The sequence below is a fragment of the Quercus suber genome, unplaced genomic scaffold, assembly GCF_002906115.3.
Source record: "Quercus suber isolate HL8 unplaced genomic scaffold, Cork oak 2.0 scaffold_349, whole genome shotgun sequence".
Lineage (NCBI taxonomy): Eukaryota > Viridiplantae > Streptophyta > Magnoliopsida > Fagales > Fagaceae > Quercus > Quercus suber.
In genome coordinates this window covers 439891-511565 of record NW_027069801.1, presented here as the reverse complement: position 1 = coordinate 511565, position 71675 = coordinate 439891, and the positions used below count along the sequence as shown (strand labels likewise).

The 71675-nt window shown below is 36.2% G+C and overlaps 5 protein-coding genes and 1 long non-coding RNA gene across 8 annotated transcripts in view; 1 reads left to right on the top strand and 5 right to left on the bottom strand.

The window, feature by feature from the left end:
• The window catches only part of LOC112025370 (pentatricopeptide repeat-containing protein At4g18975, chloroplastic), a 7785-nt gene extending 3716 nt beyond the window's left edge, over positions 1 to 4069 (bottom strand). Inside the window, exons 1-5 of one of the 2 annotated variants that reach the window (XM_065759984.1) lie at positions 3432 to 4069; positions 3191 to 3305; positions 2987 to 3112; positions 2237 to 2356; positions 672 to 815 (exon numbers count right to left, since the gene is read on the bottom strand). In XM_065759984.1, the coding sequence (XP_065616056.1) occupies positions 672 to 815; positions 2237 to 2356; positions 2987 to 3112; positions 3191 to 3220 (420 nt within the window). In that variant the 5' untranslated portion in view covers positions 3221 to 3305; positions 3432 to 4069. Of the gene's footprint in view, positions 1 to 671; positions 816 to 2236; positions 2357 to 2986; positions 3113 to 3190 lie in introns of both variants that reach the window. The other variant, XM_065759985.1, reaches the window with a different exon arrangement.
• Positions 4070 to 17935: 13866 nt separating this feature from the next.
• On the top strand, positions 17936 to 21302 carry LOC112025364 (uncharacterized). Its single transcript, XR_010623607.1, has 2 exons — positions 17936 to 18378; positions 20802 to 21302. It is a non-coding gene; the product is annotated as an uncharacterized LOC112025364 (long non-coding RNA).
• A 13309-nt stretch (positions 21303 to 34611) lies between these two features.
• On the bottom strand, positions 34612 to 40294 carry LOC112025377 (ribonuclease H2 subunit A). The gene is made up of 8 exons (XM_024058045.2): positions 40072 to 40294; positions 39924 to 39995; positions 38436 to 38559; positions 38258 to 38345; positions 37519 to 37656; positions 37350 to 37437; positions 37135 to 37255; positions 34612 to 35006 (listed from the first exon to the last, which is right to left on the bottom strand). Exons 1-8 carry the CDS (start codon positions 40160 to 40162, stop codon positions 34829 to 34831), a joined length of 900 nt encoding a protein of 299 aa, XP_023913813.1. The 5' UTR covers positions 40163 to 40294; the 3' UTR covers positions 34612 to 34828.
• A 2072-nt stretch (positions 40295 to 42366) lies between these two features.
• Positions 42367 to 45599, bottom strand: LOC112025374 (uncharacterized). Its single transcript, XM_024058044.2, has 3 exons — positions 44611 to 45599; positions 43364 to 43518; positions 42367 to 43133 (listed from the first exon to the last, which is right to left on the bottom strand). The coding sequence occupies exons 1-3, from the start codon at positions 45284 to 45286 to the stop codon at positions 42879 to 42881; spliced, it is 1086 nt and encodes a 361-aa protein (XP_023913812.2). The 5' UTR covers positions 45287 to 45599; the 3' UTR covers positions 42367 to 42878.
• Positions 45600 to 54100: 8501 nt separating this feature from the next.
• On the bottom strand, positions 54101 to 63209 carry LOC112025367 (vesicle-associated membrane protein 727). 2 transcript variants are annotated; one of them, XM_024058031.2, is made up of 6 exons: positions 63099 to 63209; positions 62261 to 62521; positions 61976 to 62174; positions 61767 to 61887; positions 54597 to 54659; positions 54101 to 54507 (listed from the first exon to the last, which is right to left on the bottom strand). In XM_024058031.2, the coding sequence occupies exons 2-6, from the start codon at positions 62448 to 62450 to the stop codon at positions 54364 to 54366; spliced, it is 717 nt and encodes a 238-aa protein (XP_023913799.1). In that variant the 5' UTR covers positions 62451 to 62521; positions 63099 to 63209; the 3' UTR covers positions 54101 to 54363. The 2 variants fall into 2 exon arrangements, with proteins under 2 accessions (XP_023913799.1, XP_023913800.1); XM_024058032.2 differs by lacking the exon at positions 63099 to 63209 and adding an exon at positions 63064 to 63082.
• Positions 63210 to 66413: 3204 nt separating this feature from the next.
• The window catches only part of LOC112025384 (uncharacterized protein At2g38710), a 17091-nt gene continuing 11829 nt past the window's right edge, over positions 66414 to 71675 (bottom strand). Inside the window, exons 5-7 of the mRNA XM_065759996.1 lie at positions 69328 to 69442; positions 68653 to 68746; positions 66414 to 66923 (exon numbers count right to left, since the gene is read on the bottom strand). Of these exons, the coding sequence (XP_065616068.1) occupies positions 66718 to 66923; positions 68653 to 68746; positions 69328 to 69442 (415 nt within the window). The 3' untranslated portion in view covers positions 66414 to 66717. The remainder of the gene's footprint in view (positions 66924 to 68652; positions 68747 to 69327; positions 69443 to 71675) is intronic.

Sequence of the window (71675 nt, the reverse complement as noted above, 5' to 3'; positions counted from 1 at the left end):
ACTTGGAATAACTTCAGGATATAATGTTTCAAATCTGTATCAATTACTGCAGAACCAACTAGGAATTTTTTAGAAACTGGAATTCATCCATGCAGGCAGCAGTGTGTGCCTATGTATGTATATCCTTGGACAGCCAAGTGGACAGGTCAGATGAATGTATCACCAACTATGCTCAAAATCCTTGCCCAGGTACTTCAATTTATGCATCTCTTAAATTTAATCCCCCATATCAATTGACCAGTTCAATGTGTTTATCTAGCAAAACCTCTTTAGCTAGAGAAAATGAACATGAAAACTTGCAGTGACCCAGTGATACACATGTTTCTCCATAAAGATTAATTGTATTTCCCATAGAGGTTTTTAAACTGAGATCTATAAACAAAAAAAAAAAATTGCTAATAAGACTAGATTAAGATATAAAAGCAAGAAAAGGGAGCTAGCACTCTTAATTACACAAAGACTTCTTCTTCACCTCAGTCTTGCAGTTGTCTTGAGATTTTTTTTAATACTCCTCTCCTTCACGTTTCTTCATTTTATTCTGGAAGAGATCTTCTTCTCTTCCTCATTTTTTAAGTTAAAAAAAGGCATAATTGCATATGCTTCATTTTCACATGCATGCACATAAATACGGAGAGAGAGAGAGAGAGAGAGAGAGAGAGAATGGCTCATACCTGAATAATTCTATGCCATTGCTGTTCCTTCTCAAGAACAAGCAATGCCCTCTTAAGAGATGCAATAGGAAAGTTTTGTTCCCATGCAACCCAGGCATCTAAAGCGCCATAAACAGCCTCCTTACTATCCTTAATATCAAGAAGCTGCAGAATTGGGGTTATTTTAACAACTTGTCTAGATAGGCCTTGTAAGAGGTAGAAAAAATAAAAGAAAAATAAAACCAAGCTCAATCTTTTGGACAACAAAGAGAAAAATAAAACTAACATACCATTATGACAACAAGAAGAAAATGTTTGGGAAACAGTAAAAAACTCATTGACAAAATCAACTAAACGTCATCTTATGAACAAGCAAGAAAAAACTTATAACAACAACATGAAAATATATTTGAGCAGAACTTAAGTGCAACAATTTGCTAATACATTTCAGCATTTCTCAAGAAAATAAATTGCATGTACATGGAAAAACAAAACATATTTGTAATATTTACTATATATCAAGAACAAATAATAGTAATATAAATATATAGTTGACATATGAAGGCCTCAATCACCAAAACATAAGTTGTCTAATATCTTAGCCAAAATACACTATTGGTCTCTAAATTTTAGCTCAGGAGTGATTTTATCCTTGAAGTTTAAAGTGATTGCTTTGAGTCCCTTAGATGACTTAGCCAAACTTAAATCTAACACATCATCACTTTATAAAGACTATAAGTGATCACTTGAAGTTCGTTAGAGACTAAAATTGACCACTTTAAGTTTTTTAGGTACTAAAATCGACCTCTTTAAGTTTGTTAGGGACTAAATATTATCAATTTGCACTTCATGGACTAAAATTGCTCATGGGCTAAGTTTTAGGGACCAATAGTATATTTAAGCCTACTTTTTTAATTGTCAAATCCATGATTAAGGACTGAAAAGCTACTAACTAAGAGCCTAAGTATAATTTTAGTGACTTATACCACTTCCTAAACAACATAGAAAGTCCAGGTAAACCATCTAAGCGTAAGGATAAAAAAAGTTCTAGATGAAATCGTAGCAAAGCCTTATAATCATCCCTTCTAATGATCATGGTACATAGTGTGAACGGATTGAATTTCGGACATGTTATAGAAAGTGACAGGCTCTGCTGTGATTTACAAGGGTTCCAACAGCTAAAATGCATCATCCTGAATGGAACAATCCAAGAAAATTAAAGTATGACCATACCATGGGATTAATTTGAGGGTTTTATGAAATGATATTATTCCAAAGAAGAAGTAGTCAAAAACAAAAAAGAGAAATAGTGACAAATAATTTACTTTCCATTTGGAATAAGCAGCTAGGTTGTGGTATATACTGATCAAGAAATGGCTGATAACATCATATTCATAGAGCTCATTGCATACAACACATTTGAAAGATGCTTGCTACATTTCAGTTTCAAAGGTCTGAATCAATAATCACCATCACTATCAAATGTTAACATTCACAAAATTTCCATCCTATTAATAAAAGACCATAGACACTTGGCTGTTGAGTTTATTTAAAAAATAAATAAAAATTCATATGGTTATACTTACTGTATTCACAAGAAAATTGATCTTGTCCTTTCTTGAAACGTTCTCCCCAATTTGACGCCCTTGTACACCTCCAGCATTCTGATCTGGAAACTGACTCTTTGCTGGGCTGTCACATTCATCCTAGAACATCACAAGTTATTGAAACAAACCATTAATCAAATCCCTTAGATTCTCATAAAAGCAAAATTACAAATATCCTATCAAATTACTCAAATTTTTTGTGCCAAAGCAAAGCTGTTTTATATTAAATTTATATTTGAATGGATTTGGCCAAAACAATCTTTTTTATTTCCTGAATGAGTAACCTTTTATTTTTTTATTTATAATATCTTTAATTGTATTATGTAGGAAAGTATCATTTGGTATTATGCCTAATAAAATACATTAAAACTGGAAATTAACTCTGTTGATTGGCTGTGTCTGATTTGGACATTTAAAAGTGCTTTTATAGTTTTTATGTGCATGGTGCATGAAAATCAAGAAGCAAAAGAAGAAAAGAGAATGAGAAATGAAGTATTTCATAAAATTCTCATTCTTACTCATTTGTAGAGGCCGCTAGAGAAAACTAATGTTGACAATCTACCGTACAATAGAGATACCAAACATCCAACAAACACTGCAAATGCATTTTTTTCCCTCCAAAACACAACACATTTTTGTACTGATTGCCAAACACTACCTTGATTAAAAAACAAAGATGCAGTAAGTAATTCAGAAAAAAGAGAAACATATATATATATATATATATACCTGGAATGATGCCATAGCTTTTGTAGTGCTTCGGTTAGATATCTGAGATTGATGTAACAACATTGTACTGTAACTGGAGTTTAAAAATTGAGCCCTGACTGCTCCACGCTGAGCTAATCGGTGAAGCTGTATGCAATAGCAAAATAAGCCAAAAAAAAAAAAAAAAGCAGAGAAAGGAAGAGAAGGAGAGATGCAGGAACTCACCAGAGAAGACATAGTAGATGATCTCCACATGGCTGTGAATTCGGGAAAAGCCCAAAACAAAACAATTGTCACTTTTTAAAGAATGCTGGCAAGGAGCATATCAGCAAGAAATAATCTAACATAGAGAGAGAGAGAAGGGTGGGGTTAGAATATTTTGATTCAAGAGAAGACTGTAACCTAGAAGAGTAGGAATGGGATATTAAAACCCATCTTAAACCCAATAAAAAGGATTGAAACTTACGATAAAACTTGAACAAATTTAGCAGTGCCGCCCGGTGGCGAAACTAGAAATAACAAAGAGCCGCACTAAGGTTGTGTTTTGTAACTCTAAGTTGGGAATGTATTCTAAAGCTTGTATTAGGACAAAATGCTTTATTTATGATTTCTCTCCCTAGTAGGAGCCTGTTCTCTCTGGACCGAAAGGTATCCAGGTCTTTCTAGAGATTCCTATCTCTCTCTTTCTCTGGTCAGTGACGTTTCCAGCTCTCTCTCGGCGCACGATCTGTTCTCCGATTGTGTACGCACGAGCTCATCGGTGTGGGTCTTCTCTCTTCACCAAGGGTTTGCTCAGTCTTGCCGCTGGTGGGATCCTCTCCTGCTGCGTTTGCGAGTGCTCTACTCCGTATTGGGTCACGCGTAGGCTGGGTGTTCCTCCCAGTGTGGTTTTTCCCTTTCCTTGGTGGGCTTTCTCTGCTGTGCTGGTGGGTATTTCTTGGCCGGCGTGAGTATCTCTCTACCCTTTAGTGGGTTTAGTAGATGATTTGGAGTGATGGTTTTGTTGTCATCTGCAAAATCTCAGTCTTTGGATGCCTGTTCAGCTGGACGGCCATAGACATTAGAAAGGTATTACTCTGTTTCCTGGCCTTTGGGTTTTCTGCTCTGGGCTTTGTGGGTGTTTGGTTTTCAAATAGATTGGCTGTGCTGTGGATTAATGTCATAGAAGTGTTGGGCTTGGGAACAATGATTGTCTTAGGGTGGAATTGTCGGGGACTGGGTAACCTCCGTTCAGGTCATGTATTGGGCGAGTTAATCCAACGGTGGGACCCTAATGTTGTGTTTTTTTATGGAAACAAAAATAAAGAAGAAGACAATGGAAAAGATGATGGAAAGAATTAAGTTTGTGAATGGGCTCGTTGTGCCTAGTGAAGGTAAGAGTGGAGGTTTAGCAATGCTATGGAAAAGAGAGGTCAAATTGGAAATTATGGCATATTCAAGGAACCATATAGATGCAATTGTTACAGAGCAAGTTTCCGGCAATAGGTGAAGAATCACTGGGTTTTATGGGCACCCAGAAACACATAAAAGGAAGGAATCGTGGGATGAGTTGGCAGCTTTGAACAGAAAATTCAGACTTCCTTGGCTGTGTTTTGGAGATTTTAACGAGATTCTATCGATGAGTGAAAAGCTAGGGGGAGCTATGAGGTCTCAGAAACAAATGGAGGGTTTTAGGGAGGTAGTTAACTATTGTGGCTTTAAGGATTTGGGGTATAGTGGCCCTGACTTCACATGGTGTAACATGCAAGAAGGGGATAGTCGGGTCTATTTAAGGATAGACCGTGCTTTTGCTACGAATGATTGGATAAGCCAATTTAAGGTGGTAAGAGTTCTTCATTTGGTTGACTCGACGTCTGATCATTGCGCTTTGTTAATTACTGATAAAATTAACCCCAGTTAACCACGGAAGAGAAGATTTCAATTTGAAGCCATGTGGACAAAAAAGGAGGAATGAAAGGAGATCATAAAAGCGGCTTGGGGGGGCTGCCTAAATCAAAATACTCCTGAAGGAGTTGTGGCTACTCTACAGAATGTTGCAGCTGATTTAGTGAGATGGAATGCGTCAGTTTTTGGCTACATCCCAAAGCAGATTCAGAATAAGCGGAAAGAGCTTAACGCCTTAGTGTTGCAAGATAGAAATGGAGTAATGGGGAAGGAGATAAATAGATTGAGGAGTGAGATCAATGATCTCCTGGATAGCGAAGAGATATTGTGGCACCAAAGGTCAAGGGTTCAATGGTATGGGCAAGGGGATCGCAATACAAAGTTTTTTCATTCAAAAGCCACTCAGAGGAGAAAGAAGAACACGATTACAGGATTATGGGATGAGAATGGGAATTGGTGTGAGACAAGTGAGGGTATTGCAGCTGCAGCCATCAACTATTTCGAGAAGTTGTACACTACTTCCCAGCCTAGTCGAATCTCAGAGGTTACTAATACCATTTCAGCTCGGGTCACTGATGAGATGAACCAACGCTTAATTCAAACTTTCACTAGAAGCGAAGTGGAAGCTGCGCTGAAGCAGATGCATCCCACAAAGGCTCACGAGCTCGATGGTATGTCTGCTATTTTTTTCCAGAATTACTGGGATGTTGTTGGAAGTGATATAACATGTATGGTCTTAAATGTTTTAAATATGAACATGTTTATGTCCAGCATAAACAGAACCAATATTACCCTTGTGCCAAAAATTAACAACCCCTCAAAGATGACTGATTTTAGGCCTATAAGCTTATGCAATGTAGTTTACAAGCTTGTTGCTAAAGTACTAGCAAACCGCCTTAAAGTGGTACTTCCTCATATAATCTCTGAAAATCAAAGTGCTTTTCTTTCAGAGAGACTCATTACTGATAATGTGCTAGTAGCATTTGAACTAATGCACTATTTAGAACATAAAAAGGAGGGTAAGGAAAACTTTATGGCGGTGAAGCTGGATATAAGTAAGGCCTATGATCGTATAGAATGGGGTTTTATTGAAAGGGTGATGAGAAAAATGGGATTTCATGAAAAATGGATTAGCCTAATTATGCAGTGCATATCTACGGTTTCCTATTCAGTGATCATTAATGGTACAGTTAATGGTTGTATCCATCCCATAAGAGGCCTCCGTCAAGGAGACCCCTTGTCTCCTTACCTCTTTATTTTATGTGCAGATGGTTTCTCCTCCCTAATAAAGGAAGCGTCAAGGAATCAGGTGTTGAGAGGATTTTCCATTTGCAGAGGATGCCCCATGGTTTCGCATTTATTTTTTTGCTGATGACAGCTTATTGTTCTGCAAAGCTATTGACCATGAATGTTGAAAATTAGTAGAGATCCTTGAGCTATATGAAGCTGCGTCGGGGCAAAAAGTTAATACGGAAAAATCTTCTATATTCTTCAGCCATAATACTCCTTAAGAAAGGAGAAGAGACGTGATTGACATTCTTGGCCTTTGCAGGACACTAGACATAACAAATATTTGGGCTTCCTCTATCATTGGAAGATCTAAGACTGAAGTATTTGCAGAAGTAAAAGAAAGGGTTGGGAAGAAGCTAGCGGGGTGGAAAGAGAAAATGCTCTCTATGGGAGGAAGGGAGGTTCTGATAAAGGCTATGGCACAGGCTGTTCCCACGTATACTATGAGTTGTTTCCTCCTTCCAAAAGGGCTTTGTGAGGAAATTGAAGGAATGATAAGGAAATTTTGGTGGGGTAGAGGCAGCAAGGATCCAAGATAGCTTGGGCGAGTTGGGAAAAGTTATGTCGATCAAAACTCCGAGGGGCATGGGTTTCCGTAATTTCCAAGCCTTTAATTTGGCTATGCTAGTAAAACAAAGTTGGAGACTTCTGTCAAACCAAAATTCCTTGTGTGCAAGAGTGTTCAAAGCAAAGTACTACCCAAATGGGAATGTGCTGAATGCAAAACTGGGCTCAAATCCATCATATGCTTGGAGGAGTATTTTTAAAGCTTTGGATGTGATAAGAAGAGGAACTAGGTGGAGGGTAGGCAATGGAAAGTTGATTCATATATGGAGGATAAGTGGCTTCCCACCCCAACAACTTATAAGGTTATTTCCCCACCTCAACCCTTGGATGATTTTCCTATGGTTTCTGCCCTTGTTGATGAGGAAACAAAGAGATGGAAAGTGGATTTGGTAAAGTCGTTGTTCCTTCCATTTGAAGCGGAAACGATTTTAAATATTCCACTTAGCTATAGTTACCAGAGGATAAAATTATTTGGGTGGGAATATAAGAAAGGGGAATTCACTGTTAAGAGCGCTTACTATATTGCCCTTAATTTGCTTAGTANCCTCCGTCAAGGAGACCCCTTGTCTCCTACCCTCTTTATTTTATGTGCAGATGGTTTCTCCTCCCTAATAAAGGAAGCGTCAAGGAATCAGGTGTTGAGAGGATTTTCCATTTGCAGAGGATGCCCCATGGTTTCGCATTTATTTTTTTGCTGATGACAGCTTATTGTTCTGCAAAGCTATTGACCATGAATGTTGAAAAATTAGTAGAGATCCTTGAGCTATATGAAGCTGCGTCGGGGCAAAAAGTTAATACGGAAAAATCTTCTATATTCTTCAGCCATAATACTCCTTAAGAAAGGAGAAGAGACGTGATTGACATTCTTGGGCCTTTGCAGGACACTAGACATAACAAATATTGGGGCTTCCTCTATCATTGGAAGATCTAAGACTGAAGTATTTGCAGAAGTAAAAGAAAGGGTTGGGAAGAAGCTAGCGGGGTGGAAAGAGAAAATGCTCTCTATGGGAGGAAGGGAGGTTCTGATAAAGGCTATGGCACAGGCTGTTCCCACGTATACTATGAGTTGTTTCCTCCTTCCAAAAGGGCTTTGTGAGGAAATTGAAGGAATGATAAGGAAATTTTGGTGGGGTAGAGGCAGCAAGGATCCAAGATAGCTTGGGCGAGTTGGGAAAAGTTATGTCGATCAAAACTCCGAGGGGCATGGGTTTCCGTAATTTCCAAGCCTTTAATTTGGCTATGCTAGTAAAACAAAGTTGGAGACTTCTGTCAAACCAAAATTCCTTGTGTGCAAGAGTGTTCAAAGCAAAGTACTACCCAAATGGGAATGTGCTGAATGCAAAACTGGGCTCAAATCCATCATATGCTTGGAGGAGTATTTTTAAAGCTTTGGATGTGATAAGAAGAGGAACTAGGTGGAGGGTAGGCAATGGAAAGTTGATTCATATATGGAGGATAAGTGGCTTCCCACCCCAACAACTTATAAGGTTATTTCCCCACCTCAACCCTTGGATGATTTTCCTATGGTTTCTGCCCTTGTTGATGAGGAAACAAAGAGATGGAAAGTGGATTTGGTAAAGTCGTTGTTCCTTCCATTTGAAGCGGAAACGATTTTAAATATTCCACTTAGCTATAGTTACCAGAGGATAAAATTATTTGGGTGGGAAATAAGAAAGGGGAATTCACTGTTAAGAGCGCTTACTATATTGCCCTTAATTTGCTTAGTTCTTCAGGGGGGGGGGGGGGGGAATGCTCCCATGTTGATCCTAGAACCCCCTTGTGGAAGAAGATGTGGCATCTCAAAATCCCACCAAAGATTAGAATCTTCATGTGGAAAGCATATGAAAATGCTCTTCCCACTATGCAAAATCTAAGGAAGAGGGGAGTGGCCACTGATGGATTATGTCCCTTTTGTGGGAATGAAGCTGAGTCTATTTGTCATGCTTTGTTCCATTGTGATTTTGCAAAGGATGTTTGGAGTAGATGGAAAGAGTGCCCTATTAAAATATGTGCAGTGAACCAAGATTTTGTTGATGTTGCTTTGGGGTTGCTTTATGCTGGAACAAATAGAGACATGGAGATAATGGCTGTGACTGCATGGGCTATATGGTATAACAGAAACCAATGTATACATGAGGGTGAAAAACTTAATGCTGATCAGGTGTGGGACTTTGCCTTAAACCTTTTTTTGAATTATAATGAAGCCTCAAAATTTTTCATATCTGGTTCGGCCTATTGTGAGTGTAGCTAGATGAAGCCTCCAAAGGGGGTCTATAAGATAAATGTGGATGGAGCGACAGCTGAGAGCGGTCGGTATTCAAGTATTGGAGTAATCATAAGAGATTACAAGGGAGAGGCGACAACTGGTATGTGTAGGTTGCTAAATGGAAATTTTTCTGTGTTGGAGACTGAACTGCTGGTGATGGAAACTGGTATATTGTTAGCAAAGGATTTAGGCTTCCAACAAATTATTATTGAATCTGACTCTCTACATAACAGAAAGGAAAATTAGTGGTGAAATAGGGCATATTGTTCAAGGAATTTTGTGTTACCTGGACTATTTTGGCAGCTGGAAAGTTCAGCATGTAAAGAGGGAGTTCAATAGGGTGGCGCATGAACTTGCCCACCATGCAAGGTGTAAAGAAGTGAATCAAGTTTGGGAGGGGTGTTCCCCACCCATTGTGAGTCACTTGATCCTTCAGGATCGGTATTGAAGTGTCAGCTCTGTTGTTTTTCTGTTTGCTGTGTTGGTTATTGGCAGTTGTTTCTTATCAAAAAAAAAAATGCTTTATTTATTTATTTATTTATTTTATTAAGAAAATTCATTTGGTATTATGGTAAAAATCTTATTGAAAAGTAATTATGTTTGGATGAATTCTTGCAAAAATGCATTTTTTGGCCAATAACTAAGTGATTGTTTGCAAATTTCATTTTTTTTAATATATAAATATTTAATTTTACATGCATATAACTCCATTCCAAATACATAATAAAAGAGGCATTCTAAGATACACACTAATTAAAAGCAAAATATCCATTTAAAATATTCACCCAATTTCTACAATTTCGTTATAAGTAAAGCCTACGGGCAAATGGCTTATAAGTCATCTAGTGTAGGCAGGAGGAAACAAAATTGTGGAATGGCCACTGTTTTTCTGGTAACCTAAACAGGCCTACCGCCTACCCATTTACTAAATTGTTATTTCCCCTCCACAAATTTGATCTGGCACCATAAAAGATGTGAATAGCATGAGTTGATCTCGTTTAATCCAAGAAGAGAACAATATAAGGAAATCATCTTTTCTTTATACTTAGTTACTTCACTCTACCTCACCAATAAAGTTTTGGAGAGCTAAAATATTTAACGACCAATTTGTTAATGCATGCAAAACTAATATTTGCTCTCCTTGTGGAGCTATATTCATCAAATAGAAAAATAAATAAAATGCAACTTCCACGTTAAGTGACAAATAAATATACTTTAAAAAATAATAATAATAATAACGTAGAGAACCTTTCTAAAGAAGAGTCCTTTGGACTCATTTGTAGCCAGTAAAGCCTACGAGCAATTTGCTTCGCTATCCAAAACCAGTTACAGGATAACTCAGGGGCTAACCGTTTATGCTCATTTTTGTATAAGAAATACAAAATATATATTTTTTTAACCGAGATGACCACAACAATAACAGCAAAGCCTTAGTCCTAAAAGGTCAGTCACGTATATTTTTCTCCACCTATAACATCCAATATCATACTCCCTGTAGTATCGTATAAAATCTCCTGACCATCACATTCTAGAATACATTCTATCAATGTTGACGAATACAAAATGTGGGTTACAGTATTGTTATTGAGAAACCATTACTGGTAATGGAAACTCCAATGGCCCTACAACATGCCAAATACAGGGTTTTTATTTATTTATTTATTTATTTATTTATTAAGTTGTAAGAGAATTCCCAACAAAGCTGTTAAAATGCTAAAAAGTCATATTTTAGCAACACAAACAACAAAAGCATGATACATCAAAGATGCTAAACTTAAAAATTTTAGCATCTAAGAGCATCGACATCCGAATTTTATATCTCATCTTATTTTACCATCTCAAAAAACTACTTTATCAATTATACCATACCATTTTACAATACACCCAGCATCCCAACTTCTATTTTCCTATTCTACTCATTAAAATAACATTTCTACACAATAAAATACTATATCCCACAATTAATGTCATTTACACTACAACACATTATTTATTCTTTCTCTTTCTTTATTTCTGTTCAACAACCACAGTCACCCCCACCGCCACACTATTCACACTTGACACCAGCACCACCAGCAACCCATAATTTACTGTCAACACCAAAAAAAAAAAAAAAAAAAAAAACCTAGGCAGCAAACTTATGCTGCAAACCCAAAACCCACTCCGACGGAGCCACAGACCCCACCAACCACAACCACAAACCTTAGTAGCGAAACCAAAAAAAAAAAAAAAAAAACACAATTCAACGCCAACACAGCACCACCAACACAGCACAGCCACCACCAACAAACCCACAACCACCATCCACCACCACCAGTCCAGCTTCTCAATTAGACCACCCACCTCTACTGAGAAAAATCCATAGCAAAATCAAAATCAAAATCAAAATCCAAAATCAAACCCATATGTTCTCACCAAACCCAAACCCAAACCCATCTGTTCATCCCAAACCCATCGCTGTCGCCGTCGCCGTCTCTATTCATCCCAAACCTGTCATCATCATCATCATCATCTTCATCGAAACGTACTACCAAACAAACTCGGCAAACACTGAAACCCATCGTCAAACCCATCGGAACAAATCCCTCAACCCATCGAAAAAATCACAACCAACGGACCTCCACACCGTTGCCTCCACGTCGTTGAAGAAAAGAGCAGAAGAAGAAGTAAGCAGAAAGAAAGAAAGAAAGATTATGATCTACAGAGAGAGGAGAGAAGACCAAACTGATTAAAATATATTTTTTGTTTTTACCATCAGCTACAGTGCGATTCTAAATGTAGAATCGCACTGTAGCAGAATTGTATTTTTTTGTTACAATACTTGCATTTTACAACGCCTGATGGAGTGGGTTTTTGGGCTTGAATGGTAAAAGCAGCTTTCATTTTGGCATTTAGCCTTCCTATTGTTGATGCTCTAAGTTATAGTAAGCTGTCAAAGATAACAGCTTACTGTAGCTGCAATCTTATAAAAAATATTAATTTTTTATTCCATTTGCTCTCTTCTTTTCTTAAAAAAAATATTTATTTATCTTTCTTTCTTTTTTTTCTCATGTTCTCTTCTTCTCCTACACCATTTTTGTATCTATCACTTTCTTTCTCACTTCTTTCTTTATTTGCTCACTCTTCTTCTCCTCTAGCTCAAACTCTCTCTCTCTCAAAAAAAAAAAAAAAAATTAATATATATATATATATATATATCAATGGGCATGGGATGTTGGTTAGTTTTGGTGATGGGTGATATGGGGATTGGGTTGGGTGTTGTTTGGGTTAGTTTTTTTGGGTGGAGTGGCTAATATATATATATATATATAATTTTTTTTTAAAATTTTCCGATGGTGGCTGTGTGGCTGTGGGTTTTTTGGATTAGATAGGTGCGTTTGGTGTTTTGGGTGTGGCGGCTAATGGTAGTTTAGGTTTTTGGGTGGGATGGCTGATTTTTTTTTTAATTTTCTGGTGGTGGTGCCGTGGTGGTGGTGGCTGTGCGGGGTTGTTGGGTTGAGAAGAGGTAGCTGGATTTTGACCATTTGGTGTTTGATGGCTTCTCTACTCCTGCTTTAAAGAAGAGAGAGAGATACATGTAGGAAGAGATAAATAAATATTAAATAAAGAATATTTAAACGAGGGCTAAAAAAAAAGAAAATTGATGTTGGGTGTATTGTAAAGTGATATGTTAAAATAAATAAAGTAGAGTTTTGAGATGTTAAAAGCTAAAATATTTGCATTCTTTGATGGGAATGCTCTAACTATCATATGCAATAAACTAGTACAGTAATAAGACTAGAGTCTATAAGCTTAATTCATATACATTATACCAACCAAAAGATAGCATATCCAAAGCAAAAATAAAAGAATGGTTTGATAAAATTAGGAATCCTTCATTTTTCTAGTGCAAGCTAAGAACATGATATTAAGTAGAGAGAAGTGAAGCAGAGTTTACTACAAGAAAAAATATTTATTACAAAAAAAAAAAAAAAATCATTGCAATAACATCAAAGTCATTGCAATAGTTGATGTGAGTTGTTGCAATAAATTTTGAAGTAATAAGTTTGTGCAATAATCACTAGATATTTGTTGATGATCATTTTGGGAATCCAAATAGAAAGAAGAAGCCCAGCAACATGGGTAGAAAAGAGTTGGTAAATGGATAGAAAAACCATAAACTCAAGTGGCAGGAATAATGGATCACAAGTCCACGAGATAAACAAATGGGCCTTGAGGAAGCAAACGGGCTTAAAGGAGCCCAAAAAGAGAAAAGTAGCAAACCCATCGGCAGTATATGATGTAAAAAAGTGAGAATGAGCCATAGTAGGGCCAAAGTCATGCAAGAAAAGAAAGTAGGGGGTTGATGGCAAGCCCATGAGCCCCAAGGATAAAAGATAAGATAATTAGGCCGGGGAAGCCCAAAGACGTTAGTAAAAACTCATGGGAATAAACAAATGGGCCAAGGATGCCTAAGAGAAAACAAATGGGACGCAGGAGCTCACAAGTAATGTAATAAAAAGAACCAATGGTCATACTAAGCCATTGGGAGAAGAATAAATAGCAGGCCCAAAAAGGCCCAGAAGGATTAGGTCAAATAACGTCGTAGCAGGAATGACAGAGTGGTATGGTAGGAAATGATAGTAGTAAAAAAGTAGGCTGAAAATAGGCAAAGCCCACCATCAAATAAAGTCCAGCCCCTAAGGGGAGTAGGAAATAAAAAAAAAAAAAAAAAAAAAAAAAGCTCGCATAAGAGTCAAGACGGGCGGCAACTGTTAGGTAAGCCTCCAGACCCACGGGAAACACATGAGCAGCAGGCAGATTTTGGACATACACAGAAGAGAGGCATGCGCAAGGCCCAGATATCACTAACTTGTACCCAGCCAATACAGGACACAGTGAGGTCATGGGTCAGAGATAAGAGTATATGATCTGGTGGTGGGGAGAAGGGAAAACCTATTCCAAGGTTCCTGCTTAGGCTTTTTTGGGAAAAATATCTGTTGGAATAACATACCACCCAAAAAAGTAAGAATGAGTTGAAACCACTAAGTGCATACCATGAGGGATAGAAAGAGAGAGGGCACCCACACCGTAGTAGGTAAAGGTGCCACGACAGACAACAAACAAAACAATCTTCTTTGTCTGGTGATGGGTAGTGGCACAGCCAACACAAATGGACTAGTGGTGGTCAGCAAGTACCCCAGACTAGGTAAAGGTGGTTAAAGACTAAAATAGTAAACCAGTCACGACAAGCACTATAAAAATGGGCCTTACCATGCACACAAATAAAAGGGAGGATGGTAACAGGAACCTCCAAGGAAACACAAATAGAAAGCAAGTATTGAGAAAAGAAAGAAAAAAGAAAGATAAAAGGAAAATTAGAACAGAAGGAAAGAAAAAATAAGAGTTAGATCGGCAAGCATGCACTAATAGGTTGATTCCCTCTCTCCCTCTCAAGGCCTTGCTTTCTATCAAAGAAAAAGAATCTTCACTGAACATAAAACATTTAGGCCCATTCCCTCAAAGCAGTTAATTTCTTCCTCTGAAGAGATTATTTGCATTGAGGAAGTGTTTTCCCTTCTCGGTTTCAAGCTCCGAAGTGTTACCAGTGTGGTAGATTGATTTTCCCATTTTCCTAATTCAAGAAACCCATTTATATATTGTTTTACTTTTTGCGTACGGAAGTACTTCTTGCTGCTTCCTTTTGTTTATTTGTCTAGTATTTCTTGTATTATCTTTATTATATCTACTTGCCATAACTTCCCCGTAGTAGCTCTGCTTGCTATGGTATGTGATCAAGATCTGACAAGAAGGGCATAGTTTGTGCACAAGTTGGACCAAAATGAGTCACAGTTAGACCGGTCTCAACTCCCTTACTCAGAATAATTGGGCCCAGTATCGCAAGAAGCAGCTCAGCCCAATATTGTAAAAAAGGCCCACAACAATATTTTAATGACAACTTTGATACAATGATATATAGGTTGTTGCAATAAACAATTTATTCATTGTAATAAATAATTGTTTCATATTTGTCATTGTAATAGATGGTAAAATAATTGATATCAAGTTATTGTAATGATATATTCGTTTCATATTTATCATTGCAATAGAATATGTAAAATAATTAATATCAATCTTTCACGTTTTAATAAAGCGTTAATCATCAAACATTTTGAAAAAGAAATCACACTCTATGGAGCATGAACCAAAAAAAAAAAAAAAAAAGCCATAAAACTTTAGGGATAAAATAAACCCTAAACTTAAGTGTCTAGACTCTAAAGTATAATTTAGTCAAATGAATAAATAAGGAAAATTAACAAAAGTGTTGGCTCTCCCACCTACATGAGTCAAAAATCCAAATGAGAATTCAATCATCAGTTTTGAGATTTTTCATTTAGGCTTTATAATGCGTTTTCTGGTGGGTTTAAGTCAATGAAAGTTACGAAACTAGGAAAGTCTCAGTAGTCCAATAGGGGACTTGGGCTACAAATTCAAATTTCACCTACATAATATAAAAAAAAAGACACTAATTAATGTCTTGATCTGATATAAACAATAATCTCCACGGAGCTAACAACAAAATGTTTTTGAATCCTATCGTATCTATCTAAATTATTCTTCTAAAAAAATGTCAAACACACCATAAATTTGTAAATTACATTTCACTTGTAGTGTGCAATTCCCCCAATCCAATGAACTTGACCTAACACACTAGGTTCGTTTTTTGTAAGTTGAAAGATTTGCTTTTAAATTTATCTTGAAACTTGGGTTGGATCTGGTTTAGAAAAGCAACTCAAGCAATCCAACATGTCTAGTGAGTTTAAATTATAACTTAACTTGTGTAAGTTATAAAAATTCATTGAATAAAAAGTTTAAATAGAAACCTGATTTTTTTTTTTACTACAAATGAACCCAAAGGGGAAAAATTATCTTATTCCTTTTAATTAACTAATCATGATCTATAATTTTTTTTGTTTTTTTCCTCTAATTATTTTTAATTAACTAATTTTATCCACTTTTAATTTATTTTCTTCTTAACTACTTGGCTTTTGATTTTTAATTTTCTAGAAATTTTGCAAGTATAGAAGATGTAAAAAGAAGATGTAATCCAATAGTAGATTTATCAAAATTTATTTCTAATAAAAATGTATTAAGGTTATAGTCTTAGATTACAACCAATTTTGTAACTAAATTTGTCATTTTTTTTAACTAACATTATGTGTTTCACGTTGTTAAGGTCTTCCATCTTCGGATATTGTCCACTTTGCGAGTAGTGTACCCATATCATTGCCTTCCATGAATAACTACACCCAGCAACTCTTAAGCACCTTCCGTATTGATATATAGCCACACCTCAAACAGTTTGCAATGATTGAATTCCAAGTGGGTGTAATGGAAGAGTCCTGCAAACCCGAACCCAACATGTCTAGTGAGTCTAACACTAGACATGTTATGACTTAATCGGATTCCATACTTCTGCAGGACCAAACTCAGCAAATAAAATGTTATTATGATTACAGCTAAGTGAAAAATACCAACTTAAATCATCTTATCTACCCATTTAAAAGAAAAAGAAAACAAAAAAGAGTACAATCTCACAAAGTTGAGCCACTGCAAAAAGTCATGTACGACAGTCAGTGTTCATAAATTGACTAAAAAAAAGTGATTTAATTAGGGGACCATGGCTGATGGCTCACGTGTTTTGGTAAGGTTAGTTGGAGAACCCTCTTTTTTGGTACTAATTAATAATGCTAATGAACGTGTTAAAAGAAGAAAGCTTGCTTTTTATTTCTTGAGCTAACTCCAGTGAATAAACTTGTTTTCCATTGCCCACGTTTTTTTCATTATGACCCACTATTATCTTTCACTTCTCGTTTTATAGGCCACAATATTAAGAGAGCCTCTCCAAAGACCCGGCCCGAGTTACAACCCATGGCAATCAAATGGGTTATTCCCATGTAATTATAATTTGTTGGTAATGTCACTTGCAAGTTCTTTTTTTTTTTAAAGAGAGTTTCAACCTGTGGAGTCTGTTTCTGATGATGCTCTTTATCATCAGACCAAGACACCAATTGGTTTTTGGTATAGGCGGAGATTGAACTTCAGATCTCTTATTCAATCATCAGAGATTTTACCAGTTAAGTTAACTAGAATCCACGCAAGTTCAATAACCATACCATGTGTGTACTTTAAAATTATGCCACATATAGACTTGGCAATAATGACATATCTAAACTGACAATTACTTTATGTGAATCTTAGGGGATTGGTACCATTGATTATAACAAATTTTAAACTTTGTTGATAAGCAAAGAAGTTTTAAACTAAACTCCTTATTTTTAGAAAAATGTTACATGGTAGGAAATAATTACCTCCTTATATTACATGTGATAATAAATGTTACTTGAACACTTGAAAAATATAGAGAAGTGATTTAAAATATATATATATATATATATATATTCCCTTATATTATGGAGTAGTCATTGGCTAAGAAATAACTAAATTTTTTTGCCTAAAAAGAGGACTTCCCATGGAGAAGAAACATCAATAATCAATCATCTAATATCAACACTTCAAAATGTTTTCTTCTAGAAATAGTGTAGTTCTTATAGTTCATTTACATTTCTTATTGTCATCTGCTTTAATGCAAGCAGTAGTATACTTTAATTCTTTGATCCTTGTATGACATTCTTCAATTGAGACAAGTAATTTCTAACATTTCTTTAGTTGTTGATTCTACGTGCATCGATTTTACTATCGTTATTGTATTTTTTATTCTCTTATTGCTTAAGAAAATCTCTTAATTGAGATATTATCGAATAATCTCAATTCTCGAGTTAAAAATTAATTTTTTTGGGGGTAAAACAAGATTTACAAAAGTTGAAAACAGGTAGATTAAAGGTTCCATAATACAGACCAACCTCCACAAAACCAAAAGTTAAGTGGAAATCTTTAAATCAAAGGGCTATTAGCTCTATAATTAAGCATAATTAAGAGTGCTTTTTTTTTTTTTTTGGAAAGGAGGGACAGGTGGATTCAACTTCTCAGCTACAATGAGTGGCGGTCCTAAGATTCCAATATTTTCTTTTTCAGAAAGTTGGCCCATATAATCATATACTAATGTATTTTTCAACTGATAAGATCGCTTTAGAGACATAAGATAAGGACACAGATCATGTTCTCTACTTTATCAATGGTATAAACGAAGCAAACAAGTTACAAACTATATGCAAAGAGAGAGAGAGAAGCAGCTTGAAAATAATATTCTAGGATTGGATACAACAGTCCAGAAGCTCTTTGCATGGTTACTAGGGTGAAGCTAGCCAAATGGGAAGTAAAGAAATAGGAGTGCTTTTCATATTACTCTCCTACCTTTATATTTTTGCAACTTCTAGTCCTCTTCAGAAGGCCTTGCCTTCTTCAGGTACTCATATCTATCTTTGTCATAAGTTTCTCAGATTCTTCTCTTACCTTCATATTTTTGCATATTCAGAAGAACTTTCCCTCTTCAAGTTATTTTCAGCTATGGTTTATGGTTTGAATTAGAAACTCTATTTTGATTATGATGGTCATTCGACCTGCAATTCCTCACATCCTTTTCACGGATTGTACTTCGAGTTGAGACATATAATATAAATCTTTTGCTACAATCTCGTATTCATATTCAAAGTACGGTCAAGAAAGGATGAGTAATGCTACAAACAACATTTTTACTGAGGTGATAAACTGTTATTGATTTCATATCAGACCATCACTTATACCACTTTATTGTCTGCCATTGACAACTTATCCCCTCAACCCCTAGTGGAAAAAATGTGTCCTTGTAGACTTATTGAGGAAGGAATAATACAAATAAAGTATAAGCTTCCAAATTAGATGTGATTGGTTTAACAGAAATGAGATGAAAAACTGACACGTACACAGTCATGCTTTTGTTATCTTCTCTCAAGAATTCCAATTCCAGGGTGCACACTTTTTTGTTAAAAATGGATTCTGGTAAATTTGTTCTCTAATGGTGGTGCTAAATACATCTAACTTTCGTATAATGGGAAAGTTCAAAAGGCAATACCTTGGCAGAACAGACATACGCTTTATACAAGCGCCCTTCAAAAGACAGAAACACCATGACACCCACATTAGAGGTTGACTTTCATGGACCAAAATTAAAGAGTAGGAATCCCATGTCTAGAAAATTTGATTGTTTTATAGCATAATGGTACACTAAACACTGAACCTAAGGAAATTCTGTTATTCGCCTTCTACTTTAAGATATTACACTGTTTTGGCATAAAGACTCAAAAGGTATCAAAAGTGAAATTATTTTTTGATCATAATTGAAACTTTGAATCTCCCAGATGACAACAAATTCCTGTCTCCACATTGAAAAAAGGCTCTTATATTTCTGCTGCGTCAATATTCATATGAGCTAGTCAATAGCAATTAAGGAGATTGGGAGTTGTTCTATAAGCTAATTTTTTGCTTTTGAATTTTTATGTACAACTTTTAAAACTTCATTTTTTTTTTATGTACAACTTTTAAAACTTCATTTTTTCTTACTCTTTTTCCTTTTTTAAAAATATAAGTATACTTTAACATACTTTTAGAAAAAAAAAAGAAAAAAAAAAAAGAAAAGAAAGGGCTAGTTAGTAAGTTTTTATAAGGAAACTTATGCCTGCTACTTGAACAGCGTGCAGTGCACTCACAAAAATTTCCAAAGATCTCTTGTGCACCATTAGTTGTCTCTGCCATTAGTCCTCACTTTTATTCTCTTTAGGATAAGTAAAAATTCATCATTATGTAAATGCATGATTTTATATTGTTCTTGACTACGTAATAAGAGAAATTTTTTGATGAAATCATTTTTCCTTCTCATAGTTCATAAAAATTAAGCTCCATACAACCTTAGTTTTGGAAGCATTTGTTATCATTCTATACCTATCAAAAAAGTTTTGGAAGTATTGTTCCACCATCCTGCTATGCAAAACAAAACTTAGCTATACACTAGTACTGCTACTCCACAAGATAGAGATGCTTCTTTTCTTTTCTTCTTCATTTTTTTCTTTCGTTTACAAATGCACTCAATAGTTTTTGAACTTGCAACTTCACTTTCCACCTAATAGATCTTGACTACACAAGACACAGTTAAAAATACTTTAATTAGTAGCAAAAGATTGAAAGTAATAGGAGTGCAAACCTAGAGGCTAGAACAGAGTGCTGTGGTACTTTGACGCGAAGGGAAAATCTTAGGAGAGCAAACTCATAACCTGGTAGTAGAACTGAAAATAATAAAAGTACAGCCCTAGAAGAAATTCAGTTCAGCATTTGATAAATAATATGAGAGCAAACCAGGTTGATTTCATTCAGGTTAGAAAAATTCTGCAATTCCAGCCAAAACTCTTGGATTGCTTAATTAAAGCAACATCAGCATTTAAGATCAAAGAGAAACATAGGCTGACAGAGAACTAACCCTTCCATCAAAAAAATTGGTGGCTAGAACTACGTGCTCTACATTATAAACTGGAAGCCAGTCAACCAATCTAACATCCTACTTTGTATCCAATGTATTTGCTATCCCTTTTTAGCTTAAGCTTGAAGCACAAAGGCTTGTCTCTCTGTGATGCCATTGATAGCATGTGTCAGTAATAAAAAATTTCAAGATCTATTTATCATCATAGGTTTTATCTTATTTTTCTTCTCCCATATTTGTTCCCTATGTCAAACGCAAAGCCAGCTCCATGAAGAACATTTTGGCATCCATCTGTTCCCAATCACGTTCGAGGCAAAGTCCTTCCATGACACCTTTTCCAAGTATTGGTCTATGCTAGGTAATTTCTAATACTTTTGCAGATTCTTTGCAGGAAACTCACTTGGGAGCAAAAGTTGCACATAGTCATGACAGCAGTTATATTGGTAATAGTGGAAGAAGTGCTATAAAACATAGCAGCAAGTTTGAACATGCCGCCGGTGGTGGATCCGCTGGCGCTGGTGAGAGTGGACATAATGGTGGGTCAAGCTCACCTGCACAAGGAGGTAGAAATTTCATCCCAGTATATGTAGCAGGTGCCGCAAATAATCGTCAGAACCATCACCGTGGATCTGGAAACTGCAACCAAAACTCCATAGGAATTTCAACCTTAGTTGCAGTGACCGTGGGGTCTCTCATTACACATTTTTATTTGCTAAAATGAAGAAGATATATACGTTGCTTCTACTTTGTTTGTATGGGTTGGTTGTTGTAAGCTTTTTAGATTAATGTTTTGCTGTAAATAACAAACCTGTATTGGGTTGACTTTGGTAAATGTTTTTCGTTTGCTATCTTAAAATTATGCATATACAAGCTTGTTTGCATGTATTAATTGCATTTGCCTTTTTTAGATCAATGCTTGAATTGGTGTTGAAGGGTGCAAGGTAAAGATGTTTCCAAAATAAATTATACACATGAATCCTGAGAGACAAGGAAAAACAAAAACCAGATGATTTTTGAAAGAGAGTGTGCATGCGCGTGTGAGCATGGACTCTTACTTGTCCACGCAAGTTCACAAGCACCAACAGGAGTTTGTGTGTGTGAAAGAGAAGGGGGGAAGCGGTGCTAGAGACCAGAGAATAGATAGAATAATTGTATAATGACCTTGCTCATTTGTTCGCTTCTTTCAATTATGAGCATAGATTGAATCTTGGACTGGACGCTAGGAAGATTTTTCTACAGAGAGATGATAATAGAAAGTGAAAATGAGAACACCAATGAGCTCTAAGTCAAATGACACTCCAAATTGAGTGAAGGGTAAGGTACAACCAAGAATTCTGCAGCTCTAATATTGTTCAGAAATTTTAGATCTAGTCATATGAACCTGTGTTGAGCACTCTAGCAGTTTAATCATTATAACTGAAAGAGGAAAAATGTACGACGACAGAACCTAGTGTAACGGACCGAGCTGTTCATTTGTTTATGGGCTGTAAAACGGTGTGCAAGATCCGTTGAAGACGGATCCGTAATGAACGGATGGAGTATAGACGGATTGATTGACCATGGGTCAGTCAATCACTCTTGATATGAATACTTGCGGCACACACCATAGAAGCCTAAACAGAATCCTAATGCAAGGAGGATTCCAGAGATTACGCATATTGATGAAGATCTTCTCTATAAGGAAAAGACTTGTCCACCACGTTTTGGACTCCTAAAGAGGATTTCTACAAGAAAAGGACTTCGACTCCAAGTAAAAGAGGTCAACTTTCGACCACTATAAAAACCTCAATATTCTCACAAGTTAAAGTACGCATAATAAACCCTCTCTAGCACTCTAGAGCTAAAAAAGATTTTAACTTCACCTTCGGAGGGTATTTGGCTGGCACCACACCGATGCTCTTTGTAGGTTTTCTCTTTCTTGCTATGCAGGTGACTTTCTGAGCATGTGAGCGACGTGTAATTCATTGGTGATTTTTTAGACTTCATCAGTTGGCGCCGTCTGTGGCAAAGTAAGCGATTGGTCGTTGCTTTATCCCTGAGACAGAAGAGTTGCATGGTGCTCACTCGCTCGATAGCAACAACCAATGACATCTAAGGAGAGGAACCACCCACAACTGCCCTCGAGAGACAGGTTTGAACTCTCACCGCAACCGTGAAACGTCTCACCAAACAAAACCACGACCTAGAAGAACAGCTGCGTTAGAAAAACGCGGCACCCAACAACCAAAGGGAGGACCAGGAAGGTACCAGTGACATGCGAAGAGATCGAGAAGGGCTTGAAGGCAGCAATGCCCCAAGCAGGCCAGAACAGCAAAACATGAGCCTCCCATCCCTCATGGATGCAGCTCCACCTCCTATTTTCGCAGAGATGCAGGCGATGAAAGAACAAATGGAGGTCATGATGAACGCCCTCAAGGGACGAGTGTCCAGTGATCTTGACGACCTAGTCAACCGGACCGACTCTCCATTCACCGCCCCCGTCAATTCCTTTCCCCTACTGCATAAGTTCCAGATGCCACAGATAGAGAGTTATGATGGAGTCAAGGATCCTCTAAATCACCTGGAGACCTTCAAGACCTTGATGCATCTTTAAGGGGTACCAGACGAAATCATGTGCAGGGCCTTCCCTACAACGCTGAAGGGTCCCGCAAGAATATGGTTCAGTAGGCTAACACCAAACTCCATTAGCACTTTCAAAGAGTTAAGCGCTTAGCTCACTTCACACTTCATAGGGGGGCACAGGTATAAGAAATCCACAGCATGCTTGATGAGCATCAGGCAAAGAGAGGACGAGACGCTGAGATCCTACATAGCTCGCTTCAATAAGGAAGCACTTTCGATCGATGAAGCCGACGACAAGATACTGGTAACAGCCTTCACAAACGGGTTGCAAAAGGGTAAGTTTTTGTTCTCACTATACAAAAACGACCCCAAGACCATGTCAGAGGTACTCTATAGGGCCACTAAGTACATGAACGCAGAAGACGCTCTACTGGCCCGGGAGGAAAAACCTAGGAAGAGAGAGCGATAGGGAGATGCACGACAGGATCAAGGGTAGAAGAGACCAAGGACAGGAGACAGAAGGGATGAAAGGCGCCCTAAACCCTAGGGAGGAAGGTTCACAAGCTTCACACCACTAAATGCCCCAATAGACCAGGTCCTGATTCAGATCAAGGACAAGGAGGCACTGACGTTTCCAGGAAAACTGAAGAGCGATCCAAACAAGTGACCTAGAGACAAGTACTGCCGCTTCCACCGAGATCACGGTCATGACACGGCCGATTGCTACGACTTAAAGCAACAGATTGAGGCCTTCATCAGACAAAGAAAGTTGCAGAAATTCGTCAGCAAAGAAAGAGTGGATCCCAATCACCAAGAGTAGGCCCCTTGACGGGATAACGAGCGTCCTAGACCCCCCATCGAAGACATAAGGATGATTGTAGGGGGAACTGCGACTACTGACTCCTTCAAAAAAGCTCGAAAGACGTACCTTAAGATGGTCCAGAACATCCAGCTAACAGGCTCTATACCTAAGATAGCACGGAGGGAAAGCCCCATCATTGGGTTCTCCGAGAAAGACGCGAGAAGGCTCCACTACCCACACGACGGCGCTAGTTGTCAGCGTACGTGTGGGGGACTATAATGTTCACCGAATGTTGGTCGATAACGGTAGCTCGGCTAATATCCTATACTATCTAGCGTTCCAGCAAATGGGGATTGACAGAACGCGATTGATACCAACAAACGCTCCACTGGTCGGTTTTGGAGGAATAAGGGTATTCCTGTTAGGCTCGATCACACTCTCGGTAACGGTGGGCGATTATCCACGACAGATCACAAAGGACGTAACATTCCTTGTGGTGGACTGCTCGTCTGCTTACAATGGTATTCTCGGACGACCTACACTTAACTCATGGAAAGCGGCAACATCGACATACCACCTAATGATCAAGTTCCCTACGGACTATGCGATTGGGGAGTTGCGAGGAGACCAAGTGGCCGCCCGAGAATGCTACATTGCCATGCTAGAAATGGAAGATCACCAACAGACCATGTGTATAGAAGAACAACGAATCGTAGCAGAGCCGGTTAAAGAATTGGAAGAGATAGCACTTGACGAATCAAAGCCTGAGCGGACGACTAGGTTAGGGACATTAGCTAGCCAACCAATACGTCAAGCCCTCACAGCATTCCTAAGGAGGAACCAAGACGTATTCGTGTGGAGCCATGAGGACATGCCCGGGATTGATCCCTCAGTCATGGTTCATAAGCTTAACGTGAATCCTGCATCCTCACTCGGCCGGCAGAAAAAGCGAGTTTTCACTCAGGAATGAGACAGAGCGATAGCGGAAGAGGTCAGGAAACTACTAGAGGCAGAGTTCATTCAGGAAATATATTACCCAAACTGGTTGGCGAATGTAGTCATAGTCAAGAAGGCTAATGGGAAGTGGCGAATGTGCGTCGATTTCACGGACCTTAACAAGGCGTGCCCGAAGGACAGTTACCCCCTCCCGCAGATAGATACTTTGGTCGACTCAACGGCCAGACACCGGCTCTTAAGCTTCATGGACGCCTTTTCGGGCTACAATCAAATCAAGATGAAGGAAGCTGATCAAGAGAAAACTTCTTTTGTCACCAGCTAAGGACTTTTTTGCTATAAGGTGATGTCATTCGGACTCAAGAACGCGGGAGCGACGTACCAGAGACTAATGAACAAAATGTTCACGCACCATATTGGGAGGAACGTACAAGTCTACATTGATGACATGTTGGTCAAGAGCCTGCGCGAAAATGACCACCTAAATGACCTCCAAGAGACGTTTGACACCCTTCGGTCATACAACATGAAGCTGAATCCAAGCAAGTGTGTGTTCGGAGTAACGGTGGGGAAATTCTTGGGATTCATGGTATCCCAAAGAGGTATAGAGGTCAACTCAGAAAAGATACAAGCTATTATGAAGTTAAAACCACCAAGGACGGTGAAAGAGGTGCAAAGCTTGAATGGCAAAATCGCAGCCTTAAACAGGTTCGTCTCTAAAGCAACGGACAAATGTCTACCATTCTTCCGCACCTTGAGGAAATCATTCGAGTGGACGGACGAGTGTCAGAAGGCATTTGAAGACCTAAAAAAATAACTCGCCTCTCCACCATTACTCAGCCCGTTTAAACTAGGGGAAAAACTCTACCTGTACATAGCAGTTTCGCAAGCAGCGGTAAGCGCGGCCTTAGTAAGAGAAGAGGAAGGATCTCAACGACTCATTTATTTCATAAGTAGGGGTTTCTAGGGGGCAGAAGAAAGGTACCCCCAGATGGAGAAGTTGGCCTTCGCACTGGTAACTGCAGCCCGAAAACTCAAACTATATTTCTAAGCCCATACCACCATAGTCTTGACGGATCAGCCCCTAAAAAGAGCAATGAGCAATCCTGAAGCTGTCGGACGAATGGCTCTGTGGGCAATAGAGCTGAGCGAGTTTGATATACAGTATCGCCCGCGAACTGCAATAAAGGGGCAAGCAGTGGCAGACTTCATCGCCGAATACACTCAATTAGAAGGTAAAGGGGCAGACATCCTCAGACAATGGAGCATCCACACAGACGGATCTTCAAACAGGCAAGCTGGAGGTGCCGGTGTGGTAATCCAAACCCCTGACGGAGATAAAATCGAATGCATGATTCAGCTGAACTTCCCAACGACCAACAATGAGGCCGAGTATGAAGCATTGGTGGCAGGATTAGACCTTGCAAAGGTAGCAGGTGCCGAGAACATGGTCGTACATTGTGATTCTCAGGTAATAACAAGTTAGATTAGCGGCATCTACGAGTGCAGAAATGAAAGGATGAAGAAGTACTTGGAAGAAGTCAAGAATCAGATCAGCAGCCTCAAAGTCAGATTCGTCCAAATCTCAAGGGAAGAGAACGAATGTGCCGACCGTCTGGCAAAAGCAGCCTCAGCAGAATTTATGATAGTCCCCGATCAGGTATTGTCGTTTGTCCAAATTTCCTCAATTATTGACGACGGAACAAAAGTGCAGGAGGTGAAGTCTGAGAACAATTGGACTACGCCATTAATAGCATACCTAAAGACGGGCACACTATCAAACGGAAAAGACGTAGCCAGGAAACTAAAAGTCCAAGCCTCGCGATTTGTATTAATCAATGATGTCTTATACAAAAGGAGATTCTCACGACCGTACCTGAAGTGTTTGGGTCATGAGGAAGCAAACTACGTAATGAGAGAAGTCCACAAGGGTATTTGTGGAAACCATTTAGGGGCACGGTCCTTAGCACACAAATTGATCCGAGCAGGGTATTATTGGCCCACAATGCAAAAGGACGCACAAGCTTACGTCAAGACTTGCGACAAATGTCAGAGGTTCAGTAATCTGATCAGGCAACCAACTGAGGAGCTGACACCCATGACGGCCCCTTGGCCATTCGCCCAATGGGGGCTAAACATCATGGGCCCCTTCCCGACGGTAGCAAGGCAGCTTAAATTTCTGGTAGTTGGCATCGACTACTTCACTAAGTGGGTGGAAGCAGAAGCCCAAGCCACTATCACAGAGAAAAACATTTGAAACTTTGTATGGAGGAATATTATCTGCAGGTACGGGATACCAAGAGTGCTTGTCTCCGATAATGGAAAACAGTTCAACAACAGCGCATTTAGGGACTTTTGTTCGAAGCTGGGTATTAAAAATCATTACTCCTCGTTCGCACATCCACAGGCCAACGGACAAGTCGAGGTCACAAACCGGTCTCTGTTCAAGATAATCAAGACCCGGCTCAAGGGGGCATATCGTACTACGGTAAGAACACCTACAGGAGAAACGCCGTTCTAGCTAACAGATGGAAGTGATGTTGTCATCCCAGCGGAGGTAGGGCTTACGAGCTATCGGGTGGAGAACTACAACGAGGATAAGAACGAAGAGGCCTTGCGGCTTCAGCTAGACTTAATGGACGAGGTTCAGGCTACAGCAGAGCAGAGGTTGGCGCGATACTAGAACCTCATGGAAAAGTACTACAACTCCAATGTCAGACATAGAGACTTTCGAATCGGAGATCTTGTGCTACGTAAGGTAATGAGAGCTGCTAGAGATCCTTCGCAAGGAAAGCTCGGCCCAAACTGGGAAGGACCATACAGGATCTCATCATGGCAAAGGAAAGGGACCTACCACCTCGAAACTTTAGACGGACAGAGACTTCAACACCCATGGAACGCGGAGCACCTGCGGAAATACTACCAGTAGAAGCAACCCAAAGAGCATTGATGCTCCCCCAATCTCCAGTTTATTGCTGAATTTTTAATTTAAACAATTATTTCTGTTATTTAGTTTTGATATCGCTAGTTTTTACTGCGAACAGTTCTTTCTACAAGTGCCTATTTAAGCCCAAGGGGGGCAGGTACTTTTTTAGAAAAAACGCATGGTTTTCTTTTTTAATTTATAAGAGGAATATTCAGACACAACTATGTTTTTTCTACTAAAAATTTCTAAGTCCAATGGAGGACAGATATAATCTAGTCCCCAAGATGGACGGATCATTCCAAGAGGATGAAAATTTCAAAGTCCAATAGAGGACGGATATAAATTAGTCCCTAAGATGGATGGATCATCCCAAGAGGATGAAAATTTCAAAGTCCAATGGAGGACGGATATAATCTAGTCCCCAAGATAGACAGATCATCCCAAGAGGATGAAAATTCCTAAGTGCAATGGAGGACGGATATAATTTAGTCCCCAAGATGGACGGATCATCCCAAGAGGATGAAAATTTCAAAGTCCAATGGAAGATGGATATAATTTAGTCCCCAAAATGGACGGTTCATCCCAAGAGGATGAAAGTTTCTAAGTCCCATGGAGGACGGATATAATTTAGTCCCCAAGATGGATGGATCATCCCAAGAGGATGAAAATTTCTAAGTCCAATGGAGGACATATATAATTTAGTCCACAAAATGGATAGATCATCCCAAGAGGATGAAAGTTTCTAAGTCCTATGGAGGACGGATATAAATAAGTCCACAAAATGGACGGACCATAACAAAGTCCAAAAATGGACGAATATAATTCCGCAAGACGGACGGACCATCCCAAGAGGATGAAAACCCAAAGTTCAAAAATAAACGGAAATGAATAAAGATCTACCAAGTGGACGGTCCATCACATAAAATAAACAGATATATCCAAAAAGTGGACAGAGCTCTATGAACAAAGTACCAAATGAGTAAACGGATTAATCGAAACAAAGACAAGTATTAATAATAATAATAATAAAAAGAGCTCGCAAAGGGAAGATGTCTACAAACACATGACGGAGTAATAACATTGTCCTCCAAATATTCTTACATGCATTTTAAAAAAAAAAAAAAAAAACTAAGTTATTACAAATTGTCAGCAGGCATATCTCTCTCATCGTCATGACGGGCCTGATCATCCTTAGGACCGTTTTCAACAACCGTCTGGTCAACAGGAGCTTCACGGATAGGGGGGGTTCTCACCAAAGAGATCGTTCGTATCATCTGATTGGATGGGTTGGACGAATGTTTGCTCGGGGGCAGTAATAGTGACGGTTGACAAGTCCATCTCTGGATGCAAGGTCTTCACCTGACGAATGGCATCGTCAAAACCGTCGTTACATGAAAGGCTTAGCTCCGTAATTAGGGCGTTGGAGTCACGATACTCACATATCGCGACCTCCTTAGCCTGACGGACCTCCTTGTCCTTTTCCTCCAGAGCTTTCTTCAGACGCTCCGTCAGCTTGATACATTCATCCCTAGTCGTTTCAGCCATTTTAAGTTTCTGCTCTTGGACGACCTTCCAGGTCTTCAACTTGAGCAGCTCGTCCTCCGTCACCTTGGCCTTCGCACGTACACGGTCTAAGGTCGTTTCATGGTTGAGACACCGTCCTATCATCCCTTTCATCATAATCATGGCCTGGAAGAAAACATAAGTTAAACTTGAAAGGAAAAGGAGAAGGGGGAAATGACGAACTCTATGACGACGGATGAGTTACCTGTGCAATGCTGAAAAAGGGTCGTCTCTCTCATCGCCTCTGTCGAGTGGTTACCCAAGTCTTCATAGTCCTTAGTGGTTATGATGGACAAGAGCCTCTCAAGGGTGTACTTGGAGTCCTCGCGGAGTAAGACGGGCGGTTTCTTTTGACTTGCGGACGGACCTGTCATTAGGCCCTTACCGGCCCCATGCTTCACGGGGGTGACCGTCTTAGCCCCCCCGGCCATCAAGCCAATGACGGGCTCTAGAGAAACCTTGGGCTGTTTGGGTGCACGGTCAATCTTTGACAGTTGCTTCCTTTTTAGTAGTGGCTTGCTGGAGCCCATCCCCATAAGATCCGTTTCGGCTTCTTTGTTTTTAGCAGCTTGTAATTTGATAGCCGCTCTCCTTTTGGCATTGTCCATTTTTGAAGAGGTAGACGGGTAAAAAAATAAAAAAAAAAATTTGAACAAGGAAGAACGACGGACTTACGTTGACGGGTGCGCTCTTTGTACTTAATTGCCACTGGAGTTGGCTCGGGCCCATCACAGTACCAGTGGATGGTATTGAGATTGACGAGTTTGGCCCAAGTTTGCTCCTCTGGTTTGGACTTAGCAAAAATTTTCTCAAGAAAACTGAACTCCTCGAGAGTGACTTGTGGATGCCGTCGGACTATGCAAAAGAAGACAGACGTTCAGAGCACAATAAATATTAAATAAAATTAGAATAATTGCTATATGAAGGGTTCATACCAGATGGGTTTAATACGCCCCAAATCTTGTCGACGGGCATGTGATTCGTTTCCCCTGGATAACACATCCAACCGTCTCCCTCAATGAAAAAATAACGGCTCTTCCAATCTCTATTAGAATCTGCGGTTTCGTAGATCACTTTCAGGACGGGGCTCCTAGGAACGAAACTATAAATCCCCCTTGATTTATCTATCTCGTTTGAACGATAGCAGTGGAGGAATTCCCGTACCGTCAGCCTTCTTCTACCGTCCGTCATTGCTCCGTACATGACCTCTATTGCTATGAAGACCTTTCAAGTGTTTGGGGATATTTGGCTGACGGATAAACCTAGGTATTTGAGGAGTTCACGGTGTAGGGAACTCAAAGGAAACCTGAGGTCTGCCTTGAGCATCTGTTCATACACCCCAACACCATCCACTCCTTCATAGTAGCATTTTTCTGACTTGTAGGGCAGACGGATAGGGATGTAGTCTAGAATTTGGTAAAGGGCCCTAAGGGTATTAAAATGTAGTTCTTTAATGGTGGATATAAAGGCATTCACCATCCATTCTGGAAGCATGATGAACTCCCTAAGTCCATCAGCTCCTACGACGGATCTAACTATTTGCTCTTCTTCATCAGCGGAACCCTCTTTTATCTCAATCATTTCCATATCCTTATTTGTTGAGGACCAGGAAGATGAAGACGGACTACTCTCCTTGCTCAGATCGTCTTGGTCTTTGCGACCTGACGGATATACCTCTTCGTAGTCCGTCCCGTTACGGACGATTGACTGATTACTTGACGCACTAGACATGGCCTACATGTAATGACAAAACCTAAGACTCTGACAGGTTTGGAAAGAGTGACGGGGGCATAAAGTCTAAGAAAATATATATAACACCAAAAAGTAAATGAGAATTAAAAAGAGGACGGATAAAAGATTACTTACCAAGATTACGGAATGAGCAAACAAAATTGTAGACGACAGGTGTAGGAGCTGAACGGAGTGGTCTCTAACAGGTGTGGCAGACGTGCTCTGGCAATATTTTTCAGTAGAAAGTAGAAAAATGAGAGGCGGAAGGGGTGTTATTTATAGAAAAGGTGCACGGAAGATGAAACGACACCTTGTTCTAAAACAACAGCTATTAAAAGAATGACACGCGGCAAGTCATAAATAAATTCTTGCTAAACCTGTCAGGGTACAGGAATAAGCTCACGGAGTCATGTATCATGGCCGTTTACCTGAGACTTTGAACCGTCACCCCATCGGTCCATTTGCTTATGAATGACAGACCCATCAGGTGAGGGGGCAATTGAAAGAGGAAAAATGTACGACGATAAAACCTAGTGTAACGGATCGAGCTGTTCATTTTTTTATGGGCTGTAAAACAGAAGAGCCTCTGGTGTGCAAGACCCATTGAAGACGGATCTGTAATGAACGGATGGAGTATAGACGGATTGATTGACCATGGGTCAGTCAATCACTCTTGATATGAATACTTGCGGCACACACCATAGAAGCCTAAACAAAATCCTAATGCAAGGAGAATTCCAGAGATTATGTATATTGATAAAGATCTTCTCTATAAGAAAAAGACTTGTCCACCACGTTTTGGACTCCTAAAAAGGATTTCTACAAGAAAAGGACTTCGACTCCAAGTAAAAGAGGTCAACTTTCAACCACTATAAAAACCCCAATACCCTCACAAGTTAAGGTACGCATAATAAACCCTCTCTAGTACTTTGGAGCTAAAAAAGATTTTAACTTGACCTTCGGAGGGTATTTGGCCGACACCACACCGGTGCTCTCTGTAGATTTTCTCTTTCTTGCTGCGCAGGTGACTTTCTGAGTGTGTGAGCGACGTGTAATTCATTCGTGATTTTTCAGACTTCATCAATAACTAATCAAGCCTTGTTGAGGATCTATATAAAAAAAGATACTAATATGCGTAAATGTGCATGTTTGTGCACCAATTTGTTCAGGTAATATAATACATGGGTCAAAATGCATTTTAGACGATTTGTTTCTAACTGCATCAGTCATATGCATTAGCAAAAGACTGACTCAAAAAGAACGGTGCAATATTGAATCCTAAGGGCCATAGACAGGGATTTCTTCATGTACAGAGTACAGACCAAAACTGACCTAAGACCTCAATGGCATGAGCATTATGGTTATTTTACTAAAAGTCCAACTATAGTTCATCTTAGCCATCCATGTGTCCGTGAAGATCATTAAATATCAGTCATGCATCTGTTTGAAGAATATTCTGAGTATTTAAGGACAGTTTGGGAAATACATAATACGATGTCCTTAAGGTATTGGCAGAGGCTGAAGGCAAACCAAAGGTCAAAACCAAGGCTCAAGGACTTGTTGCACTATGTTGGCAAGAAGAAGAGTAGGTCCACATGCAAGGACCCAATGTTGTGTACACTAGCAAGATGAGAGGTTGGATACAACAAAGAAAAAATTATCTTATGAGATTGTCTTATAAGATATCTCACAGTATGCGTGGGTCTCATATGTTGTGAAAGAGATGTCTCATGAGATATCTTCTCCAAACAAAGAGATGAGTGAGGGATCGCTACTGCAGGTTATAAAGAATGTATCCTAATACAAACAAGAAGTCAGGAAGCCTTTAGCACTATGTGATGCCCCACTAACAGCCTGAATTGTGCACCACTACCCAGCAGAGGAGAAATTATTGGTTCCTCTGGGAGGACCACTGATGTGGTCCTCCCAGCTCTTGCCAGCCAATAGGAAAGTGCAATGTGGCCATTTTTTTCTGATTCAGCTCCACATCAACACTTACTTATTACCTTAACTCTTGATAACAAAACCAAACAAGGTTAAAACTCGACTCCACTTACCCATAGCTGGAAACCCAAAATCAAAGACTTATTCTACCTCAAGCTCTCACTTCTTCCTTCTTCTTTTGATATTCGTTCTCAACTCACTCTTTCCTTTTCTTTTATTTTTTCTCTGTGGAAATTTTTTGTTGTTGTTGTTTATTGTGATTTCTAGGATTCTGATCCACCATTGCCGGAAACCATGGGTTCTCCGGTGAGTCCTTCGTGACTTCTCTCTCCATGCATGATCTGAGTCACCGTCGTTGCCTCCAGTTTTCTCTCTTCTACCATGGCTTTCTAGGAACGTACTTCCCATTTCCAATCTCTAGGTCTTTTTAACTCTTGTTCTCTATTTGGTTACCGAGAAAATATTATAGCAAAGCAAGTGAAAAAGAAGAACCAAGGTTTTTTTTTTTTTTTTTTGAAAAAGATTTTAAGTGGTTTTGGATCGGAATAACTCGCCTCAGCCGAGTTAAGCAGAATCTGAGATTAAGAGTTGTATTTTCTTTACTTTTTTTCCTTACACTTTCTCGGTAGCCAAACAGAGGAAATAGCATAATTGTAACTGGTAGTGTATGCGTATTGAAGTTGAAGCATGTGTAGAGATTGATGCGTACTGATTAAAGTTTCTTTCTTCTGTTTTCTCTACATTTTTTTCTTGTTTCCTAAAGGATTTGGCATCTTCAAGTTCGTTTTGGTGAGGATTCTGAATAAGGAAATTTACTTTTAGTTCATTCAGAGAAGCGTCTCTCTCTGTTGCGGTGGATTTAAAAAAAAAAAAACTTTATTTGTGAATGGATTTGAATTTCAATTATTTGTGCTAAAAAAATGTGCCGTTAAATACAGAGACGGATCTCTACTGATTTGTTGTCGCCTTTGGTTTTTTTATTTTTTGCAGTAGCATCGGCATATCAGAGGAGGATTGTATTTCAATTTCGATTTTGGGTTTCTAGCTGTGGGTAAGTGGAGCTAAGTTTTAACCTTGGTTTGGTTTTGTTAACAAGAGTTAAGGTAATGGGTAAGTGCTGATGTGGAGCTGAATCAGAAAAAAAATGGCCACATGGCACTTTTTTATTGGCTGGCAGGAGCTAGGAGGACCACATCAATGGTCCTCCCGGAGGAACCAATAATTTCTCCCGGCAGAAACAGCGTGGCAGAATGCTAAGGAATTTGTAATAATATTATATTTGCATCCAATGAGAGCCTTACACCTATAAAGGGATCACCTCTCCCCTTAGCCTATAAAAGGGTAAGGGTTGATCCCCACAGACACAAGTTAACTAAGAGCTAGAGAGCACAACACACTCACACCCATAGCTCATTGTGCACATTATAGTGTTCTTGTTGCTTGTCATTTTTCTTCAATTAATATGGTGGCTGGAAGTAGAGTTCTCTCTACTTCAAAACCATGGTTTTTCACCCCTCGTGCTCAGGCAAAGGGGTTTTCCATGTAAATATCTTATGACCTTTGTGCTATCACTTTCCACCAATATTTGAGCACGCCAACAACAATTGATCAACATTGACAGATCAGGGGCAACCAAATATATGGGTAGTCCATTAGCTTGAATCCACTACCACGTACACTTCAGTACCACTAAGTGAGAGAGGTATAATTTATACAACAATCTAACCTTTGTAATAATATTCCATAATAGTTCAATCATATTACTAAAGTCAATTCCCGCTTCATTAGTGTACATCTAGCACACCTGGAATTCCCTATCTATTCTGTATATATGTCAGTAAAATTGCATGTGAAGGCATAATCTTACAATCATCAAATTGAATCCAAGAAGATAAGTTACCAGAAAATGTAAAAAATGTGACGAGTTAGAAATGAGTGAGTTGCTCAAGTTTGCGAGCTTGGAAAAACTTGCAGCGTCCTTTACCACTTGATTCAATTTCTTCACTCTTCCTCTTGGATGAAGTTATCCCAACATTGCTTAATTTCAATTGCCTCTTGCCATTACTACTGCTAGAACCATCTTCATCCATTTGATCAGATTCCCTGTGGAAACAACCATAAAACTAAAATCAAATGAAAATTGACATAAAGGATTCAGGGTGGAAAAAAGGGGTGTAGGAATGGTTGTTGATAAACTGCAAAAATATTGCACCAATGCATAGTTATCAAATTCTCAGTATCATACTGATATCATTTTTTTTTGGTTATAAGTAAATATTTCATTAAAACACAAGATTACTTCATGTTCACAATGATGAACACAACATAACCTAAAATAATTATGCACAAGAGTAAAGTGATTCTATAATCTAAAAGGGAAATGCTACTTGAAAGACCACACATTAAACCAATCAAACAAATTTCGAATTAGTAAACTCCAACATTAATGTTGTAAGTCATAGAGGTGCATCCCTCTTCAATGGAAAGTGATTCTAATTTTCTACTGATTTTGGTTTTTTCACGAAAAAGTGAGAAAAGACAAAATCAAACTGCTAGTTCAGAAAGAGCCTGTTGAAGTCTCACATAATCCACAAAGGTATTTGTCATGAAATTGGGCACAACTAAAAAATACTTGCTCAAAGAAGATCTTCTGATTGAACATGAAGTTGACACCTTTTAGTCATAGCTATGCCCCTAATAAAATCTCCAGTAGCAAAAGAGAATAAAAAAAAAAAGGACAAACAAAGCTCCCTTAAAGAGTAATGTTATGAACCACCTGACTTACTTTTTTATTTTTCAGAAAGACAGTTTTTGATAACTGTTTTTTTCTAAATTAGGGTAACTTCAAAACAATGCTTCAAACAGCACAAAGTGAAAATTTTTCTCTTTTTAGCAAAGATAATCAAATAGAAGGGAAATGAAGTAGAAGATACCTATAAAATACATTAAGAAAGTTCATCGTTCAATTGAATTATCAAATCAAATAATTTAACACTCCCCAGGTTATGCAATTGGCTGCCAACAGATGACAAGGTTGCTAATTAAAAATGGGATGCTCCAGAACTCTTAAGGTAATCATATGTTTGCACAAGAAAGTTCGAACATGCATCAGCTTTGGCTCAACTCGATAAAGGTATATCTGAAGTTCCCTTGCTTGGCCACAGAGAGAGAGAGAGAGAGAGAGAGAGAGAGAGAGAGAGAGAGAGCCTCAAGAAAATAAAATAAAGTTCTTGGCTCAACTCAATAAAGGCACATCAAGAAAGTTCCTATTATTTTCTCATTCACTCCAAATGTAAGATATTAAGAGTTATAGAAAATGAAATTTCCTTTTAAATGGAAAATATAATAATGTTAAGTCAGTCTTCTATTGCAAATCAATAAGGAGAGAAAGAAAGAAAAAGAGCAGGGGTTGATTGAGTTGATGCCATCCTTGATCAGTCTTTAATATATGATAGAAAGCAATATGAGTAGAAATCCATAGTGTACTATATAACTTCTAGACTTGGCTGAAATCTAAATATCTATATGAACCATAAAAGAAACCAGACTAACAATTAATGACTTTAGTTGCAAAGGAACTCAGCAAACTCAAGCCTGGTTAACCATATACAGGCTTAGACCTAAAAGTAAGTATTCAGTATGGAAGGATAACGAAACTGACACTACATTGCTAAGGAGATTAAGAGTCATTGCACAGGCTACTGGATCCTAATCAAGATAGTTAAAGAGTCCACTAATGCCCTTCATCAATTTATAGTTACTTGAGTGTAGGACATCCTCCACCATCTTTAAATATCTTGCATGCTGTTATCTTTGATGTCCTGTTTTATTTTTATTTTTTAAAGTTGCATGGTATTCTTTCACTGCTTGTGCTGACTTCTGACTATTCTGCTTGAAGCCAGACTGGTATAGCCAAATTTTTACTCTGGCCTTGGATTGGTTTTGGAAAAAATAGGTTCTGAAGAAACTGTATATGGCTTCTTACAAAGTATGTCAATAAAATCTGTATTTGATCTTTTAATATCACATCACCCTAGAATCAATAACAATTATAATAGAATTAGGCATGCCTTCATAGTATGAATCATGTGTGATCTAGATTAAAGAACAGGTAACAATACATATGGCCATTGACAAATGGTATATACATGTGCAGGTACATGCACAAGATGAATTAATGCTAAAACGATAGAAACAGAAATTGCCAAGAGAATGGTAGAAGAGGACTGACCATAAGACTTCAACAAGGTTCTTGAAGTAGGGAGTGCAGGTACCCCAACTAAAACGGACCAATGACGGGAATCCAAAAATAGGGTGTTTGTGATTCTCTAACCAGGCCTTGGTTTCAGGATCTATAAATGAAAACAACACCAGATTCCTCATACTACAATAACCATCCAATAGTAACAAACAACATATAGAATAGAGAATTAGAGCATTTTTCACCTCCAGGGTATCCAGAACCAAAGTTTCTTTGGATGTTATCTGCTGTTTCATCAAGCACCCAGTCTCGCACAGCTCTATCTCTTGTGACCTGCATGATTGAATGAAAGATAATATCAGAAGTGGTCAATGTATATTTTTAAATGGGAGGTAATTTGGAGGAGGTAATAACCTTTGCAACTATGCTTGCTCCACTCACAACTGGATAAAGACTATCAGCCTTCTTTGCAACCACAAATTTGATAGAAGGAAACCTTTCAGACAGTTTTGTTCTGTACTTCTCAGGATCCCCCACTGTATCCACATAAACCTGAAACATATGCATGCATAGATGTTTTCCATTTTTATCAAGGCATCATTTAAAGGGATTGAGCTGGCCCCACAAAATCCAAAGAATAAGTGTCAACAGAGCACCCTGGTTTTTTTTCTTGGCCTATATATATATATGTTAAGAAATTTGTAATTCATTACTACATCTGTTTCTCAGGTTAGTAGATTAAAATTATAAAAAGAGAAAAGCAAAGGTTCTCTGTTCATGAGGCATTGAGGCAACAATGAAGAATGCTTACTACCAATAGCATTTTGTTTGCAGTACACCACTCCCTAGTTATTTGATTTCTAATATTCCACAAAATGGTATACATCCCCCGCATTTGACATAATGCTTTGATCATATTCTATCATTTACCCCCCTTGCAAATGTCTGCAAATGAATATACTCATTTGAATTTTGATAATACATAAAGTAGCATAATACTAGACAGATAATCTAATGGCACATTGCAAAATCCATACAGCATCCAGTCACTTAGTCCTTGCTATATTTGGTTCAATATATTTGATAAAGCCACTGAAATCAACAAACATGTATTAAGCAACAATGAATTCACAAAAGTTGTAATGACTTTTACCTCAGTTAGAAGAACTCCCAAATTTAGTACCCTAACAACAAGGCCAATTGCAGAATCATGTGATATTTCATTAAGATTTATCTTATTCCTGTTGATAAACAAACAAACAAACATAAATCAGTAGAAACAACAAACTATTAGAAACAGAAAACTAGAGATTCAAATATTCTTTACTAACTTCTTTAGCATTTTAGCTGAGAGCTCCTTTGGATCTATCACATCAACAGCCCATCCAATTGATTCATCAGCCTTTAAATTTTCAAATAATTCCTCCCTCTTCTCTTCTTTTAGCGTCTTTGAATCTGCAGAGAATAAAACAGAAAATCTAATCATTGAGTGGGACGTGATTTCTGAACCATATTGAATGGACAAGCAGTTCATTATTACCATTGTTATCTAAATTCATAATTGAAATACATAGGTAGAAGTCAAAAACTTTGGGAGCTGCTTTTTCTCCTTACATGATAGCGCTACAGAACAGCTGCTAACTAGACCCTTGCAAGTGAAATAGTAATTTTCACAATTAAATTGATATTAAAGAAGGCATCCAGAGTTATTTTTTCCTTCCCCCCATTTTTATTTGTAAGTTATGCATGAACCTAGTGGTTCTTGAACCCACAAACTCACCCTCCAACGAATGATTATGGAAGAACGAGGTGTCAATTGAGCTATATCCCATTGGTTTAATTCAGCCCCTTGTCATAAAATCAGTAATCATGGCATAAATGATCCTAAAATGGGCAGAACATGAAGCAAATGTAGCACCTACTTAGTCTTGCAAACCCCTAGGTTTCTTGTTGTCAAGGAAAGTCACATGAAATACAAACTAATGCCTTAACCAGAATGTTAAAGAGAGTCATAAATAAATGGAAGATAACCAAAGAAAATTTAAAATCAATGAACTTGAAGCTATATATCAAAGTCAAATGGAAGATAAAAGAAATTAAGTTTGCAAGCATTCATCTCCACGGTGAGATTACGTGTTTTCTATATCAAAATACTTGCTTTCTCTACAACAACAACAACCAAATCTTAGTTCCAAAATCTTGGGGTCGGTTATGCATCCTCAAAAGACTATTCATGGTTGGTCATATGTATTCTTTTCCGCTATTCTATAAGTCATTGACTATGCTTAATTTGTGATTATGACTACAACTAAACAGACCTCATTAGAAGAAATTCAAAGAAAAGAGAGCTTAAAAAAAGTTAAAGCATGGATTGCATAATTAAAGATCGTGTCTTTATGCGCAATTAGAAGGATTTGTGGCACGTAAAAAGTACATTTTTTTGGGTTATGTAGTCACTCCTCTATTGACATTCTTAATCCTGTAAAAAAGACTTATCAAGACAAAGGAACTTAAGAGGTCACCCACCACACCCCTATGAACTTTCATCTTTGAAGACAAGATTGATATTTTCAAAGTCTCACAACAACTTATTTGTATCAACTTCAGTCGAATTAAATATTAATGTGTAACTTTGATCCTAGTTAAAATAAATGTCAAATATTTTTTTTTTAATTAACAGTTTTATAGAGTGCGTTCTTCGACTTCACAGTACTAAAGGAAAATCAAAGACCCAAGAAAGCATAACCATTACTTTTCTACCATAAATTAAAATTTATTAAAAAAAAAAAAAAACCCTATGAGAAGAGTAGAAGAAAAACCTGCAAAGTTCAAGGAGGAAAGAGTTTTCTGATAGGAGCAAGCACAGTACAAGCAGCCGTACACCATGGGTCCTGAGAAAATTTCAAAAAACCACAAATTTAGAAAAGAGAGAAAGAAAAAGTGGGTTGTGAAGAAAGAAGGTGAAACCTAAAACAGGGCCTCGTCCAGCTTCGTCAATGCCCATAATGCAAGGCTTTGATGCCCATTTCGGCACACTACTGGCCTCCTCCGATCCCATTCTTGCTCACTCTCAGACTCAGACTCAGACTCAGTCGCCACTCTCTCTTTCTTCTCAGAAATAAAACAAAAAGGGGGGCCTTATCGATTTCCCGCCACCAAAGCAAAGCAGCTAAAATGTTTTGGCTTTGGACTGGCAGGAACTTTCGTGTGAAATTCATTTTTAAATTAAATAAATAATATCACTGTATTTTAGTATTTTTGTCGTCAACTTAATTTTATTAACTATTAACCCAAATAATTTTTTTTTTAATTTTTTGATAATTCAATAATCACAGAAGAAAGTGATTTCGATCCTCAGATTAAGATAAAAAATAAAAAATAAAAAACAGTTGAAATTTTTTTAATCATTTAAATCTTTATTTTTCTTTGGGAATTTATGATCAAGAGTTTACTTCACTTCAATATATATTCGTTCCAAAAAGGCAATGAATTTAAAATATATAAAATAAAAATAAAAATAAAAATTTTGACAATAAGTCAAATTTGTGATGACAAATGTTTTTCCAAACTCCAAACGCTCTAAACAAAGTCTCTCCGAAGCCTACTAAATTCTATTAGTTTCATTCCAAACTTATCGCATTTACTTTTGGATTGTAAATAAGTTTATTAGGGACCAAATTATTATTTGTAATTTATTGATAATTAAAATTATATAATTTTAAACAATGTAACACTGATGAATCTATTTTTGTAAGTTCATAAATGAAATTCATTCTATTCAACCCAAATAATATAAGTTCAACTAATATAAATTTTTTTTTTTAAAGAAACAAACACACACACAAGAGAGAGGGAAAGGAGTTTTAACACATTTGTGATAATTAATTAATGATAATTAACTTACATTTGTGAAAGGGTAAAAATTTAGTTGTTATGTTTACTATAAATTGGAATTTGGAGAAGAATAAGTTAGTAAATTAGCTCATTAAACAAACTTTGACTTATTTAACAAGAAAATAAATTAAATTTAAATATATAATGTGGGGCCCGTAAGCCTGGGAGCCTGGGCCTATCTTGCATTTGGCCCAAGGCCCAGGCCGAGGAGGGATGATCGTCCGACGTCGGTGTGTGAAGACCTATGCTTTTTTGGACCCCGCCGAGGACATCCCTATCCTCGGCATATCGAGGCTAATTTCAGGAGGGGGACAGGCCGAGAACAGGTTGTCACCTCCACACTAAATACGCTCATCTAACTCCTCTGACCGCATTAATGGGGATGTAATCCCTTAACAGGGTAACAGTGATGATGGTGAACCACTCGAGTACTGATAAGGTCTCTGATGGGACGGACAGTCAGAGGGGAAGCAAATAGATGATCAACAGAAGGAAGAAAGGGAGAGAAGGAGGAGAACTATATAAGAAGGGCAAGCAAAGCAGTTAAAGGAGGAGGAAAGGGAAAGGAACCTCCTCGGATAAGTGCCGAAGAGCTACCCTTAGTTGTAAAATGGGGTTCACTCCCCTTCAATAGAAAAATGTGGCTTATGTCCTGTTGCTAGTTTGTTAGGGCCTAACCCTTTATCCCACTCTCTAGAAATGTATTGTTAGGGCACCTTTCTAAACTGGAACCCTATATATAATATACTTTATTAATAAGCTCAAATTCAACTCATATTTGAAATAGGATAAAAATTGAGTCCAGAGTATTACACCCATTGTGATGAAGACGTATGTCCACCACATATCACTATTATAAATAATCTAGTTCATTTAAGAGAGTATATAGTCTTTTTGAAACTCCAACTCAGCACAGATGTGGTGTTTCTAAGACCTTTGATTTGATTTGATTTTTTTCTTTTTTTGAGAAGGCCTTCAAAATAAAATAGAATTGTCAGTTTTAAGTTTTTGATACACGACTCTGCTAATTTACAGCCGTACAAATCACATGAGTCAGTCTTCCCGGGCCTTCAGGCCTTTAAAGGCCTAAGCAAGGAGGTTGCATGTATTTAGCCCAAGTTTGAGTGGGAGAAAAAACTTTCTTTACTTTCTGGCAAAAATACGATTTGAAGCCCAAACCTCACCCTACTCACGCTGGCCTGGGACGCAAAAGAGTTGGTAGAGAAAATACCCATGGTACAAGGGGAGCTATTCAATTTATATTTTGAAAAGGAGTAATGATACAGTTAGCCGAACTTTGGGAGAAAAAAGCTTTCTTTGGGACACAACAGAGTTGGAAGAGAAAATACATATGGAGAACTAGGGAACTATGGGAAGCAATTCAATTTATTTATTTATATTTTTGAAAAGGAGTAACATGATACAGAGTCCAGACTCTAGACATATAAAATTAGCTAATTTCCTACAAATACATGCATGATCATGAAATCACTTCCACCTTTTATTTACCCCCATCAACTTCAAAAGGTACCATTCTATCTAAATTTAATTCAACTTCTGTACAAGCTTATTTTCAATACTTATTCTTTGAGAGCATAATGACCAGGTTACGTAACATCAATTCAACATCATCACATCCCTCTCCCGGTCAACAACACAGCAATTCCAACCATCCAAAATCCTTCTAAACTACAATACCAGACTCTACATAGAATGCCCACAGGCCACAGGCCATGCCAGCATCACAAACTATACCATTTCTTTCAACTATATAAGAAATGAAAAAAGATAACGCTCATTATTTCTACTTTCTATGAACATGATATATCCAGTGTCTTATTCCTGCATATATATATATTATCAGAGACAAAAATTGGATCTTAATCAATTATCAATTTTAGCGTGGAGGCTGTTCGTTCTCTGTCATTGCAGCTAATGAACAAGTCCAAGTATTGCATTGCTTCGTGAGGAAGGAGACCTTCAAGAAGAAAATTAAACAAATGTGAGTGAGTCCCTTGCATGACATCCAAACACTGCTCCAATACCCTCTTCTGCTGCTCCTTATTGAGCTCCACTGCCTCCATGAAAGGTAGTAAATCTTTGTCCTCCTCCATGAAGTGCTGTTTAGAATTCTCCTGTGGCACAGTACAAAATACAAAGAATTCAAATTAGCACCACACTCATAGCATAGCACCAAAGCCAAAGTGCTTGTGGTTGTGAATCTTTTCTTGCACTTCAAGTAAAAAAAAAAATTAAATAGGATTCTTCACCGGTGTAAATCATGTCTCATTATAATATTCGAGCTTTTCATTGGCAAGCATTGTCTAGTGGATCTCAATGCCACTACGTATAAAGCGGTCCTCACCTGCAATGATTTGAGCCGAGTGGAAAGGTTGGAGAGAGCCTCATGGTAGTCAGGGCTCCCTGAGTCCATAACTCCAATAGATTTAATGCCTTCTTTGATACCATTCATGATGGGTAGGTCCCTTGCATGTTCCTCGTTTGCAACTTTACATATTCCTGCATTATCATGATTATTTACAAGTATCTTTAGTAAGTGCTTTCCTTAAAAAATAAGCTACTTTCACCCCTGACCCACCCAAAACCTTTTTTTTTTTTTTTTTTGTGTGGTTACATGACAACATTACATTTCTTGTATAATAATTCTTTCCCTCTTTGCCGACAAATGAAACATTACATAAATTAAATTCCAACTCTGCATTAACACTAGCATGATCTCAACGAACTTAGATGAATTGATAATTACCAGAGAACGAGAAATGTAACGTCTTTGATTGCTATCACAACATATTTAACATTTTACTCTAAATAATATGCCTTTTGTTTTCATTTTTAATTTGGTGGGATAACTCCAAATGGGAAGATGCCAAAGCAGGTAAAACAAGTACATAGGAGGGTCCACCCTCTACTAAAAGAAAAAGTCAGAGAAAGGGGTGCTGCTCAAGCTTCCAAACTCGGCTTTATTAGGAGGAAAAGCACCCACCTAGACAGGTTTTCAAATACTCTCTTAGTTACTTAAAAAACAGATAATTCTTACAATTTATGTTTAAACTTTTCCAAAAGATAGAATTTATATGCGTCATCCATAATATTGCTAGACATGTCAGCGAGATTGCGGTGTGGATGAAGGAGTTTCCTCCACACCTTTCTACTTTCCTCCACACCTTTCTACTGTAATTTTGGCCGAGTCAGCCATTCTTTCTTAATAATAATTACAGTTTTCTTTCTCAAAAAAAAAATAATAATAATAAGACCATAATGGAGTCTAATGAGTAGCTCAATGATATCAATTAATTATGTTTATGTTTTACCCCCTCCCAAAAATAAATCCCTTACCTTCATAAAGTTTCATGCATATAATCATATAATGGATAAGTCAAAGTTTCACTTTCTAATAAACTAGTATAATGTCAGTTTCAATTAGCTTAACTTTCGAATAAAATAACAAACGAAACACACTGGTATGATTGGTGACTGTGACTAATAATAAGTGGATACAATAACAAGAAACAAGAAAGAAGAAGTTCTTGAGGGTAACAACTGTAACCAATTAAAACTCGACACGTGTTCACATGAATTAACGGTCCTTACCTCGATCGGCCCTCTCCAAGATCGGAAACACGACTCTCTCCTCCATCTGAGCGTGCTCCAGCAACACTTCCAGCAGCTCCGAGTAGCTCCTCGCGAGCTTCTTCATCTCCATGCGCGGGCTCCCCACCGTCGGATCCACACTCCCCTTCCCTCCACGCGTCGCCAGATCCTCCACCCACCTCACCAGCCTCTCCACGTGCCACGTCATGCTCTTGTGCTGCAGCGCGATGGCCCTCACCACCGACGGCGTCGTTTCATCCTCCTCGTCTTCCTCCTCCTCGTCGTCGCAGCTCCTCACCCCCAGCGGCGGGTGCGGAAACCGCGCGTCGATGTAACGCAGAACCGTTTCGAGCGAGCCCGACACGGTCTCGGGCCCGATTTGGAGAACCGGCGCGTCGGACCCGAAATTCGGCGTGTCGGAGGGGACGAACCGGACCGAGACGCCCTTGTGGAGGAGGGCGAATCGGATGTAGGCGGCGAGGACGCTGGTCGGTGAGCCGTATAGTCGGACGGTCGGACATTGGGTGGAGACGACAGCGGCGGCGGCGGCGGCGGTACAGGCGGTAGTACCGGTGGTAATGGTGGTGGTACCGCCATTGTTGAGGATGACGTCATGGGGGACAATCTCGGCCGTCGATTTCTTAGACTTTTTACGAAAGCAATTCCACTTTTTCATCGTTAATGCGCGCGCGAGAGAGAGAGAGAGAGAGTGAGTGAGTGTGGCTACGAAACGAAGGCGTTTAATGGAGGTAAGAGATGGGTTGAGGGTGGGGTAGTTGAGAAAGGAATTGAAATTAGGGGGTTTGATGAGACTATAAATAGAGTGGTTGGAGCAGGCTTGTTATGGAAGGGACTGATTCAAAGGATGTAGGGTATATAGAATAGAAGAGAGACTTATTCTGACTATATTTATTTCTTTGTTTCTTATTGATGACAGTGGTGCAGAGAGTAGTAGATAGCAAATATGTACTAGTAAACGCTAACGCTCCGGGGGGCTCCCTCATTTTTTGTCTCTTTCTTTTTCTACTTCTACTCGGATTTTTATGAATTCCCACGTCAATTCAGGGAAAAAAAAAATTACTTATATTACTCCATATCCCTCACCCATTGTGCGTCTCGTCTCTTATTCATTCAGGCCTAACTTTCAAACCCAAATTTATTGGGCGGAACTCTTTGGACTTTAACCCATTATTTAGGGGCTGAAAGCCTCTAATAGTTGATGCGATTGGTGAGTAATTATTTGAAAGTGAAAAAGTGATGTTAGTAATAAATTGAGATAAAAATTACTAAGAATTGATACAACAATAATTTATAAAAATATTATAAAATAGTTCGTTGTTGAAAATTATAACCAAAATTTTTCTTTTTTATATATTACAACTTAATTGACCCACTTTTAGCGATTTTCATTTTCCTGAAGGTTACCACCACATCACTTTGTCATCCTTTATAACTTACAAGTTACACCTAATATTTTGTGAAGATTTGTTGTGTAGTCTAGAATCATTTGCCATTGAAATTTTTGTCATTCTTTACAGGCATGGAAAAACAAAATTTATGTTCAGTCTGCCGGCACTATTAAATTGTAGTCTTTTATTGCTAATATCTACGGTACTTTTTATTAATTCATAATATTATAATAATAACTGATCAAACAACACACAAAAAAAAAAAAAAAAAAACAATTTCATATCAAATTTCATCATACTTTTATAAGAGCCAGGCTTAAGTCCATTGTGCAGTAACATTAGACCTGTTGAGATGATGATATGTGTTTACTTTAGACATGTGTCACTTTTATAAATAATACTCAAAGTAAAATAGGCATATATTGAAGATTTTGAAATAGTGACTATAATTACTATAAGACAATCAAGTAATTAGTGTCAGTTTGGTTAGTTTTTTTATTTTTATTTTTATTTTGAGAACAGTTTGGTTAGTTTATTTATTTATAGGTGTTTTTACCAAAAGAAACTTGAGATATATTGGGAGGCTGATCCTAAATCAAGACAACAATTGAAAGAGAAATAGTAAAAGAAACAAAGAAGTGGCTTGAGAAAAAGATTTGCTGGGTTTGATAACTTGATATGGGTTTTCGGTGATACTGCTTGCAGAATGGGAAATAAAGAAGTGAAAATATGTGTGTATATATATATATATATATATTAATAAAATAGTGATAGAGGATTGAAGTGGATGCTTTTTTTTTCTTTTTTGTTGTTGTTGTTGTTGTTGTTGTTGTTGTAATAAATACATTAGCTAAAGTAATAAAAGTGGATTTTTTTAGATTAATTTAGCTACAATCGTATTGAGGCTGATACTAATGCTCTGATATTTATCTTCTAAAAAATTAAAAAAGAGTGATATCTATCTATTTTAGGATGGGAAATCTATGATTCTGGGGATAAAATGTCATAGTATGAGATTTTAGGATATTGTCAGAAGTTATTGTAAACAATAAAGTGATGTTAGTGATGAATTAATGTAAAAATTAACAATAACTTGCTATCTTATAAATTGTGAAAACAATTATGAAAAATATTCATTTTTTTCTAAAGTAATATATAGTGACTTGAGAGAGAGCTTTCTCCACTTCAACCCATGGTTTTTTACCTATCTAAGTCTTTTTTCTTTTTTTTTTTGTAAAATTAATGTGCTCTCTGTGTTCTTCTCTCCATTAAACACTACATTAGCAATGGTACAATTCGCCATTGATTCATTTTAATGGCACCAGATGTGTGGGTAGTTCACTAACCTAAAACCAGTGCCTATTAAAACCCACCTAAAACCTAACTACCACATTCATGGTTTCGAAAAAGAAAAAGAAAAAGAAGTCCCTCTTCTTTTATTTTACTTTTAGTAAACAAACCAGCTGCAAAACAAACCCAAATGCATTTATATTGAGAGTAATGTTACTGACATAAACTATTTTATAATATTTTTATAAAATGTTAATGTAGTTAGGTCTTATTAGTTTTCATTTAGACCCACCATTAATATCATTTTTTCATTTACCAATAATCACTCAGCAGTTTGCAAATTTTTTTGTAAAATATTTGTATTTAGGTCTTATTAGTTTTTATTTAGGCTCATCATTAATATCACTTTTTCATTTAGCAATAATCACTCGAGTTTGTAAATTTTTTTGTAAAATAGTTTGTATCTCTAGCATTATTCTTCATATTAATAAGGGTCATGCTAACGAGTTCCCTCAGGGTATTAGTTAATAATTTATTTTATGAAAGTTTTGATACAATTTTATGAGAAATGAAAAAAACTGTCAAAATATTAATTGTTTTTTTTTTCTTTTCCCTTGAAAACTTTCTTTAAATAGATTATTAATCAATACTTTAAGGGAATTCGTTAACATTTCCTTTTATTAATTCAATAATAGGATTAATAATCAAATTGCACTTATTATTATAGTAATTATGGAGAGGTTTTTATTATTATTATTATGTTTATATATAATTATAAACATTAATTTTAAGCTCACTAGCCGTTTTAAGCTCACTACGCAATGTAGAGCTTAAACTATGCAATGTAGTTTAAGCTCACTAGCCGTTTTAAGGAGGCGAAGAAACTTCACTAGCCGTTGAGCCGTATGATTGTGAGAGCAAATTTGGGTTGACGTAACTTTAGGACAAAATGGAGCCTCGTTTCTTTGATCATGAATCATAAATCATAATCATCGCCACGCTCCAAATTATAATGCTTTCACACGAAACCACGTATCATTATCATTATCATTAGCTGATTGACCTTCTTGAGTTCCTAGTAAATTCCAAGTCTTGTTCGGTCCCTCATGAGTTATATACATTAGCTAATTATTAGATTAGTCACCTTTCAATTGACGTATCATTATCATTATTATTAGCTGATTGACCTTTTTGAGTTCCTAATAAATTCCAAGTCTTGTTCGGTCTCTCATGAGTTATATACATTAGCTAATTATTGGACTAGTCACCTTTCAATTGATGTATAATTTATAATGAAAACAAAAATAATTGCGTAAAAAAATCATTTTTTTGGGGCTTGTATCACGAAGCTTAAAATCTTTTTGTTTTTTGTTTTTGTTTTTATTATTATTATTTTTTTGATGGCATAAAATCTTTCTTTTGTTAACGAGTAAAGACGTAAAATTATTAATGAGCTGAAGCAATTCCCACCAAATCACTCCAATTTTTTCTTCAAACGAAGGAGTTAGCATTTTGGCAGGCCCATTAGTTTTCCCTTCTTAAAATACACCCAACTAAACATCCTAAAAAACATGTTCTTTACCTTCTTCTTTTTTCCTCTTTTTCATCCTTCTTAAAATTTACCCAACCAAACAAGCCCTTAGAGAAGAAATCAAGTATATAATTGGCTAGATTAATCTACATGTAGACAATTGCTAAACGTCCCTTGATATTTTTATTTTATTTTTTATAGAATTAATAGTCTCGTTTATAGTGTGTATATATATATTGAATTCATATTTTAAAAATCTAACAGTTGAATTATATGTTATATATGTTTTTAACATGTATACAAATTTTCATGCTAATCGGATATAATTTACAATTTGATCCATAAATTCATCTTTTATGCATTATTTTAAAATAAAAAAACTTGAATTTAAACTATTGATTGATGATATGGCTATTGATCTTTGATCACCTTTAAACTTTGTAAGTATAGAGTATATACAAAGATAATGTAATTCAGCGGTGAATTTATTAAAATTCACATCTAATTAAAAAATATTGGATAATTTAACATTACTTAAAGTTATACCAGGTGTAACTTGAACCTAACCCATATATATATATATATATATAAAGGAAAGAGAGTAGAGAAGTTAAAATGTTGTATACTTGTGGGGAATCAATTTATAGGAAAGTGTTCTTCGAAATTCCAAATCTAAAATTAAACCCTCTCTTACCACCTTTAGGGTCTGTTTGGTTGGAAGAGTGGAAAAGTGAGAAAATAAAAAAAAATTTATTTTTTTCATTTTTGTTTAGTTTGGAGTGGAAAAGTGGAGGAATAAAAAAAATGAGTTTGAATAAATTTACTCATATATCATTCTTAAAGAATGATGCCCAATTAAAACAAAAAAATGACAAATAACCACAAAAAAAGAGAAATCACCCAAATTTATTAGAAAAATAAAAATCATGTCTAAAAAAAAAAAAACAACTATCATGCACAGACTCTAAAAAATCAAAAGAAAAAAAAAGAATAGGAAAAAAGAAAGAAAAAGAAAGGCAACGTCATTGCCCAGAAGAGAGGGAAACAGTGGTGACGCCACGTGAGGGCAAGGTGTTCCCAAGAACACCCTTACTCGAAAATAAATTTTTTTATATATATAATAATTTAAATTTTTTTCTTTGTTTACCCTTAAAAAAAAAAAAAAAAAAAAAAAGGAACATCCTCAAGTAAAATCAAGAACACCCTCAAATAAAAAAAAAGTAAAAAAAAATTATCTATTCTACTTTCAAGCAAAAAAAAAAGCCCAAAAATTTTTTTTTTAACTAAAATCTGAAAAAAAAGAAAAAAAAAAGTTTAATAGAGCAAGCCCATTGCCCAAAGCCCAACATCAATCCTAAACAATAGATGAGACAGCAAACCCAATCTAAAGAAAAAAAACAACATATGGCAAGCCCAACAGATGGTAGCATACTCACAGGGCATGGATTCTCAAAAAAAAAAAAAAAAAAAAAAAAAAAAACCAAAACAAAACAAAACAAAACCCAACCTAAAGACAGATGGTAGCAAACCTAACCCACGGATGGTAGCAAAAATTGAATTCAGAAATGGAGAAAAAGAGCTCATCGCCATTGGTCATCACCAATCGGATCGGAGATTGGTCATCGCCTCGGCCTCGCCAGTCGAATCGGAGATCAAATTCGAGATTCCTTCCTCCCTAGTTGCCTCGACGTGCTGCCCATCCCGACGGTGTTGCCCTTAGCCTCATCCTCCCTGCTCCCTCAACCTTAAGGTATTTCGTCTTTACTTCACTTTTCTTCTCTCTGACTCTCTCTTTTTCTCTAATGGGTTTTCTCTCTACTCTCTTACTTCTCTCTATCTCTTTCACTCTTTTATCTAAAGACTGAAAGTATGAAAGTGAAATGAGAGTCTCTTTCTCTCTTTAAGACTAAAGACTAGTGTATGTTTGGATTTGGCTGAAAAGCCAGACGTGCGTCTGGTTTTTTTTTTTTTTTTTGGGGCACGTGAAAATGAGACAAAACGGCGATTATTCATGCACTATGCATGAATAGTAGCCGAAAATGTTGACTTTTTCACCTTTTCAACACAAATTTTACTGTTTAGGGACCCACAAATTTTACTTTTCAACAAATTTTTCATTAAAAATGGGTCTCACAGTACTATTCACGCATTTAAAAATTATTTTGCTACAGTATTTTTCAATTTTCAGTTTTCAGTTGTATCCAAACTTTTTCATTTAATCTGATTGGCTGATTCTCTTTTTTTTTTTTTTTTGGTGAAATTGCTTAGCTTTATTTTATTTTATTTTTTTGATACGGGCTTGCTTAGCTTTATTGAACTGTAATTGCTTAGCTTTATTGTAACTTTATTAATATTTGTGATTGGGTAATTCTCTTTTTAGTCTTTTGGTGTATTGTCTATTGTTATTGGTGGTTGTGAATTTCTGATTGGCTCTTGTGATTGGGGCTTGTCTGTTGAGTGGGGGGAGGGGTGAATGGGGCATGGGACCGGGTGGGAAGTAAAGGCATGAGAGGCAATCAATGGATAATGCACATGGGCCCATGGGGTATGTGCTAATAGTTAGTAAAGAAAAATAATGAAGCAACTAATAAACAATAATTAATAATTTAATTAACCAATACATTATAAAAGATAAACAAATTAAATTATGTTAGACTAAACAATAATTAATAATTTTATAATTAATGAAACAACAATATAACAAATTATAATTTATAAAAGACAAACAAATTAATGAAACAACTAAATAACAATAATTAATAATTTTATTAATATTTCAAATAAACTTATAGTTTATTGCATAGGTAACTTTGTTCATTTCATTTCTTTTCAATTTTTTTTTTCCTTTTGAGGTTTTTCGGTGTACAGAATGCAAATTTGTTTTAGTTTTAAAAACATTTTTTTTTTTTAAGCACAAACTTCATGACGGCCAAATCTTGAATTTCGGCCGGTATTTTTCGAAACACCTGAAATAGACTAAAATGACCCAAAATTTTTTCAAAGTAGAATAGGAACACCATGGACAAAATTCCTGGAGTCACCACTGGGAGGAAAAAAAAAAGGAAGAAAAGATAATAGGCTACGTTGCCTAGAAAAAGAAAAAACAAAACAAATAAAAAAGGCAACAAGGCAACGTGTTACAGACTAGGGGAGAACAAAAAAAAAGGCAACTTGAAGACAATCAAGAAAAAATTTATCTTCACTCAATTTTCTCTTCATTTTAGAGAGAAATTATTTTGGTAGACCTTGAGAGAAAACACCTGAACCTCACAATTTATTTTCCATTCTTCCTACTTAATCAAACACACTCCAAAAAAGTTTTATTTCTCATTTTCTCTTCTAAGTTTTCCATCCACCTTATTTCACCTCCAAACAAATGCACCCTTAATTCTACAATAATGCTTGTTGAATACTCTATGTTGAACAAGAAACCAACAATCCAATGGCTTAAATGATCTCCAAGGATACCACCAATTCCTGAAGTACCAGGAATTCTTTTGGAATTGCCATTTGTATTTAATTCAACACTTCAAGAAGAGGAGGAGTCCATAAAATCTAGCTTGATTGTTTGGCATGTGGAACTCTTGTTAAGTTATGTACGCACAATAATAAAAGTAACGAGTAGAATGGATAATATCGGGAACGATTATAAATAAATGGCACCTTAATAGTTGGAAAATCAGTTTATATCGATCGTGAGTTAACCAAATGTTCCAAAAGAGCAAAAATAAATTATCAGGGTCAAGGAAGAGAAAATGGGATATAATGTGCATCTTATCACAAAACAATAATGGTAAGTTTGAACTCTGAAATTATTTACTCCTACATACAATTTCATTGGTTCTTTAATCTATTTTAAAATGTCTCAAAGCCAATAGTCATTAGTCATAAGCCAATTACATCCTTCCTCTTTTGTGGGGGGTTTAGAATCTTTAGATCCATGGGTAGAATTCATTATTTGTGTTTAGCCCCACAAATACAAAATACCCTCTCAATAGACATAATTTTAATATCTTTCATAATTTATTAACTTGTATCATTTTTTTTAAAATTAATAAGATTATCAATAACACAACCAATAAAAATGATGAAGAAAGTGCATTCTACAAATATGGCATCCAAACATATCAATTTCCACTTTTCAAATGAAGGGAGCAATTTACGTATAATAATTTTAAGCTTCCCTTAGAAAGTGATACTCCATTGAGGACCCCAAAATAAAGAGAGAAGTTTTAAATAATCACACAAATCCTAATCCAAAATCAAATAAAAAAAATTTTAGTCCTTCAATGAGTGTTAAAGGAATTGCATTTTGCTCTTTCTTTTTTATGTTGCACTAAATAATGGAATATGATTGATCACCTTAGATAGTTCTTTAATGGGCATATGGAAATTGAAAATGTTAGGATTCTAAGTGGTCAAAGACCTTAAGAAATGTGAGACAGGTAAGATTAGTGCTCACATATGTTGTGGAAGACGTACTTTTTCCCCCCCTTAATTTTTTGCTGAATAGTAATGATATATTATGGGAGGAAACAAAGGATGGTCTCAGCCTATCCTTAAAAACAAAAAAGAAAAGAGAAGTTCCAACAAGAAAAAGAGCCTAGAGCAGACTTAAACTCAGAGAGGAACGAGGCAAGGAACCAAGGGGAGGAGAATGAAGATCTTGAAATGCTACGGTGAAAAATTGTAGCTAGTGAAAAACAACCAGTTTGATAGCTTGTGTGCTTCTCCAAGTGTCAGATAAAATGGTGGGAGAAAATTAGAAGGGGCAAATGGGATCTCAGCAGTAACATTTCTTCCCTTAGCAGCAGTGAAAGTGGAATGTGGCCTGGCATCAAAATTGATTCTAATCCAATCATTTGGAGGAGGAGACCAATTCAATGCCAGATCAAATAGGTGGGAGGATCAAGCAGAGAGATGTTCTGAATAGGCTCTGTTTACAACTTCACAGCATCTTTTCTAGGATCAGGTTTGTGACCAGCTAGGATAGTTTGGTTCCTTATTCTCCAAATGATGTCAAAGGAAATTGAGGCTAACAAAGTGAGCTCATCTTTGGCAACCTGCAATTTCCGAGGAGGGAATATAACACATTTCACAATGTCACTTGGGAGTCTAGAACCCAAGATGAAAAGTGTTAAAAGTGTCAGTCTCAGAGAGAACAAATGATATTGAAGATGTGCTCAGCTGTTTCTTGGCATTGATTACAAAGAACACATTGACACGCAAGATATGAAAGAAATATAGAACACACATAAAATATATAAGTTAAAAAAACTATATAACATCTTAAGCACAAGTGCACAACAAATAACAAGGGGTCAATAAACCGTATCTCTGGATTATGAACTGGTTAACAAAACCTTCGGGTATGTAGTAGAGACTAGAGAGGTCTAGTTACAGGATATAACAAGTACTAAGGTAAAGGTTTGGCAACAGTCTCCATATACAGGAAAACAACAATTTGTACAACAATTAAAAACAGACAAGTTGCTACTAAGGACTCCGTTTTGCTTTTCCCCATCAACATTTAAAGCCTCCACAGATAACAAGCACTATTAACAAAACCACCACAAGGATTATTCCTAGAATCATCAACTTCAATCGGAGATTCTGCAGCCACATCTTTCGTCGAAGTTGCCTGCCTTGCCTCTGAAAGCTGTCAGCCTGGTCAGAAACAAATCCCAGAAAACTAGTCAGAAATTCATCAACAGCATTGTTAGATGTGTAAAAACTGAATGACAGATTTCTTGTACCTGGAACTGTAAATTCTCCGTTTTATCCACTAAAAGTTCAATCCTCTCCCCACGATCCAGAACCTGCATTACACCAAGAGGAAACGTGTCATATCTTAGATCAGTTTCCTGTTTAACAAAAAAAAAGAAACAAGTTTCTGGGTCCAAATTTTCTTGTTAAGGTTCAATTTGTTTAGGAACTAGCATCTTGAGTTTAATCTTATGGATGTTGGCCCGTCACTTTGTTTCCTTCAAATGTGTGTGTTTTCCCTTATTATTGGGTTAGTCTGTTTTCCCTACATTACGAAACTGGAAGAAGTGTGGAAACCACATATCTCCACCAACTCACATGAATCAAATGTGCAAAAATTTTAGGTTTAACCCAATCCAGAAGTTCAGTAGCTACTCTTCTAGTCAAGTCTTGCGAGTAATCATTTCAGACATAGCAAAGAACCAGACATCAATCTATGAAGTCAGCTTGACTGCCACCATAAGGTTCTGGAGTTGAAGTTGCAGTTGGGTGGTTACAATCAGAAAAATATGCCTGAACAACTATCTTTATTTGCTTACAACAGTTTAAATGTGTTCTCCAGAAAAATAATGGGCCATATTGTTAAAGGAAAAGAAACAGTTCTAACATCCCAAAATTTGTTTTGCAAATGGGGAAAAATTTCCGTTTCTGAAAAAAAGAGAAAAAAAAAATGATTCTCTTCTTCACAACCAAACAGTGCATAAAATATTAAGGTAAATAAAAAACAAACCCAATCATCCAACCAATCTCAAAAACTAAAAGCTACCAACAAAAGAAGATGCTACACAAGATCATACAAGTATCAACCAAACCAATATAATGTAGGTTACTATCACCATTGGACCACCATTATTTCAGGCAGGCTCTCTGTCTAACTATCTATTTCTGTCAATAACTCCCAAACTTATGCATAAAAGAAATGAACTATAGAATTTCACATATCACAAAAATGACAGTAAGGAAGTCTAAATATCATTTAGCCCTTTTCAAGGTTGTACTATCCAACTGCAGATTGGTAGTGCGTAAAAATTGGGAATTTAGCAAACACTAGCAAGCTTTCGTCAGGTTTGTAGCCCATGCATTCTGGCAGAAGGCTACAAGACTCTCATTTTACAGACATTGCCATCTTATAAAGCAAATTCCTTAGAAAGTGTCCTAATTTGGAATGTGTTAACTGCAAAATACATCGAGAACACACATTCACTTTAACAATATCCTCAGCACCTTCAAAGCATTATATATATGCATGCATGTGATATGTACAAATTCTGGTCAATCAAATGTCATACACCATCTATATATATATTTTTTTTTTCAAGATACAAAAAAGGTCGTACCTAGTGCACAAAGCTTCCACTTTTGTGCGTTCTAGGAAAAGTCATGGTAGGCAACCTTACCCCAAATTTTGTTTGGAGAGGCTGATTCCCGAACTTGAGCCTGCAACCTGTCGCTTTTGGTGAAAGGCACTTGCCATCACACCAAGGCCCAACCTCTAAAATTTGAAACGCTTTATAGATGAGATAATTTTTAGACTCCACTAATCTTCATATTGTAGAAACATAGGCATAGCAAGACAATGCAATCCAACAACAGGTTTGTCAAAATACACATTCAATGAAAGTTATTGAGCAATGTAGCATTAACAACAATTACACTAGGCATTATTATTATTATTATTAGTAAGTTACACACAGTCCCTGTGGGTCTTGAGGCCAAGGCTTAAAATCCTCCACTTTGCTATTACAAGAAGTGGAGGAGTCATTAGAGCTAAAGCTTGTTGGCATAACTCTTTATTCATGTTACACCATTAATATATTTTAAATTTAACAAAAAGTTTATTAATTTGATAGTTGGATTACACAGCTAATCTCATATAATATATAAAGTGAAGCTGAGAGTGTTCAATTTTCAAAACCCTAGAATATTTCACGTTTTACACAAATATATAATCCTATAACTAAAACAATTCTAATAAAATAACACTTGCACAGATTTATAGTCCTATAACTAAAATAATTCTAATATAATAATACTTATTTGAATTGCATAAATCTATATTCCTACAACTAAAACACTTCTGTTTCTTCCCAACATTAAATTCATGACACGTTTTTCATATGGAAACTTTGGACTATTAATCTCCCTCCCAATGTCAGTGAAACAAATTAAGCTTTCCAAAATGTTGGCCATAACCAACCATGCCACACCCTGCCACATGGAAACCTCAAACAAACAAATATGCTCTTGGAAGGTCCTTTGACTAATAGGTAAAGTCCTGAGATTTGGAATCTGAGAATTGGCATAGGTTCATTTTGTTGCAGATGAACCTCTTACAGCCCATGAGATTTTGGTTAGCAATGGAGCAGGCAAAGTATTCTTCAAGCCATGCTCACAGTTTGTTCTCCTAGAGATGAGGTCAACTACATTATGTTTTTCATTATTAGTTTTCACATATCTATAGTACATAAATTAGTATATTGAATTTTGGCAAAACTACACTATTGGTTCCTAAAGTTTACCTACAAAGCACAATTAGTCCCTTAAGTTTAAATTAAGCTTTATTGGTCCCTCAAGTTCAAGAAATAAGCACAATTGGTCTATCTGTTAGTCTTATTGCCTACATGGCTAACAGAGCTATGACGTGTCAAATTTTAAGTTACGTGTCATCAAATTTAATATTAAAAAATCAAGATTCAAATATGACATACAAAAACTATTAACCCAGTAGAAGAACCCAATCTAATCGGGTGACCCGTTTAGAAATGGGTATTCCCAATTTCAAATGATACTGCCAGATCTGAAACTAGAGAAGGAGATCCCTAACAACACCGTTGTCCACCGCTCTCACCGCCGTCCTCCTCCATCTTGACCCATCTCTCTGATACACACAGTCACTAGTGTGACGAACAACTCAGCCACATATTACTTTTACTTTTAAAATCGAAACTAAGCATGATTAATTGATTATAATATCTGATGTTTTTGTGGTGGTTATGAGAGAATAATAAAAAGAACAGTATAGAAAAGCAAGTAATTACACCAAAGAGTTTTATGTAGTCCGTGAATGAAGTTGGCACTAGTAGTCTACTAGGCTAGTAGCTAACTCATAAAGCTCAAGAAAATAACATATGTTTTTCAACGTGAAAAGATATGTGACACCAATGGCTTTGCGTGTTAGAGAAATATGTCTCGAGGAAGAAGGAGGCAGTTGAGTGGTGGATGACGGCGTTGTTAAGGATATCTCATCTGGGTAATGTTATTTGAAATTGGGAATATTCGTTTCTAAACGGGTCACCCGAATTAGGCTGGTTCTAATAAATTAATGGTTTTTTAATGAGTCAGATATTGGATATTAATTTTTTAATAATAAATTAGATGCCACGTCACTTAAAATTTGCCACATCATAACTCCGTTAGCCAGGTAGGCACTAAAACTAACTGTTTTTAACAAAATGACCAATTGAGCTCATTTTTTAAACCTAAGGGACTAATAGTGCTCAATTCAAACTTGAGGGACTAATAGCACTTAGTATGTAAACTTGAGGGACCAATAATGTATTTTTGCCATTGAACTACCAACCATTTCAAAATTGGCAAAATGTAAGTCATCGTTTTTTAATTACCTTAACTCACTATTATTCACTAACTTGCGTTCACTTTCTAATCAATTATTGTGAATTATTGGAATTAGTTCTATATTTACCATTGATAAATGATCCTTTGCATGTCTCTTTTGGAATTAGTTATGAATTAGTATCAACTTTAATCATCTATGGTTTATGCAACACATTCTCTGGAGATTGAGATTGGGTTTAGTATTGGTAGGCTTAATTGTATGCAAATATTTTGAAATTTGAAAGAAGTTGAGTTTTTAAAGTCACTATTTCTTCTTTTTTCCCCCTTCATTCGATTTAGTTTTCTTTTACTGGTGAAGTCTGTTTTAGGTTTTTTAATTTATGTATCTCTGAGAGGTTTTGGATGTTGGTGAATCTAGACGCTCAATGAAAATAGCATGATCCTACAAATAAGATTTTTTTTTGATAAGTAAACCTACAAATAAGATTTCATTATGGTTTTTAGCTACTGCCCTTATAAATCAAAGAATTTTACATGTTTAACCAACAAGATATTTGATATTTCAGACACATAATAAACGAAAGTACACCCACATTTTGCATTTTTAATAGTTGATGATTCTCATTGTGCTGAATATACATGCTAAATTTTTTGTCAGTCAGATATAAGTACTCTAATATATAACTCATTTTTTTAAATATAATTTTTAGAATAAGAATACTTAAATTTGAACAATGCATACACAAGATAGTTCTTAATCTCTATCATCATGATATATTGTAAGTATGAAAAGTACAGGGAGACGATATAAGCTAAAATAAATTGTTAAAATACTATAATAATGAAAATTTATTAATAAGTGCAACTAGGATAAGACAAATTGGGGAATCTGTCTACATGTGATTTTTGGTGGTGTAGGGTCTTGTAGTGAAGAGAAAATATTTGATTCAGTGTGTTAAATTACCAATTGTCCCAAAAGCTTAAGCTATTGGGATATGGTAAATTTAATCATTTAACCACACAATTCTAACACTCCCCCTCACATGTGGGCTGCAACTACCTTTTTAATAGGTAAAGCCCAACACGTGAGAATTTAAATAGGAGGTAAAGTGGAGGAGACATGGATCAAACTCAAGACTTCCTACTTTGATACCATATTAAATTACCGATTGACACAAAAGCTTAAGCTATTAGAATATAGTAAATTTAATCATTTAACCACATAATTCTAACACAATGTTTGAGAAAAAAAAGGTAAGAAGAAGAAATCCAGTTTGTGCAAAATCTGTTAACAGTGTGTGTGAACAACACACATGAACAGTACCTATAAAGTACCATGAACAGTGATAGAATATCAAAGAGAGAGAGGGGGGTAACATGTCTCAATACTCAAAACACACAATATAGACTCAACTAAACTACAAAAGGATGAAGTTGCAATAATTCTAGTTTTACACCTGAGACAAAATTGACTAAAAATTGTTAAATAAAACTCCAAATTGAAAACTATTTTAACCCTAGGATAATTTGTTTTGATAAGTTATTTTAACCCTGGGATGAATATAACTAGACCTTTAAAACTGCACGACTTTTACTTCAATTGAACTTCACATGTGGGCCTCATAAAATAAGTTTTAAATAGATGAATTTGTGAAGTAGTAACAAATTAATCTTCCATGATTGCATCAATAACATTTGAAAAGGTTACACTAGATATATTACTCAATATATTGATTCTTGCATATTTACATTTGAAAACCATATTATTCTTATAAATCTTATTATATATATCACACACACACACCCAATGATCTAAAATGGATTTTTCTTTGTACTCATCCAATGAAAAGTTAATAAGTGGTGTAACACAACCAATATTTAACAACATATATCACTCAATCTAATGATTCTTGCATATTCACATTCAAAAATCATATTATTCTTATCAATCTTAAGATCACACCATCACACAAGCGCCCACACACAACTTAATCTAAAGTGGATTTGTCAAAATAGTGGAATACTCATCCCATGAAAAGATATTAAGATTGTAAACGTAACTCACAGCCACATGTCATTTAACCTCTTGATTCTTACACACGCATATCCAATGATCTAAAATGGATCTTCAAAATACTCTTCAAATGATTCCGTTATTTATCCAAAAAAAAATAATATTCATCAATGATAAGTTACTGAGTGATGTAAACATGATTGAAATATAACCACATATATCACTCTTAACACACACACACACATTCATGGTGTGACCTATATGCAGGCCCTTACCTAGATAAGTGATTTTACTAATGCTGTAAGTCTCGAATCTTAGTCTGACCAATCAAGGCCTTGGGTGTTAAAACTTTATTTCCCTTTTGTCATACTTATGTATTTAGTTTATCATAGCTCATCACACAGTTCCAAAAGAAACAAATATATATGGCTTAGCTGCTTAGGACCTTAATTTTTAATTACACCTAGGATAACTCTTTGTTAATATTACACCAGTTGATAAGTATCAATTAAATTAGATTTTTGACAATTCCACCGTTGGATTACACTTTTTTATTTATTTATTTATTTTTTTTTTATATAAGTACAATTGGATTACATGTTTTAATGTGTTCTTAACTTACGTACCAAATTTTGTATGAATTGAATGTCAATCACTATCCAATCCATAAACTCATTTAAAATAAAATCTAAAAAAAATTTATAAATCAGATAGTTATACTATATCTTGATATCTACAAGCATGGGGGATATGATAAAGCAATATAATTAGGTATAGCAATAGGGTAGGTTGATTGTGGGGATCCCATTTGCATCTAGCAGTTTTTTAATATACTATTTCTTACCCATAAAAAAAAAAAAAAAAAAAAAATTCTTTAATGGAATTTTTTCAACCCAATTATATCACCTCACACAAAACTAAAACCTGTGCATCTAGCAGTTTTTTAATATACTATTTCTTACCCATAAAAAAAAAAAAAAAAAAAAAATTCTTTAATGGAATTTTTTCAACCCAATTATATCACCTCACACAAAACTAAAACCTGCCAACATACACTGTAGGAGCATCAAAACCTAATTCATAAATACGAGCATTTAAGTTCTGCAAACCAACACCAAGTGTTCTATCTTAACTAGCATAATTGTTTTAATAATTCAAAAAATGTTATACATAGAGGCACATTGAATGTTCAAGTATCTCTCCGAAAATAGTTGTTGCTTCATGACAACGATGACCATTTTCGAAATCTAAAGGACTCTCTTGAGGAAAAAGTAGCAAACAAGCTTTCACAATTTTTTTCACTAAAATTTTAGTTAACAGTATGACAAATTTACTTATTACTAGAACCACTCCCCTAAATAACTCCAAACAAATACAACAGTTCATTTAACAAAGAACCAGGATCAGTGTTAAAGGTTTATTATAACAATGAACATAATGCATTGACAAAGATGTATAGGTTATCTTCATTTTGCTCATGTAGACTAGAAGGAACTTATATATCTCTTCTAACACTACACATTAATTGCTTTCATTTTTTGTATCACTCAACATGCAAGTAAATGCGTACCTTCTCGATATTGTCCATCATAATCCCCTTGACCTCAGAAATCTGAGCCTTCAATTTGGATAGCTTACTCATTTCTTCAGGGTGATTCACACAGTAATCCATGTGCTCCTTAAGCTTTGGCCTGGTAAACAAAAGCATAGCATTAGAGACTAATACAATAATGTGATCAAGAGCAATTCAAATTCAAACCTCAACAAGTTTATACACACCCAAATTCTCTGTCAAGATTGTATGCAATGCCAAATCGGTCTTCAAACAGATCATCTTCATCATCGTCATCCGCAAGTGGGTGTGGACCATCATTTTTTATACTTGCACCATAACGCTGCTTGAAATCATCCTTCACCCGATCCAGAAACACAAATGGCACACTTCTCCCAGCTGATTCATCCGCAACAACAAGGAAAACTGCACGCCAAAAGAAACACATTCAACCACACACATAGCAGTCAGAAACTAAAACTATAATTTGACAACTACCAAAAGACCAATACCGAATCCATTCTCAAGGAGGAAGTTAAACGTATGCCCATCACAAGAGTACGTGTACTTGCTGCTATTTGAAGGCAGCTTCTGTAAGCACTGAACAGCAATGGTACTAAAATTCCCCGAGTATGGCGTGTACTCCGCTAACACAACGGTTCCTTTTGCAACAAAGCTATATATTAAGCCTCTCTGACTCATTTCAGAATAATAGCTTCAAACTTGTCGAGACCCACAAAGAGATTTCACTAGTCCCTTATTGACACAATAACCTAACCAGATCATAAATCCATGAATTAAACCAACCAAACAACCATCCAAATCCAATTCAACCAAACAATCAACATGAAGATCCATCAAAACCCAGTATTTAATTTAGCTTCTGATTATGAATTACCAAATAATTCATGCCAAAAATGATCACACACCCAAGTAGTGGAAACAAAGCAATTCATTACCAAACCTAAGGGTTCCTAGGAAAGGAAATGTCATAAAGGCAAACAAAAAAAAAAAGTAACAATTTTGTCTCCAAAAAAGTCCAGCAAAATAATCCAAATACAACCATTTGACTTAGGTGAGATGGGTTTTTAATGTTCTTGAACCAGTTTATCCTTAATTTTCTCAGCATCCAAACATATTATAATAGAGACTGGAAACAAGACCCAAAAATCAATTCTTTAAACATGCCCAGAATAAAATAATCCATCAACAGAAAGGAGAAGCTTTAAACTGTTAATCTAACTAATAAAAAAAATACGGATATTGAGAAAAGAATGAATTTATTCGAAGATCAGAGAGAGAGAGAGAGAAATACAATTAGGAACAGAGAAAGAGAGAGAAAGAAAGAACCTGAAGCAATTGGATGGAAAGTTGAAAAAAAAGTTGCTTAGGGTGTAAGACTTGTGAAGGTCCGTATCGTATTGTTGATGGGGTACGGTAGTTACTGAAGAAGGCAACAACCAACAAGCGACAACGTGGTCTAGGTGTTTAAGGTTAAAGCCTTAAACCACATTTTGCCTTAAACACAACTCTTTTATTAACAGTGTGGTTCTCTTGGTTTCCAATCTCATACTACTTTGGTCATCATTTTAGGGGTAATTATAGTTTTTTTACCTTTAACTATTAACTCGATTAAATTTTACTGCCTAAACTATTGAAACTTTGATCGCCCTCTTATTTTTCTATTAAAATACTAATTTTTAGCTGTTTGTTTTGTGGAGAGAGATTAATTGGTAAAGGGTAAGGTTATGTTTGGTAATTATCTTTATTTTGTATTTACAGAAACTTTTGTTTTCAAGAACAAATGTAAAAAAAATAGTTTTATTTTGTTTTCAAAGTCAGCAACACATTTGGACCATTTGGTAAACTTAGGGAAAACAACAGCTTTCCGATAACTTAATGCAAAATATTTGTTTGGATTGTTAGCTAAAAATTAAAAAAATAAAGGTTTTCAAGACCAAAAACACACCCAAAAAAAAAAAAAAAAGAGAGAGAGAAAAAAAGATGAAGACTATGATTAAGATATTATTATGTCTCTATGCAAAAACTGATTAGTGTCTTGGTTTGATAATAAAAAGTTATCATCAGCAGTAGACGCCATAGGTTAAAACTCTCTAAAAAACAAAAAGGTCCCATAAAAAATAAAAAATAAAAAATAAAAAAACAAAATAAAAAACAATCAAACAAGTGAACAATGAGACAATCGATCAAGACAACCACTCAATATCTTGTTGAATGAAGGTTTTGATTACAATATTATTATGGTAGAATTTAAAGCCGAAATTCTTTAATGAAATTACCAGTAGAGAAGCGGGAACAAGTTTTTTTTTTTTTTTTTTTTAATGAGATGGAACAAATTCGTTAATGATACACACTAGGCAAAAAATAATTTAGTTAAAACAACCATTTTAGTGACTAAATATTGAAAAATTTAAGAAATTATAGATACAAAATCCATTTAAAAAATTTACAATTCTTTTTAAGTCTAATGGATGATAAGATAAACAATAACACCACAGGATTACATTAAAACAAATAACAATTCTTTTCTTAACATTGAGGCTAATTTCAAGAGTAAATTGCAAAAAAAACCCTCAAGTACAACCCCCTTTCCTTCTATTATTAATTAAAATTTTTAAACTTTGAGGTGATCACTACATCATATTTTTGTCAATTAATCTTCTAAAATATTATTTTTTAAATAAAATTTACTTAAAAAATATTTAAAATATTCATTTTCTTCTTATTATTATTTTTCCTTATCTCCCCCCCCCCCCCCCCTCTCCCATTTTTCCTAAATCCTTTTTATTTCTATCACTCTTGAAAACTCAAAATGTTGATTTTAGAATGAGATGTTAAAATAGGGAAAAGTGACCATTTGATCTTGCTTCATATTGGAGTTTGAGTTTGAGGTAGAATTTTCGATAGGTAAGGTTCAACAATGGAATGAACTTGGCTAGGGCTTGCATGACTTGATATTGCGTAGGCATAGATATGATTTGGGACGGGCTTTTAAGTGGAGCTCAATTGTCATGACTTGGTATGACGTAGGTGTTTGATTTTGCAACAACAAACATTAATTTTAAGGTTTTTTTTTTTTTAAATCTTAATTAAAAAAAAAAAATTGGCATTGGAATGAAGTGATGATATATCACAGCCGGCTCTATAGTATGAGCAAATAAGACGATCGCCTAAGGTTTCAAAATAAAAAAGACCAAATTTTAACTATTTCTTTCATTGTAATAGTTAATTAAGCACAAATATTAGTCAATAAATAAAAAAAATATTTTTTTACCAAATGAAAAACAAGAAAAAAAAATGTTATGTCCTCAATATTTTTCATGATATTTTCATAATAAATCTTAAGTGGCATGTTGTTACTGACTATTATTGGTGGGTAAAAAAGTAATATCAATGGTGGATTTAAATTAGAAGTAGTTACAACTTAACACTTATGATTTATTGTGAAAATGTTGTGAATATAGCGCTTCTAAAAAAAAGGGCAATATACAAAAAAATTCACAATATTTTTCACAATAACTGAGTTGGTAAACTTTTATTAGTTCTCATCTAAGTCTGCCTCTAACATTACTTTTTTACTTACTACTATCAATTTGCTACGTTAATATGTATGAAAAGTTTTGTCAAATTTTTTGTATCTAATTTTTTTGTGTCTATAGACTTTCTAATAGAAAAAAAAAATCTACGTAATCCATGTTAATCAGTAGTTTTGCATTTAAAACAAAAGAATAAAGTTTAGATAATATTTAAATTAGTTTTTTTTTAAATAATTATCTTTAAATATACAAAAGGTCTCAATTTAATTTTTGCCTTAAGCTCCCAAATGCATCTAGGCCCCTCATCTTAAGCCCCCAAATGCATCTTGACCCTAAGATGCATTAAGCCTTCATGGTATTGTAAATAGGGTTCAAACTCGGATGAGTTGTTTGTCAAAATTGAGGTTTGAATGTGTTTTTGAACTTTCTTTATGAATTTGAGATATTTTGGTGGTAGTGGGTGCTGATTTAGTTGTAGGGTTATTTATTTGAGTTAAGTTGGTAAATGAAAAAGTTTAGGAAATGAAAAAAAAAATAATAATAATAATAATAATAATAGTTTTCTTTACTGTTTGCTCAATTTTTACAGCAACCGAAAGGATTGTATAATTGCAAATGAACTTTTTAAGACTAATTTTTATTGTTTAGAAAATTTTAGGTAACAAATATGTTACAAAAAAGCAAGAGCCAAAACAAAAGGCAAATATCAAACAATTGGGTATTAACATGGTATCACTTGGTCCAATTAGTGTAATTGCCTATTCCAAACATAAAATATGTAAATTTGTCATTTTATTTTTGTTTATTTATCTTCTTTTTTTCCTCCACTTTCATATGAATTTTTGAAGGGAAATTTCATGTAAATAATGTGATACTATATAATATGCAGCAGTTACACATTACTTTTTTCCTTTTATAGCAAACTACATACAAACTTGCAAATAATATTTTGGGGCAATTAATTGATTCCTGGGTTAAGGTTTTTGTCATGGCTATATTTCTTGTCTACAGATTGTCACTAATAATGCACAAACTGAACTAAATGTTTTAACCACCAACCATTGGGACAACAATTATCATTTGAAACTGGAGCTGAAGACAAACATGATTATAGTTAAAACAGTCTGGGATGATTTATAAGTTACTGAGAAGTTTTACAATAGCACAGCTATCCCAGAGAAGCTGCTGAATGTGAAAGCTGGGAACTGAAATCAAGGAAACCTGTTCTTTTGGTTTCTTTCTTCAAAATCAAATGAATTTGAAGAATGATATGGACAGGTCACAACAATTACTTATGGGTCTGGGCTGGAAGACAAACAAATCCATTCCAACCCAGTTCTTTTTTCTTCTAAATAGAAATTTGTCTTAGACCAAACTAACTTTGTGGTCTTAGCAAAAGATATTCGGAAGAATCAATAGTTCCCAGGCTTAGCCCCATCAATGGCTGGAGCTGCACCTCGGGTTGCCTTCACATAGGCAACATATTCACTGTAATTCATTGTAAACAATGTGCTCTGGTATCGGGTCAGTCGTACACGCTTCCGAAGTGACTCAGTAATAGTGCCATTGTAACCAGATTTTCGCATCAGTGAGTCTATTGCCTCCGTTTTTGTCCAACCTAATCCAAAGTACACACAGAGAGACCCAAAAAACAAACCGCTTAGTTAGCTGAACAAAAACAAGCTCTACGTACAATCACATTCCTGGTCAGAGGGAGGGGGGAAAAAGAGAGAACTAAATCCACCTCAAGGTAACCTTAGAATAAAAAATCTTATTCTTCCAAAGATACCCTAGCCACTAATGGAACTCTAGCTTCCAAGAAAACTAATATAATTACATAAAGGCAATTCATCATGTCACCTGGCATTCCACCACAAAATGTGGCAGAAAGAGACAAAAAATTTAATCTAGACGAATATTTTACCATTCTAATCTGGTAGTAATAAAGCATAAGAAAAACAACAAGAACCATCAGAGCAGATTAACAGAAGAAAGTGAAAAAATGGAAAAAAAGTGTTCACTAAACAAAAATGACATATTAAGGTTGAACTAATCATTTGGGTTGACTAAACAAGAGATTTAGGCTGCGTTTGGTTCGATGTAAATCGAATTCCGAGTGTAAAATGAATGCAGGGGAAAATGAATTCCTGTAAAGAAAATGAAATTCAGGTGTTTGGTTCTGCAATGGAAAATAGTCCGGAAAACGATTTTCGGTGTTTGGTAACATTCTAAAAACGCTATTTTCCTACAAATGCTTCACATTTTCTCAGCTACCAAACAAATTTTATAACAGAAAATTTCATTTAACACAACCAAAAATCAAAATAAAATAATTTATTCACAATACATACATAATATACTCGGTGAGAGGAGGAAGAAAGAGTGAGAGATAGATCGGGAAAGAGAGAGATCGGTATCAACAGAGGACGGCAACGGCTAGATCAGGAAAGAGAGAGATTGGTATCAACAGAGGACGGCGGCGGCCAAATCGGGAAAGAGAGAGATCAGTACCAACGAAGGACGGCGGCAGCTAGATTGGGTAGGTGTGGGTTTGCCGAAATGGGGATTGGGTTATGTGGGTAGATGGGTAGCTTGGATGTGGATCGGAGCTCATGGAGGAGGGTAGCTTGGGTGATGGCAATGGTGGATCGGAGACATGCAGCGGTGGAGCATGGTGGTGAGGTTGAGTGGGTGCGATCTCACCGGTGCTGGGGTGCGATCTCAGTGGTGTGGCGTGATCTGGGCAAAGGGGGCGGCACGATCTAGGCTGGCCTTGGCTTGGCTGGGCGGCCAGAGCTTGGCATCAGACTATGTGTGGATTTAAGGTTGGTGCATGGGCTGGAGTTGAAATGAGGTTGGTGTGTGTGTGAGAGGAGTGAGTAATTCCGGAAAGCATTTGAAGGTAAAATGGGAACGGAAATGATTTTACGGCTTGGCAAGGAATTTTTCGGTCAAACTGAATTCTATTTTCAGTTTGACTTTATTTTCAGGTGGTGCAAACATGGACCCGGGTGTAAAATATTTTCCGGAAATCATTTACACCCAAAACAAACACAGCCTTATAGAGAATCTTGGTTCATGTCCTCAGTGGAAAGTGGTAAGAACACCTGTGCAGTTAATAGAAAGAAAGCAAGTGAAGTAACAAACTTTTAAACAGAGAAACAAGCCTGATGGTTCATCCATTCAACATCAAATTTGACACAAAGAACTAATATATTTCAAGAAGATTATAGTACAATCAGAACAAATCTGTAGGTCAAAGCATTTTCATTATTTTTTTTTTCACAATAGAAAAATAATTAAAAAAAATTTCACCCAATTGATTTGTCCGAAGTAAGAATTGTTACCTTCATGAGCAGCCACCTCAGGCAAATATGTTGCATTTCGCTTCGTATTGTTATCAGGATCAGTAAACTCAATAATTAAACCATGCTTTCCAACCTGCAACAAGAACCCACTAAGTTCAGAGAGTGAGAAAAGACAAGAAATAAACATATATTACAAGAATTCACTAAAGTAGAACACTAGCATTTTCCATTTTAATCAGTCAGAATGGAAACAGTGCACTCCAAATAAGGTAATGCTTTAGCCTATATGTAGGGAAACCATGGTAAGAACATTACCAACTGAAATATTTAAAACGATTAATTCTAGATCGAATTACCACCAGATCTTGACCATTAATCAATCTGAAAATTCCACAATCCAAACATTGTGGATGCATTTGGAAATATCTACAAGGGAAAATGTTTTCCCACAAGATATTCTAAAATCAACTTATTCATAAAATTAGGTTTAACAAGTTCAATCAATCTCACTGTTTACATCATCCCTAACCAGGGACACAACTATAACACACCAAACTGTCAGAACTCAGGGCCAGCCCAGGGTATCCTTGGGGCAAAGAAAATGCTATCAGATTGCATTAGAATGCAATAGATCATAGCAGAGGATAACAAATTAAATATGTCCATTCATCCACCTAAGGTGCCACAAAAGTCAAAAAGTGAATAGGTAGATACCTCCCAATCAAGATAATGGTTAGCAGTTTCATAATCAGTCAGAATGGAAACTGTACACTCCAAAGAAGGTAATTCTTTAGCCTGTATGGGGGGAAACCTGCGGTCCCTCAAAGCGCTGCAAAAAATCACAGATAAGAATTAGATTCAGAGACATGGAATGGGAATAGCAACAAGGATGGACCAAAAATAGATAAAACAAAATTTGCAACATCCTTATTCTCCAGCCTCATCGATCCTCTGGATGAGGCAAGGAAAACCCTGCTTAACCTCAGGCTTAACTTAAATCTAGATCTCAATCACAACGCAATGCCAAAGAACCATAGGCCCCTTGCCAATTTCCAAGATAAATAATCTGAATCTCAGAACAAAGCTATCTCTAGGAGGCTTCCCCTGGCAAAGGGAGTAATTAGAAGCTCCATTTCTAAGATAGTGAGAGGCTGAGAGCTGTTAGCCAGCTTTAAACCATTAGAAGGACTTTCTCATATTCATTGAACTTGAAAAGCCATCTGCATTTTTTTTTTAATTACCTTTTCAGGGCTCCAATGGGCCACATGCCCTATAATAATTTCAAAGTATGAAAGTGATTCAAACAAATGCATGCATCCATGGGAGCTCTTGATAAGGAGATCTAACAGCTCTTAAAATGGTAAGTAAAACCACATCTAGCTCAGGGTTAACATGGTTAGCATAAAAAATGGGGCACAAAAAGAGCAGCATGGTCTTCAGTGGTGACCATTTATTGATAAGACCAATCATTGAAGTCTTTTAGCAAAATAAGATTTTCCAGAGCCATAGATCTAAGCTGCTTCAGTACCCAATAATTTGTAACTATATTCTGCAATTGTAAGAAAAATTGGGCACCCTCATATTTATAATTGTGATCACCTATTTTGTTAACTTTGCAAATAGGCAAGGACCAACCTAAACATCACTTTCAATATTACAAATATATATTTCCATTTCTATTTTCAATGCCCTTCATAGACTATATATATGAACTCTCATACAAAGCCAAGCCCTGAGTTACCATCACTCTTCCAACTTAATGACTTAGTAATTAACCCAAACCTTTTCAGTTACTTGCAATGATAACAGACAAAAGAGAACAACACAGAAATTTTATTGTTTTTAATTCTTTAGTCTCTCCCCTTTCTCTTACCATGTAAAGTTTCTTCAAAGATGTTCTCCCTCCCCTCTCTCTCTCTCTCTCTCTCTCTCTCTCTCACAGACACAATAGCATACTATGGTTTTCCCTCCGTTTTTATCTCATAACGCCAAAATTTAACTTTCCAAAATACTGTCAATGGCTACAATATAAAAAAATACACACAATACATGTGCTCTGTGTGCCAAACACCATCAATTTTTTTTTTTTTTTTAATTAGTCAACACCATAAAAAATTTTGATTCCAAAATTTTTTTCTGAGAGTAGGGGGGGAGTGGGGGGGGGGGGGGGATTTGTGATGTTTTTTCAGGTTAAAAAACGATCAGAACATATAAGGTTTTGTTGGGTTTGGTTTTGTTTTGGGTCTTCGCTGGTTTGTATTTAATGGGAAATAAAATGAAAAAAGAGAGAGAAAGATTAATAAAAATGGTCCCTGAAATAATTGAGGATCATGGAAGAGAGAGAAAATCACAACTTATAACACAACACAAACGCTTTAAAACACTAAACACACAATCACAGACACAAAGCAAAGCTTTCCACTCTTCACAAAACTCTCTCTCTCTCTCTCTCACACGCTATCGTTATTACTATTGCTATGTCTTTTTTAGTGTTCCTGCCCAACAATATGGCTTCTTTCTGCAAATTAAATAGTTACCTCTTTTTTTTTTTTTCTCAAAACATATATAATAAGTGGGTTTGGTATTGGCATTAAAAAGTCAATTTTTTATTATTTAATTTATTTTTATTATTATTTACGTTATTATTTAATTTATTTTATTATTATTTATAGATATTATTATATTTTTTGTATTATTTATAAGCTTATTATATTATTTAGTTATTTTTTAACTTTATTTACAATATTTTCAACAAAAAAATTTTAATTACTGCATTTAACTACACGAAAATAGTGACTACTTTTCTTTTTTGTGAGTATTTTTGGCGAGTGAATAGTGACTACTTTTGTTTCTTATAGATACTCGTCACTTTTACATTATTTGCCTAACTTTCATTGCTTTCCTCTTGTTTTTTCTTTGGGAATTCCGGTTGGTGGGCTCTTTTCTTTTGCTTTAAATGGTACTTTTTTTTTTTCGTCTGGCAAAAGTGACAATGTTAGAATCATTTTTGTGAATTGAGATATGCGCATGGGTTCTAAATTCTAATTTCAATCAAGACGCCC

Bases quoted from the DNA above. Each gene is read 5' to 3' on its own strand.
- LOC112025367 (XM_024058031.2), bottom strand. From the start codon at position 62,450: ATGAGTCAGAGAGGCTTAATATATAGCTTTGTTGCAAAAGGAACCGTT. The intron at 61,888-61,975 runs GTGTGTATAAAC...TTTGTTTACCAG, and splicing joins AATCTTGACAGAGAATTTGG to GCCAAAGCTTAAGGAGCACA. The intron at 54,660-61,766 runs GTACGCATTTAC...GGTGTAATGCAG, and splicing joins TGATGGACAATATCGAGAAG to GTTCTGGATCGTGGGGAGAG.
- LOC112025377 (XM_024058045.2), bottom strand. From the start codon at position 40,162: ATGGGATCGGAGGAGGCCAGTAGTGTGCCGAAATGGGCATCAAAGCCT. The intron at 37,256-37,349 runs GTGAAAAATGCT...TTTCATTTATAG, and splicing joins TGGTTCTGGATACCCTGGAG to ATCCTGAAACCAAGGCCTGG. The intron at 35,007-37,134 runs GTCAGTCCTCTT...TTGTTTCCACAG, and splicing joins AACCTTGTTGAAGTCTTATG to GGAATCTGATCAAATGGATG.
- LOC112025374 (XM_024058044.2), bottom strand. From the start codon at position 45,286: ATGAAAAAGTGGAATTGCTTTCGTAAAAAGTCTAAGAAATCGACGGCC. The intron at 43,519-44,610 runs GTAAGGACCGTT...ATGATAATGCAG, and splicing joins CTTGGAGAGGGCCGATCGAG to GAATATGTAAAGTTGCAAAC. The intron at 43,134-43,363 runs GTGAGGACCGCT...ACTGTGCCACAG, and splicing joins CTCGGCTCAAATCATTGCAG to GAGAATTCTAAACAGCACTT.